The sequence below is a fragment of the Micromys minutus genome, assembly GCF_963924665.1.
Source record: "Micromys minutus genome assembly, chromosome: 25".
NCBI classification, from domain to species: domain Eukaryota; kingdom Metazoa; phylum Chordata; class Mammalia; order Rodentia; family Muridae; genus Micromys; species Micromys minutus.
Window position 1 is genome coordinate 18,264,322 of NC_137960.1, and position 72,089 is coordinate 18,336,410.

Below are 72,089 nucleotides of genomic sequence, written 5' to 3' on the forward strand. Positions count from 1 at the left end.
TATTACTGTCTTAACTGCTGGTTCTCCTCCATGAGAGTCTGGCTAGCAGAGGCTGGGGACATGTTCTGTTTTTAATCTGCCACTCTGGAAACAACTTGGGTCCTGGGTGTGGCTAATGATTTCCTACTGTTTTGGTCTAGTGATCGGGTTCCTTGGTTTCTAAAAACTGTTCTCCTATCTACAAGTCCTTTGTTAAATCTTCCTTCTTTTCTTGAAGTGACTCAAGTAAATGTCTGTGGTGGCTTGAATAGGTTTGTCCTCCACAGACTCACTCGTTTGAAGGCTTGGCCCACAGGGAATGGCACTATTAGGAGGCGTGGCTTTGAGTAGGTGTGGCCTTGTTGGAGGAGGCTTTTCACTGGGGGTGGGGGCGGGGTGGGCTTTGAGGTCTTCTATGCCTAAACTCTGCTCAGTATGGAATCAGAGCCTTCTCCTGGCTGCCTGCAGAAGACATGTGCCTTTAGCTGTCTGTGGATCAAGACATAAAACTCTCAGCTCCTCTAGCACCATGTTTGCCTGCATGCTGCCATGCTTTCTGCCATGATGATAAAAAATGTTGTCCTTTATAATAGTTGCCATGGTCATGTTGTCTCTTCACAGCAACGAAACCTTAACCAAGACAACGTCCTTGTTGCTAAGAATCTAAGACCAATCCATCTAAAGCAAAACCTAAAGTTTTTAAAGCAGGGGTTTAACAACTGCTCAGAAAGCCTTCCTCGGACATCTACATCCTTAATCCTGCCTTAGGAACCAGGGGCTTGACCACCGAGGAGAAGAAAACCTTCTCTGTCCCTGGAGCTGATCACAGTCAAGTGCTGGGTTTGTTCTTCAGATTCTTCTAGGGGAACTGGCTGTAGAAATATGATAATGCATCTTAATGACAATCTGTAGATTTGGGTCAGGGATTAAGAGCACTGGATTCTTGCTCTTCAAGAGTATCCCGGTAAAATTCCCAGCACCACATGGCAGCTCACAACTGTCTATAACTTCTGTTCTAGAGGGTCTGAAACCCTCACACAGACACCTGTTCGGGCAAAATACCAATATATAGATCATAGACCAATTGTAAGAGGAAGGGGAATTCCCCATCACAGAGGCGTGGGGTGTGGGCGGTTTAGTAGGTCCCTGGTTCTTGCTCAGCACCCTACACTGAAGCCCTGTGCTTCACCATCAGTATCTGCATAAATCCAGACATGGTGGCATTGGCACATTCCCATAATTCCAGAGAGGTAGAAACAAGATAATTGGAAGTTCAAGGTTATCCAGTTTGATGTTAGCCTAGGCTATGTGAGATCTGGTCTCTAAAACCAAGATCCAACCAAGAAAGGAAGGAAGAGGCAGAGAGGTTGGGCAGGAACGGCATCGAAGTCTCAGAAAGGGACAACTTTTTTTTTTTTTTTTTTTTTTTTTTTTTTTTTTTTTTTTTTTTTTCCCACCTGAGGGATTACTTTTCTTCTCAGCTCACATTGGGGGTCCCAAAACAGCAAGATCTGCTTGTGTCCCTAGGCATGGGTTTCCTCTGGCTTCCCTCATTGCCCTGACTTTCAGAAGTCATGAGTCAAAGAGTCAAAAATACATAGTGAAGGGCAGAACCGTGGCTCAGTGGTTAAGAGCACTTGCCGCTCTTGCAGAGGTTCTGAGTTCTGTGCTTAGCATCACGTCACATGGCTCGCAGCCCTCGGTACCTCCAGCTCCAGGACCCTCTTCTGGACTTTAGACGCACCTGCATTCCCATCTACACACCCCGTGAGCCCGTGCTTGCGCTCGTGTGTGCGTGCTCACACACAAGTAAAACTAAGCATTTAAAAATGGATGTGTACAGTTAGTCCGAGGTAACCGAGAGACTGGAAGGTGAACATTTGCTAAGAGAATTCCATAGAAGGTGTTTTCATGTTGACATGTGGGATTGGTGTGACATGAGACACGGTTAGTGTCTCCAGTGATGCTCTCCTTCTATCCAGCTCTGAGTGTGAAACATGAAGGTCAGAGTTGAAGTGATGGAGGATGAGGTGAACTTCACCCACATTTCCATCACTGGACATGCTGTCAAGGGTGTCGCTAGGGAAACATGACCCATCACCCTCACTACATAGTACAACGTCGTGTTGTTTAATTCAGGTACGGGTACTCTATGTTTTTAGATTTACCACTTTTGTTTTAGTGATGTGTGTGTGTATGTGTGTGTGTAGCAGCGGGGGGTTGTGCACATAAGTCAGGTGCCTATGGAACCCTGAAGAGGACATTGGATCCTCCAGACTAGAGTTACAGGGATTTGTGAGCTGCCTCATGTTGGTGCTGGGAAGCGGACTCATCTTCTGCAAGAACAGTGCATGCTTTTAACCACTGAGCCATCCGTCTTCCTGTCTTCACAGTACGTTTCTTAGAGGCGATTAATGGGAAGGGGATATGAGCAGGACTGTGCTCCTCCTCAAGTATACTCGTGTGAAAATTGTCCTTATATAACGCAGTGTAATGTGTTTTGGACGTGTCTAATCAAAGTGGAAAACAAACAAACAAGCCAACAAAAGCCCCCCAAAATGAAATAAAATAGGCTTCTAACGGACAAAGGATTTTGTAATAGCACAATCAATGAAATCCGGCATGCCTTATATTTTTGATTGACATATTTTTGGTACAATTTTTTTCCTCTTTTTCTGTATGATCTATGTGTAGTTCAATAAAGTTCTACATTTTTTTTTTTTGCACTGTGAGAAATGCTTTTTAGTGACCTGGATAAATGACTTGAGGGATGTGTGGGGACCACATGGGAAGCAGAGGAGGGCAGAACGAATCCCTGTGGCTGCTGAGGAGTTACTTGGGAACACACACTCTGGCTTTTATTCACAGACTGGGCACAGTGATGAGGTAGAAAATCCAGGACCCAGTCCCTTGGAAGTAGGACTTCCTCCTTGTAACATGAAGAAGGGGAGTGCTGCGTTAGCCTTTTCTTTTCTTTTTTTTTTCAGGGGACCATCTCTATACTCACCAAATTATAGGGGGTGGGGCCAAGAGCACTGACACCAGCCCTGTGGGTTGTGATGAGATGGGCATCCTTTCTACCTGTGCACATGGAGACATGATTTTCCCGAGCGTCTGAACACACCGAACTCAGCCTGGCATTTCAGCAATGCTAAAACAGAAGAAGTGAGACGCATCTATGTAGGGCCGGGCCTCCTAGTTCCGTAGGCGTCCTTAAATCACGGTCCCTCTTTGTGGTAGCTCTGCGGCAGTAATATAGTCTGACTTAGGAAGGGCAGCCCATTGCTGGCCAAAGTAATGGGGGAAAATAAGAATTTATAAACTATCTGTTTCCATGGTTTCAGCCTCCTAAACTCTGTTGTCCTTCAAAACGATCCAGGCTGAGGTCACGAATCCAGAGTGGATTTGTGTCAAAACAGTCTACACCCCCCCCCCAGCCCCATTCCAGGCCAGTTATTCCTCCCCACCAACCAAAACAAACAAAAACATACAAAACCACAGACAGGGAGTAGTGTGATAAAAAACCTTTACTGAAGCAAGAAGGCTGTGGCCATCTGTGGAAGCAGCCACCTCCTGAACAGACAGAGCTATGACCCGTTCCTTGGGAGAGGGGGTGCAGCCTGGGCTTGATGGGAGCAATGAGTGGGGCCGGAAGTGGCTGAGGAACAAGGCTTTCTTTCTTCTTTGTTGAGAAGGCAAACATGTAAATAAACTGGGAGAAACCGTCTCGGATCTTTCGAAGGCGCTCAGGAAGGGAAGTTAGAGTTGCACCCACCCTGTAGAAAAATTGTAGTTGCAATCTGGTGCCTTTTCCCTTTATGGTGGTGCTACATCGTGGTGTGATGGTTAATGATGGTTGATGGGATCTAGAACCACGTAGTTAAGACACTTTTCTGGCTTTTATGCGACAGAATTCCCAGATCAGACTAATTGAGGTTGCAGCGCCACGCAAACTGTAGGTGGCGCCATTCCCTGGGCTGGGGCCCTAGATTGACTCAAAAAAGTCCGCTCGAGACCAGAGTTCATCCGTCTGTTCTTCCTAAGCGTGTATACAATGTAACCAGCCGCCTCAAGCTCCTGCCAGCATGCCTTGCCTGCTATGATGAGTTGTACCCTAGAACGCTACGCCAAATAAGCCCCGCCTCTGTTGAGATGTTTCAAGTATTTGACAAGTAATGAAAAGCAAAATTGATACAGTTGGAAACGAACCCTAGGCTTTCTTCCTCTGTCCCATGGTGGGTGGTGAGTGACCTTAGGTATGTGATTAAAAGACTGAGCTGGAGCCTTCATCTGTCAAACTGGGGTAGCAAGGATTTTAAATCGGGGGCTTTTGAGAGAGGTAATAGGACAAAAGGTGATATGCTGTTACAAAGTAAGGAGGCAGAATAATTATATTTTAAGTATTTCACGCATAGAGAAGGCCCAGAGAGAATAATCCAGTATATTCAGACTCCAGGTTAGTTAGAAACATGACTTTCTCTCCACTTTTTTCCTTCTCATAGGTAAACACAATCCAATATCGACACATGGATTCCCATGGATAGCTGCCCGATTTACATGAAAAGCAATATTTAGCATATTGTTTGGATGTTTTCAAACATGACAATACACTCTCTATATTATTATATAACTGCATTTTGTGACTCGATATTCTGTTTGTATTGGGCAAGATGGTACACGTCTGTGATCCAGGACTTGGGAAATAGAGGCAGGAGGATCATGAGTTCAAGGTTAGGCATGGGGACTGGTGGAACAAGGCAAGCCAAATCAAACCAAACCAAAACTCTCTGTTTGAGGATTATTTTTACTGATCTCTGATGCTCTGATTCATTTGACCATATTTTATTTTAAAAGTTTATTTATTTTTCATATATAGTATATTATGTGTTTGTCTACACACTACATGCATGCAATGCCTATGGAGGCCAGAAGAGGGAGACAGATTCTCGGGAACTAGAGTTACAGATGGCTATGGGACATTTATGTGGGTACTGGCAATTTAACCTGAGCCCCCTGCAAGGGCGCCACTGAGCCGTCTCTTCAGCCCTCACTTGAATTTCATAGCATATTTGATTGTGAATATACAGGTTGTTTCAATTTTTTTCCCCAAGAGAGGTGACCAAGTCACGGAAGATTTTTGTACCTTGGTTCCCCCAACTTGTAAAACAAGATAAAAATGCCTAACCCTAACCCTAACCCTGCGACACACCAGCATCCTTTATCACTCCATTTTAAGAACATGTTCAAGTTTATAAAATGCTTTTAAGTTTATTAATGCTACCTCCACAGAGGGTTCCCTACCCTCAGCCCCCCATTCATTACCATTTGTTATGCTGTGAAACCTCAAAGACTTTCTCACCAACAGAACTGGTATTCTCACCGCTGAAGAACCTTTTGCAGGAGCTCAAAGCCACTTACTCTGTATCCTTATCTTTCAAATAGGGCTTCAGATTCCACGGTTGAAGTTTCTTGAGCCAAAGCCTTGCAGAAAATGAATTCAGTTTCCAATTTTCCACCCAGAGGCAAAGAATAGTTCTTGGTGATGACTGTGGCTTTCTCTGTCCGGTCAGCGTGGCTTTTTAGTTATTTTCCCGGTAATCAAGATTTCCATGGCTGGAGGAAAACTTCTTCAGAAGCAAGTGTTCTCACACCTTGGTGCATTGTCTTGCAGTTCTTTACATGGACTGTTGACACTGCAAGGGCCTCGCTCTCAGTCCAGCTTCAACAACCCCTTTTATCCCTAGGTTGTGGGGAGAACACCTCTTCAGTGTATTTAGTCTGTTCCAATAACTCTTTGTTAATTGCACCAGTGGACTTATTTGTTTAGTCATAAAGGTGATGACTGAAGTTTTTAAAAACGTACAGAATAGATCTGAAGGGATGGCTCAGTAGTTAAGAGGTCCCCTCCCAGGGGGTCTGAGCTCAGTTCCCAACATCCGGCTCTAGGGACTCACAGCTGCCTGTTCCAGTGGACCTTCTGGTTCCCAAGGGAACTTGTGCACTGGTGGAGCTACATATATGGTGAGTGCTTGAGCACACACACACACATACACATACTCGAACATAGACACTCAAGCATAAGTAAAATATAACAGTTAAAAATGTAGAAAATGTGTGCTTACAATACACACGCATGAGAAACTATAAATGGGTTCATGTGGCTGTGTTCTTACATCCATGTGAGTGTGTGTGCGTACACACACACACACACACATACATACGTGAACACACACATACCATCTACACATTTACACACAGAGACATGTCTCTTCAGAAAAGGCATCAAAAAGACAAAAACCACCCTGTTACTATTGTTGCACTATTCAGAAGAAGCAACTTGACTTTACTCTGACCCTATGTTGTGCTCTCAGACTCTGGCTTCTCTCAGAGAGGGGGGTGAGGTGGTTACTCACAGCAGCTTGTAGCCCAAGTTCATTTGTTGTTGGAGATAATTATCCATTCCAGATGTTTCCCATCAGTGTAACAAGACAACCTGTAACAATCTCCCATTCTGTTTATGATGAGGCTAATTAGGATGAATTAAACAGATATGAGCTTACAATACAGCTAATTGCAAGTAATTAAGGTACATGAGCTTTGTAGGACGCACAGAATAAACTCCCCAGAAACCAGAATCTAGTTGCCTCAGACTCAGTTAATGTGTTCATAAAATAAGCCAGGCTAGAGCCAAGAAATCTGCCGTGAAAATTCTTTGTAATGATCCATCGCCGGCTTTCAAGATACATCATGGAAAGTTGCTTAGTATTTTAATTCATAAAGTATGCAAGGGGATGAATTTCCCCAGGCGAGGTAGAACCGATCACTGAATCAATTAACTTTGAAGGTACGGAGCAGATTATATTTTGGAAATGTTAAGATGCTTTTGAAGTCATATGAAGAATGAAGCAATTCTCCACTTGACCCAAATTCATCAAAGTCTCCTTTTCCACCTCCAGAGGTATAAAAATTTCATCCCATAGCCACAGAAGGGAATGACAGTCAGTCAGTCAGTTAGTCAGTCAGTCACACAGACAGACAGGCAGGCAGACAGAAATTAATCTCTTGACTCCTACCCTTTGACAGGCTGGTCTGGGAAAGAGAATCATTTTTCTTGCACTCAAAGAAGTCCATCTCTAGGCTGTATCATGTCAATTAAGAGGTGGAAACACAGCCATTGTTTCTTTTTTTTAAATAAAATTTTATGTTGTTATTATTATTAATATTTTGTTTTCTAAGACAAAGTCTCTCTTTGTTGCCCTGGCTGTCATGGAGTTTGCTATATAAACCAGGCTGGCCTTGAACTCATAGAACTCTCCTACCTCTGTCCTCAGAGCCCAATGGCCATCCATCTGAGCTGATTGGGCAAGTTCCAGGCTAGTGAGAGATTCTGTCTCAAAACAAAACAAAAAAAAAATGTGCATGGTGCCAGAGGAATATCTGAAGTCCACTTCAAGCCTTCAGAGGCATGCATGCAGCCAAGTGTATATGTGCACACACACACACACACACACACACACACACAAATGCAGTAAATAATAAAAAATAAAACATGCTTAGCTCTTTATCGGCCCTGCGCCTCACTCTGCAGGCCTGATTTTAGTTCAGAGCCAAGCTGCCCCCACGGTTTAACTTTGTCCATGCGACTCCCTTCCCTTGGCGGTTTTCCGCCAAAACCCACACAAACACAACTCTACAACCCGATAGCTTTTCATACAGGTTTATATATTCAACTCGCAATCCACGAACCCTCTACACAACAAGATTACATCGAATAGACAAAGATACAAACTGCCCTTCTATATGAGATATTAGACCTATAAAATCCTTAATGCTTATAGCTGTTTAATGACAATTAAGTCCACTCGGATCTAGTTGGTCTTTCTGGAGGTTTATCTTGGACCTCTTCCTGTCCTCCTCCCTGCTCTGACCTCTGACCTCCCCATCCTCTCTCTCCATGTCTGTCCCTCCCTCCCCCCCCAAGTCCCTGGCTTTCCTTTATTTTACTAATTAAAATGGGAAGATTCAGATGAAGTCACCTCTTGAGTACTTCTTGGGGAAGGGGAATTAACATTAAAATACAAATAGCTTTGGTATAATCCACAAAAACACACTCATGTGTGTGAGTGTCAGATGGTTGTTACAAGAAGGCAATGAGATAAATAAATGTCTTTGAGAACAGAGAAGTGGAAATGGATTTAGTGGGATTGTAAAATAGGTTTTTGACAACCTGTGGACATGTGTTGAATAAGTTTGTGGTGGTTTGAATGTGCTTGGCCCAGAGAGTGACACTCTTAGGAGGTGTGGCCTTGTTGGAGTGGGCATGGCTTTGTTAGAGGATGTGTATCACTGTGGGTGTGAGCTTTAAGATCCTTGTCCTAGCTGCCTGGAAGTCAGTCTTCTGTTTGCCGTTGGAACCAGATGTAAAATTCTCAGCTCTTCCCACATCATGTCTGTCCACATCCTGGCACTCTGACATGCTCCTGCCTTGATGATAGTGGACTGAACCTCTGAACCTGTAAGCCAGCTCCAATTAAATGTTGTTCTTTATGAGAGTTGCCTTGGTCACGGTATCTGCTCACAGCACCTAAAACCCTAACTAAGACAGCACCTTGCACAGTGCTTCAAAGCTCACTGACATCATCAAGCATCCAAACCAGGGCCCCAGCTGCTGGTCCAGCTTGGGCTGCCCATAGCTATTTGCAGTATTCACCTGACAAGGCTTTTAGGCTAGAACTGTGGACTTCACAACTCCTGCCTTGAACTTCTATGCCTAGGAGGTTGTGTTGGGCACTGGGGAGTTAACAACCCATGGGGCAATTCTTGGCGCATTGTGCAAGAAGCCAATAGACTGTTATGTCTTTCTCCCAGGGGAGTCCTGAAGCCCAGGTGAGGAGGTGGCTGATAGAGCTCTTGATCCTGGGATTCCATTACCAATCCTGCTGCTTCGCAGTGTTGCTCTGGTTGTACTGTTGGGGAAAACCAGGTGAAGGCCCATTTTGATGTGCTTATAATGGAGTATTTGAAACTGGGCCTAGCTGTCTTTCAGTACCCCTTGGAGAATGCTGGCAGGACCTCCCTTGGGCTTTATGGATTGACTGTAAAATCCTCCTCATAGGATCTTGTATTTGAATACTTGGTTCCCAGAGAGTGGCACTGTTTAGGGAGGTGGTGGAAAATTTAGGGGGTGGGGCTTCGCTGGTGGAAGTAGGTTTCTAGAGGCTGGCCTTACTGGCTATGTGGGTGGGCAGTGGTTTTGTGCTCCCACTGCAGTGGAACAAGTCTCTCTTGCTGCCGTTCCTTCCCTGCCAAGATGAAGGGCTCCCTCTGAAACCATGAGCCAAGACAAATCCTCCTTCCTTAAATTGCTTCTTTAAAGACTTATTTATATACTTACATATGTGAGTACTCTATCTGTATTATGTAGACCTGAACACCAGAAGAAGGCATCAGATCCTATTACAGATGGTTGTGAGCCACCATATTGTTGATGGGAATTGAACTCAGGATAGCTGGAGCAGCGTCCAGTACTCTTAATGGCTGAGTTCCTCCCCTTTTGTTGCTGAGGTGGGGGAGGGTGGTTGGGAGAGGGAGCATCTTCATGGAGGTAATGGGAAGGGAGGAAGGATGGGACTGGGGGAAGGGGATAACATCTGAAATGTAAATGCAGAGAATATTCAATAAAATAAAACAAGGTCACGAATCTCTTTTAAGGCCCCTCATTGGGGAATTAAACAGCTTTCAGCTTTGGTGGGACCAGGTATATCTAAACCGCAGGAGACATTTGAGACCTGGTACATTGGGGGCCGCAGGGCTCATAAAGAGGAATAGAAAATATTGGGTCAGAGGCCATCCGATTTATTCAGGTTGAACACAAGTAACTGATCAGAGGGACTGGTCGCCAGAGCTTTCCTGAGATTGGAACCTGGGATTTTCAGTTCCTGCTTTCAGTTTCTGAGCGGTGCAAAGATGGTTTTGCGATTGCTCTTGTTTCTCATGGGACACCAGACTGAAATCATGGCTTATCGCTGCATGACTAATTAGTCCCCAACTTAAAAATGAAATAACAAGCATCTATGGCGTGAGTTTCTGAGGACTGGGGGCTCAGCAGAGGTTTAGGAGGGTGGACCAAACAGGTGCCGTCTCTGGGCAAGGTGGCTTTCTATATAAGAGGAGCCCAGCAACATTTCCTGAACTTCTACGACTTACTGCTTCTTTTTTCTTACAAAGAAATGGATATTTATTTATCGTGTATACGTGTGTGTGTGGGGGGTGGTGAATGCATATGTATCCCTGTGTGTTCCTGCGGAGATCAGGGGACAGCCTGTGGGAATCAGTTCTCTACCCACCACATGGGTCCTACGGGTTGAACTTGGCAGCCTGCAAGGACCTTTACCCCACAGAGCCAGCTTGCTGGTCCTAGTTTCTTACTTTTCATTTCTACCAGCATCATCCCTTTAATCACGCAAAGTTGATCATTACATTTTGTTCCACACATTATACTTAATATTCATTTAAGTATATTAAATGTTAGCTTATATTTAATATTAAATATATTAAATAGTTTAAATTATATATTAGCTCTATGATCTCGAAGCTGTAAAACATATATGTAGTAATTTACAGTAAATGGTCTAGTTTAAAGCCGAGGTGTTGGCTCAATAATAAAAACAGTCAAAAAGAAAACGCTGACTTGGCAGGATGGCTCAGTGGTCGCTCACCACCGTGCCCCGGGGGAACCTGAGATTTCTGAGCCCCATACGGTGGAAGGAGAGAGATCATTCACACGCTGCACTGTGCACCCAGGTACAAAAAGGTAGTGAAGCAAGTACATGTGAAAATAAAAAAAAGCCCCAAGTACAAAAGGCAGTCAGAATGTTTCTCCTCTGAAGAACGGAGTGCTGAAAGCACATCATGTTTGAGTTGGTGGGTGTTTGTGCAATGTTCGTATAATAGCTCATTTTTACCCTGGTGTTGTGAACTGACTTTTTCTGTGTTATGTATAAGAAAGATCTCTCCTCATCCCCCCTTCTCCTCTGTACTGGCTGGTTTTGTGTCAACTTGACACAAGCTGGAGTTATCACAGAGGAAGGAGCCTCAGTTGAGGAAATGCCTTCATGAGATCCAGCTGTAAGGCGTTTTCTCAACTAGTGATCAAGGGGAGAGGGCATACGTGAAGGCAAAATACCCATACACACCAAGTAGAAATAGATAAACATTTTTGAAATATTATTTTGCTTGTCTCATAACATCTAATAATGCTATAGGGTATCTGATACTGGTGAGATTTTTTTTCATAGAAGCCTGCATAATTACTTAGAATTAAAAAAAAAAATCTGGAGTGTTTGAGTGGTATGTGTGTGTATGTATGTGTGTACATATGTATGTATAGGACCTTACTATGTAACCCCAGGATATCCTTGAATGTAGCATGTAGCCCAGGCTGGTATCCAGTTCGCTATCTTCCTGCCTCAGCCTCCCCAGTGCTGGGCATACAGATGTGTGTCCCTATGCCTGGCCCTTGCTTTGCAGGTCTTGTCGTGCGGGTGTGGTCTTAGTGGTGCATGCATGGAGCCTCCAAATCTCCTCTTTGCTCTCAGGGCTATTGTTTATGAATTTTTACTCTCTATCTGGGGAAACAGTCTTGGCTAAGTCTTTTAGATCACGTGTGTTGTTTTTTATTAAATTTTAAATTATATTTTTATTGTGTGAGTGTGTGACATACGTGCCTTGGCAGGTCAGAATCCAACTTTTGGGAGTCAGTTCTCGTTCCATCAGGTGGGTCTAGGGAATCAAATTCACGTTGTCAGGTTTGGCTGCAAGCACCTGTACCCGTGAGCCAACTTGATGGTCTCTCAAATACATAATTAAAAAAAAAAGACTTATTTATTTATTATATATGAGTACACTGTAGCTGTCATCAGACACACCAGAAGAGGGCATCAGATCTTATTACAGATAGTTAAGAGCCACAATGTGATTGCTGGGATTTGAACTCATGACCTCTGGAAGAGCAGTCAGTACTCTTAACCACTGAGCCATCTCTCCAGATGTTTAAGTATATTTGTTTGTTTGCTTTTGTTTTTAGAGACAGGGTTTCTCTGTGTACCCTTGGCTGTCCTGGAACTCACTCTGTAGACCAGGCTGACCTTGAACTCAGAGATCTGCCTGAGTCTGCCTCCTGAGTGCTGGGATTAAAGGCGTCCACCACTAGCCACTACATCCAGTTTCAAGCATATTCTCAAAAGAACACACTGACTTTAATTCCTTTGCTGGAGTTTTGTTCTCTGATTATTGCCTTTTCAGGGAAGGCCCTGGGTGTGTGCACATGCATCGGACTGTATGATCACTTTAATCTGTTTCCTCCGCCCTCTCCGGATACCCGTAGGCGTTAAAACAGAACCTTCCATTCCTCACTACTGCTGTGCCTCTGGGTTTCTCCTTGGCTCATTCTGATCTTTCATTTTCATCTTTTCAGTCCTTGTCTGTTTCCAGCTCCAGCATGCTCTCCCTGGCCTAATCTCTTGCACCTAGACAGCAGCTTTCCAGCTCTCTGGCAGGGTGGTGCTGCAGACGGCTCTCAGCATCCTCCAGGGAGGGGATAGCCTCGCCCTGAACTCCGAAGGTCACAGAGAGGACCCATGACCATCTGTACAACCGGTTATGTTAATAGAGGTTTATCTTATTTTTTTTAGGAGTTGGCGTGGGGGGTGGGGGGGAGTCTGCGCCCATGATAAGCTTGAACATTAGCTTCCATTTCATGATGAATAACAACTTACCAGGCACGTGTCTATGGGATGTAGACATGACATGTTTCTTCCTCCCCACCCCAAGCAACTCAGAAAGGTGGTTACTGCTATTCCACTGTATAAAGGAAGATCCTCATCAAGTTAGGAGGCTTCTTGTAAAGTTACCCAGTCAGGATTTTCCAACATACTGTCTGAACCTACCACTTTGCTCAGCTATGCAAAAAGTGTTTGCAAAAGTGGCTTCAGCCCTCATGCCTGATACTATTTTAAGAGACGAGGACCTGTTGTTTATTGGGAGAAAAGCTGGTGCAGAATTTTGAAGGACGCTGTCGAAAATAGATGGCAGAGGAAGGAGTCTTGTCTTTTTTTTTTTTTTTTTTTAAAGATTGAATTTTGCCTATCTCGAGGGAAAACAGTGTATACTTGATTAATAGAGTGCAGCATCACGCTTCACTTACAGTAAAACTTAAGTGATTTGGGTAGCAAAGGATGTCTTTTAAGTTCTGCAAGAGCGGGAGTGGTGGTTGTGGCTCAGTTGGTAAAGTGCTGAGCATGCGCAAAGCCCTGGGTACCATCCTCCACACCAGTAATCCAAACACTTGAACACTTTGGAGGTGAAGGGCAGGAGGACTAGAAATCTAGGGTCACTCTTACAAGCCATCTCACAATACACGAGACCTTGTCTCAAAAAGAAAAGAGTGAAGTCGCGTAACGAGTTAATTATTTATGACAACGTGGGGGTTAGGGGACAGAGGCTAAAGAGTTGTAGGAATCACGGAATTCACATTGGGCGCAGGGGGAAATGAAGCACGTGCTTATTAGCTGGCATTTGAGATAGGACCCAGCATGTGTTTAAAGCAAAACCAACCAAAGGACAAAAGCAAAAACAGGGTGTAGAGATAAGAGGATAACTAATCTGATGACAGTTATGATAACTAAAAATGACAGGCGTTAGAAGGATTGTCTTGCTTTCTGCACACAGCTGCCCTGCCACAGGCGGTGGAAGTTTCCTTTTGAGCATCTGAGATCCGTGCTCTTGCACCGGTTGAAGCTTCACCCTGAAGATTTGACTTTGCTCTTTTTCTGGGTTCCCTAATCCATCCCTTCCGTAAACGCCCATTTCTGAAGCGCTTGCTGAATTTGGTTTGCGCGCCCCCTACTGGCAGATCTGATTATTATTCTTAACTCCACTGGGTGAAATTCAGCGTTGCCCAAACATTTGCTAAGAAACAAAAAAACAAAACAAAACAAACAAACAAACAAACAAACCCCCCCCAAAACTTTGTCTTTCATTTGATACACTGTTCAGACAGCCAGTGGCTGAAAAAAAAGATTTTTTTCTTCTTTAAGACGATGACTTCCTGTATAATTGTTCATGATAACAACTCAGTGAAGGGCAAATTAAAATGCACGCCCGGCAAAGATTGTTTTGTTTTTGTTTTTATTGTTTTTTGTTTTTGGGGGGATTAACTGTTCTGTCTCCTTGAATAAAAAATGACCTCCTTAATTTTGAGATTTTTGTTTGTTTGTTTGTTTAAGGTGCTTGGTGCAAATTTTAAAATAGATTAAGAAAATAACCAAATTCATTAAAATTTATTTCACAGCCTCCTCCGTGTTTGTCTTCAGATGTTAGTCTGAAGACTCACATGACAATGACAATCATCAGCCGTGCTGGAGAGCCGGGAGGAAGCGGTTTCTATTTCTGACTCCATTTTTCTCCTCCATTTCAGAAGGTCACTGGTTGGTGTGTAGACAGTCATTGTCCTTTTGTGCCTGTCCTGGCAGAAATGAAGGTGATCTAAAGAAACGTGGGGTCCCCACTTTGGCTATCAGACTGTTGAGTCAACGCTCTTCAAGAAACCGGAATTTCCCCAGAAGTCTCATGCTGGTAAGAGGGAAGAGCTGGGAGCCCCCTCAGAGGAGGGGTTTGTCTTCCCAAAAGACACTTAACAGTCTTACATTTTTTTTTTTGATTATTTAAATTTTTTTTCATGCGCATTGATGTTCTGCTTGCATGTCTGTTTGGTTGTATGAAGTCCCCTGGAACTGGAGTAACAAAGGTGAGCTGCCATGTGGGTGCTAGGAATCGAACCAGGATCCTCTGGAAGAGCAGGTGATACTAATAACCCCTGAGCTGTCTCTCCAGCCCCAAGACTGGGCACAGTTGGAGAGCTTGTCAGACCGCCTCCCAGGTGACAGTGCCTGGACCGTGATAATCAGTGTCGCTGACCTCCAGCCCCGAATTTCAACACACCCGTCTCCAACCTCTTCATCACTGTCCCCATTCACAGTCGGAAGTGGCTTAGAACGACCCGACTTTGACCTCTAGAAGCAATGCACCACCGTAAGTTGGTATTTCTTAGGAATCGCACGATAGACGTTTGTGATCTCAGTGCTAGGGAGGTGGAGATAGCAAGACCACAGCTGAGCTTTAGGTCAGTGAGACACCCTGTGTAACAATCAAGTGTGGCTCCTGATTCGTGACACCAGAGGTTGTCCTCTGGACTCTGTGTGAACATCTATACACCCAGACACAAGCACACACATGTACACACACGCTGGAACATACATGCACACACATGCACACACTCACACACACATACACACATGCACAAACACACAGGCACTTGAACAGACATACGGGCACACACATTCACACACAGAAGGAATATCAGATACCAGAGTCTCCATTTTTCCCGTTCCCAAGGAAGGTGGCTTCTTATTTAAATTTCATTTTTCTGCATAATACAGTATGTTAAGTAAAGAAAGATCACATACCACATGCTTTCACCGCAGAATGCAAATGACCATAAGGGGTATTTCATAAAAATGAACACAGTAGCAGATCCTGCTTCAGAATTACATTTTTCTGCTTCTTTCATAAGCAAATAATTAAACCCAAACTAGGGCTGGGGAGATGCCTTAGCAGTTAGAAATGCTTGCCAGCTATTAAAGACTTTCTCTTGGCTTAAACCCCCATCCCAATGGTCTTCTCTTAGACCGCTTAGTTGGGCCACTGATGTGAACGGTTATAAAATGGACTTATGATTTCATGTTCCTAGTTGCCAACTCTACGTCCAATAGAAAGACAGATAAAATGTATTACATAATCATTAGCCAAATGAAAAATTTCCAATTCTAGTCAGTTCACATTTTTAAAAAGATATATTTATTTCTATGTTGTGGAGGTTTAAATAAGTGTGCTCCCCCAACCCCCAGATTCATGTATTTGAATGCTTGGCCCATGGGGAGTGGCACTACTAGGAAGTGTGTCCTTGTTGGAGTAGGTGTGGTCTTGGTGCAGGAAGTGTGTCACTATGGGGGCGGGCTTTGAAGATTCTTGTGCCCAAGCTCTGCCCAGTGTGGAATCCAGTCTGAGGACTAAGATGTGGAACTCTCCACTCCTCCAGCACCCTGTCAGCCTGTACCCTGCTATGCTTGCTGCTGATTGTGGACTAAACTTCTGAACCTGTAAGGCACCCCCGATTAAATGTTTTCTTGAGTTGCCGTGTCCTCCACTGCTGGTGGGGTTGTAAGCTGGTACAACCACTCTGGAAATCAGTCTGGCGGTTCCTCAGGAAATTGGACATAGTACTACCTGAAGACCCAGTTATTCCACTTCTGGGCATATACCCCAAAGATGCTCTAACATACAATAAGGACACATGCTCCACCATGTTCATAGCAGCCTTAGTTATAATAGCCAGAAGCTGGAGAGAACCCAGATGTCCTTCAGTAGATGAATGGATACAGAAATTGTGGTACATTTACACAATGGAGTACTACTCAGCTTTTAGAAACAATGACTTTATTAAATTTTTAGGAAAATGGATGTATCTAGAGAATATCATCCTGAGTGAGGTAATCCAGTCACAAGAGAACAGACACAATATGTAGTCACTGATCATTGGATACTAGCCTCAGAAAGCTAAGAAAACAACGCAGACTATATGAAGCTCAAAAAAAAAAAAAAAAAAAAAAAAAAAAAAAAAAAAAGTCAAAAAGTGAAAGTCTCAGTCCTTCTTAGAAAAAAACAAGTGTATAGCACCCTCTCAGAGTGGGGTACACCTAGACCATAAACCATTAATAACTCAAGAGCTAAGAAGATAGCCTTGTGGCAATTTTTGGTAGTTAAAAATCATTATGTTTAATCTTTACATACCAAAAACTTTGACTATTTCCATGTTACATTTTGTTTTACGTATACCTTATGATCTTTGTAAATAGTTAAGATTTCAATGCATATTATCAAACCTTTAAAAAAATCAAGTACTGTGAAAAATATATTCATATATATTTATGCTAAAATGCTTTTAATAATCTGTATATGTATCTCTGTTTTTATTTTTAAATAAAGTTGTAAAAAAAAAAAAAAAAAAGAGTTGCCGTGGTCATGGCGCCTGTTCACAGCAGTGGAAACCCTAACCAAGACAGAAGAGTATTAGTGTTTGTCTACATGTATGCCTACACACCATACACATGCTTAGTGCCTGTGGAGAACCGAAATGGGTAATGGATTCCCTGGAACTGGAGCTGCAGATGGTTGTACATCTGTATGGGAACTGAACTGTGGGTCCTTTGTAAAAGCTACTAGTGATTTTAACTCCTGAGCCCTCTTTCCTACCCCCAACCTGTGTTCTAAAATCTGAGACTTTGAGTAAGTTTATTGCTGAATGAAAAAAAAAAAGTTGTAATCCGTTGTCATAATAGTTCTGATCCCAGGGGAATTTGGCCCCACAGAAGACACGAGGCAGTGTCTGTTGGTTTTGGGTCGTCACAGTTGGGTTGGGAATCGTCTTGTTTGCGATTAGGGAGCGGAACAGCTATTCTAAATAAATGTTCAAAGGTGTAACTGTCTCCCACAGCAAAGAATTGTTCAGTCCAAATGTCAGAAACGCTACCGAGACTGAGGGACTGATCAGGACAAGAGGAGATTGTGTGTGTGTGTGTGTGTGTGTGTGTGTGTGTGTGTGTATTGACACAACCCTAAACTGTGTGATTTGTTCCCCAGCTAAAAATCTGACCCTCGAAGGTCACTTCGGATCCCAGGACACTCGCCTGAAGAAATCAGAAGACTGACTTCCTGTGGTACCGTGACTGGTGGATAACCATCCTGCATCGTGAACATTTTAAACACAGAACTATCGTAGAGCTCAAGTTCTGGGAACATAGAGCTTACATGCAGACAAGATCTCGGTCCAGAGGTGGTGCCTCCCCGTGCGGGGACAGATGTGTACACAGCCTGTGAGTCACGAAGCCACGGGCCTGGGATGAATGAATGGCTCATTGTGTCTCTGCAGTCTTCCCTCAGGACTATTTGTTCTTCCTACTCATGCGTTAGCCAAGAGCTCTGATCTCAGATTTTCCCCTCAAATGATATCCGACCTTCAGCTTTCTTCCTCTCTCTTGTGACACTCAGCCAGCCGTGTATCTCACTGAAGATCTGCCTCAGTCTTCTCTGCGCACAGAGAGCCTGTGATCTCACGTGCCTCCAAGTGGTTCCATTATAGTGACCCCCCCCTACAATTACGCTAATAACATTGATCCGGTTCTCTCTCTCTCTTGATTTTTACCAGCTTATTTAACCCCACGAGGCACGCAGGTGTTTAAGGAACTGAAGTTTAAACTACCAGGATGTGGCAGATCTGGGATGGAACTTGAAATGCTTCAGATCCCGCAGGTGGATCGGTCTGGATGGTGCTGGTCTGCCTTACTTACACAGTCTCCCTGTACTGATAGGTAGTAGTACATCCTGGACTAAATGCTGTTTGTTTACAGATGGGGGTCGCAGGTAGCCCAGGCTGCTTTTACACTCTGTAGCTAGAGTTGACCTTGAACTTCTGATCCTCCTGCCTCTGCTACATATGTTCGGACTACAGGCTCGTATACCATCACACCCCACCTGACCTTATGCAGTTCTGAGGATCAAACCCAGGGCTTGTGCATGCTAGGAAAGCACCCGACGAGCTGAGCTACCTCCCCAGCCCAGGACCAGATTCCCCAAACCACCCTTATATTTATAACGTTTTCTAGACCTTTATCATTAAATTAATCTACTCTTTCTGAATCATCTCTCCTATCCTTGACTCTACGGTGGACTTTTCTCCCCCCAACCCCCATTTGACGTTTGCAATAACCTTGTAACAAAGGAGTCTGTTTCTAAATGTTTCCTCTCACCAGTTTCTCCAGACACTTCCTTTCTTCCAAGCGCCTTGTATTCTTGTGGAGTGAAGCCTAATGTGTTCTCTACTCTCTGCGGCCCAGGATGAATGTGGGCCCGGAGACAGCGTTCACCACACACATCTTCATCATTTCCCCTTCTATCATGTGCCTTTAGAACTTGGATTCTTGAGAATTTTATTAGTCGGGGTTCTTCCATTAATGGATGTGTATTTTGGTAAGACAGGATCAAAAGCTGAACCGTGTCCCAGCAGTCACCTGAAGGCTGGAGAGTCAGGAAGTCCTTTAGCTGCTCATTCCAAGAATCTGGAAGCTTCTGAACCAAGAGGGAGCGGTGTACAGTGAGCACGCTGCCTCCGACTTGCTGTTTTGTTTTTTGAAGCTGGGACTCTATGTAGCCCTGGCTGTCCTGGAGCTCACTATATATACCAAGCTGGCCTTGAACTTGCAAAGATCCTCTTGTCTCCGTCTTGGGTGTCCTGGGATTGCAAGCATGCACCATCACGCCCAGCCTTGCTTCTGACTTGTTAGGTGGGTTCTGGGAACCAAACTGAGGTCATCACCAGGTTTGAGAAAAAAGTGCTTTTCCTCTGACCTTAACAACCCAAGTGTACAGGATTTTGATGGCTTACCCTAGGGCTCAGTCTGTAAGTTTTGGATTCAGACCTTCAGATGAGCTGTTGTCAAAGTTCAGTTACTTCCTGACCACCTCCAGGATTGTAACTTCTTTCCTAATTGTAACTCCCTCCCTCCTTCCCTTCTTTCCTCCGTCCTTCCCTCCTTCCTTTCCTTTTTCCTCTTTCTTCCTTTTCTTTTCTTTCTTTCTGTTTTGAGACAGGATTTCTCTGTGTAGCCCTAGCTGTACTGGAACTCACTCTGTAGACCAGGCTGACTTTGAACTCACAGAGACCCACTTGCCTCTGCCTCCTGGATGCTGTAGGTGAAGGTGGGCGCCATCACACTAGGCAACAGTAGCTTTCTTTTCTTTTTTTTTTTTTTGTTGACTAAAAAGGTCTATAATTCAATTATTTAGTTATTTTTTCTAATTTCACCAATTACAATAAGCCATTAATGAGAATGTGTTTATTTTAGGGGGTCAGGGACAGGGTCCCACTGTAGCCTCAGCTAGCCTGGAAATCATGATGTAATCCAGGCCGTCCCAGCATTTGTGGTGATTCTCCTGCTTCAACTTCTTAAACATACTGAGATTACAGGCATGTTTAGGAGACCTTCAATAAAGAGTATTTGATTACGCTGTGTTAATGAATGATGGTGGCAGGAGAAAGTTACTTCTGTATCCTTTCACCTGTAGTATCAACATAGTCCCAAACTGATCAATGCTTCTTAAAAAAACCTATAAGTGTCCTTCCATCTCGAAGTAGGACCAAGTGCTTTTTGTCGATGTCCTCGATGAGGCTGGTGGTGCCGGGCATATAGTTCATTTTGAGCTCTCTCGCAAGGCTGCACTGGACGGCCGCGAGGGCGGGACGCAGACCGAAACAGTAGCTTTCTAAATGCCAAAGTGGACTCACTCTGAGATACTGTGTATTATTATTATTACATTTAATGTGCTGACCACAGGTTCCCCTCCCTTCTCTCCTCCCAGCTACCCTGCCCCACCCAAAGTGGATATTTTAGAGAAACATGGAAGACAGTCTTCTAGAAAATTTCTTGGGATTTATAAAAACCTTGTTTTGAAGCAGAGTGGAAATTTCTGGTCCATGTGACTTGCTTTCTTTTAAGTTTTTTTTTTTAAATTTATTTTTGACATTTACTATTTACTTATTTATTTACAGCACATGTGCACACACTTATTCGCATACCTGCCTGTGCCAAGGGAGTGTGTGGAGATCAGAGGACAACTGTGGGAGCTGGTTTTTTCCTTCCACCAGGAGTGCTGGGGATGGAACTCAACTTGTCAGTCTTGGCTGTAATAACCTTTATCTACTGAGCCCTTACTTTCTTTTTACAGTAGCCATATGTTGTGAATAAAAGAGGCTTAGCACAAACTCCTGTTAGGATTTAGAAATGCTGATGAAGCCCATATGTATTGACTTGATAGCAGCAAGGGCAAAGAGAAATTAGTAAGTTAATGAATTAAAATCCATTTATGTGTCCTCTGGGAAAGACTGTTAGGTAAGCAAAGACTCTCCTCATTGCCCATGAAGTTCTAAACCAAGCCTGGCTCTCTTCCGTGAGCAGCAAGTTTTGGCGCCCTGGGTTTACTCGCCCATCCTTTCTTGATTCCTTTGGGAGTCACGATTTTAATGAAGATAAACCAGACTAGCTCAAACATTTATTCTTGATAATAGAGAAATCCAAGCAAGACTTTGATTAACGAACTAGAAAATTGTTTTTGCTATACTCTGTTAAAGGCGTTAGCTGCTACTGATTGCTTTGGGGGCCACTTAGTTATATTTCTTATTAGAGAAATAGAAGAAATGCAGATTCTGCAGGTCTCCCTAGAGAAATGGCCGACTCTAGCTGGGGGCAGGAGGAAGGCTAAGTGAACCGTTGGGCTGTTGAGCAAGAGAGTCAGGGTAATGCTCAGATCCATTGGAGGGTGCTTACTGGTCATCAAGGGAACTATCTGAATTCAAAAGAGCAACGGCTGTGTCTGACTGGAAAAGTTACTCTAAAGTTGGGCATCAGAAGGGAGGTATTGGGCACTTGCCCTGCACTTTGAGGAGGACCAATGTTTTCCTGCTGCAGAAGAAAACCCTTCTTTAAAGAAGAGTGTGATTGATCATGATGTGATAATAGTACAGAGAGAACAGTCTTCTGTGACCTTTGAATAAATCCCCCATCAAAGCAAAGGCCACCAATGTCTAGTTCAAATGTTTAAATCAGATATTCTGAAAGGTAGGATACTGGTGTGCTTTGAACTGTCAACTTCTATTCTTGCTAATTGTAAAAGGGAAATGGGCTCACATTTTTTTGGTAGATTTATTAATTTTATGTGTTAAGGCTTTGCTTGTTTGTATGCATGTGCATACGTATGTGTGTGTGTGCGCGCATGTGCATGTGTGTGCGTGTGTGTGCATGTGCGTTATAGCCCCTCCTGGAAATGTCTGTCACACAGTAAAGTTTTGCAGCTTTAGGAAGACTTCATGAAAATACATCTACAAAATCAAACACTTCATAAAGCAAGCAGTAAAGTAGATGTAAGTGCGCGGAGGAGATGACTCTGGTGGGGAGTACTGGTTGCTTTTGCAGAGGACCAGGGTTCGATTCCCAGCATCCACATGGAGGCTCACAATCATTTGTAACTCCTACTTCAGACAGGATGGTCAGAGAATGAGATGAAGAAACTAGTTTCTGAAAGATGCATGTCTTCCAAACTGCAGACAGATTGGAGGGCTATTTGTTCTCAGAGATTTCTTTTCCTGTTAGAATTTTAGGTCTTTTTCTTTTCTTTTCTTTTCTTTTTTTGAGAAAAAGCAGCATGCTGCCAGCAAGAACCTAAACTGTGGTGCTAATCTGTTGAGTCCTCGCTGGCGCTCCTTCCTGACATAAATGATATTGTGGAAATGCTGACCCGGAAGCTGACCGTGCACCCGGAAGCTGATAGAATTCCCTGCAGCGTAAATGAAGGCAGCCCTGTCCCACAGGGTGAGCAGCATTCTTGTTCAGGCATTTGTAGGAGGGCAAAAGACACAAATCAGCCTCTGAAGCAGCTCTCCAAAAGTTCCCAGGACCCAAAGAACTCTGATTCATGAAGAAACTGAAGCGTGTAACCAAGGTGACCATCAATTTGACCTTCAGCACCTCCCATATCACCAGCTACCCTGGTAGCAAGTTTGAAATAAGGATCTGCATGACTCCTTTATCGTCAGAAGGGCAGATGGCCCCGTTCTTAGCAAGGAGCCTACTGTGATCATCCCAGGAAAGGTAGTAACCACAAGAGAGTTTCTATTCTGAAAGTCTGTATCCTGGAGGCTGAGGTGGTTAAGAGCACTTGTTGCTTTTGCTGAAGATGTGGCATCTACAAGGACACTCAAAATCACCTGAAACTCCAGGTCTAGAGGATCTAACACCCTCCTCTGGCCTCCATGGGTAACACATATGCAGACACACACACACACACACACACACACACACACACACTACTCACCCCAGAAAAAAAAAAAAAAAAACACAAACCTATGACAGACCAAAGTAGTGACTGCGCTAAAGTTCAACCCAGTGACCTGAAGAGTGCTTATTGAGGCTACTTACAAGAACATGGGGGAGGGCTTCCTAGCAGGAGCAGAGATGACTCAAAAGAGGCTGCATTATTGAAACACCCCCCATGGGTACATGAAACCTGCAGTCCTGGAGCTCTCTGTACTGCTTGTGTGCAGCTCAACAGTCCTAGGAGATCTCACTACAATGGAACTGGTAAGAGGCCTCTCCTTCACCGGGTCTGTACTCTTGTAAAACTTGGGTGGAGCCTTCTAGAACCTTCCAACTTTCCGCTTTGCCACATAGAGTGTTCTGTTTACCCCTGGAATCTTAGGAACCTCCCGCTCCCTGCTGGAGGAAGTTGCTGTTCACAGTCTTAGCGGTGATAATTTAAAAAAGATGTGGCCGTAAACTGAGGTGGGAAGGCTGGTTGCCAAGAGGAGCCGGGGATGTTTCTTTGTAGCCTTGGATAAAAAGTCAAGACGCTGAGCCAAGGGACATCTCACCCAGAATTGGGCTCCCACAGGGAGAGGGCAGAGGGGACGGGCCAGGAGGCAGAAGCTGCTAGAGCCAGGGTTGGGTGTGGTGCTCTGGTGTGTTTCCAGCCTGAAATTATCCCCGAGGCACTGAGGATCTACAGCTCAGGATGTGTGTGGGAAAGTGGAGAGCTATTAACTCAGTTACAGGGAATGCATCACAATTTATAAAGTTTACTCCATGTTTCTTCCAGTTTAGGTTTGAACGATGGTATAGATTGCTGACGCCTTGCTCAGTGCTGCTCCGTGGCTAATAATACTGTTGACTCATAGGAAGTAGCATTATCGGAGGTGTGACCTTGTTAGAGGAAGTGTGTCACTGAGGGTGGGCTTTGGGGTTTCAAGAACTCAAGCCAATCTGGATGTAGAACTCTCAGCTCCTCCTGCACCTTGTCTGCACGGATTATGCCACGCTTCTAACCATGATGATAGTGGACTGAACCTTTGAACTGTAAGGCAGCCACAATTAAATGTCCTTATAAGAATTGCTTTGGTCATGGTGTCTGTTCTCAGCAGTAAAACCCTAACCTAACTATGACAGCTTCCATACCAGTTAAGACAAGGCAAGTCCTAGCTTAGACATAAGGACTTCCCTGCTTGATCCCCAGCCACTGCCTTACAACACACATGCTCTAGAGTTAAAAGCCTTAGAACAGACACACACCAAGGTTTCATAAGAACTCACTTCTCCAGCCAAAGTTTCCTTACCTCTGTGACTTCATTGTTTTCCTCACCATTCCTGACTGCATTGGGGGAACATGGCTGGTTATCAAGAGCTCAAGAAGTATTTGGCAAGTTTTAATTCTCAAGAAGGGCTGGAGGTTTTCACTGCCAGCAAGAAAGACCACACAGATGCTATGCTGCTTGGTTTGGGTTGAGTCAAATGTCCAGCACTCCTGGATCATTTGACTACCAGAGGTATAAGATTCAGAAGGACGCGGAGGAGCTTACTTGGACTATGTTGTAGAGAGAGGAGGAAGAGTTTTGGGTCACCCCCCTCTTACCGCTGAGTGTTGAAATTATAGGAGTGTCCTGCTATGTCTGGGTTAAGCTTTCCTATGCATTGAACCCAGGGCTTGGGTGTATTCTAATCAGGCGCTCTAGTAACAGAACTGCATTCTCTGCCCCCTGCATTATCTGGATGTAGAAGCAGAGTTTCTGATCCCAGAAGAGCAAGACCCTAGGTGGATAGTAATTCAGGTTTCCTCTTCTGCTCTCTGAAACAAGAACGAGTTTGATTTGACTTGTGGCCCCAAAGTCCAATGCAGTGACCAGCAACAGAAAAGCAGTTGGCATATACTCTTTGAACAGAACAATGCAGCTATAAGCGGTCAGTTGGCTGCTGCTTGCAGTGAGCGTTCTCATTCAGAAAAATAGGGGTGGGATCATAAAGCACCATAGGCAGGCAACAGACTGCACGCGGTCCATCCAGTTCCAGTTACTCACCTGTTTGTGGGGAAATAAGAGGATAGAGTTCATATAAGGGTGATTTGCCCCCCCCTGGGACCATGTGAGTGCCTGCGTGCTAGCGTGTGTGTGCACGCAAAGGAGTTTGGGGGTTCATTTCAGATTAAGTGATGTATGTACCTTCAGTGTACCACGTTTATCAGCTCATCTGATAGTTGGTGCTGATCTAACCTAGTGTCCCACAGATCATCTGTATGCCTGCTATCCACCTACCACCTTCCAGGGATGTGCTTAATGACTCCGCCCCCTTTTCCAAGCTATATTCAGTAAGAGCCACGCCGCAGCAAGAGGCCCGCATTCCTACCGCATTGCATTGCATGCTTTGATTTAAAAAAAAAAAAAAATCCCAGGTTGGAAACACTCTGTTTTAAAAGCTGAACCAGTAGGTGTGCTTCTATTTTGCAAGGTCCAAGAGGTTGATTTCAAGTTAGCCAGTATCTCTGGTATTTCATTATTGCGTTCAGTCCCTTCTTAAACTTAACGAGTTTCTGAGTGTCCGTGGGTGTGTGCTGAGTTAAAAAGACATTTCACGCCGCCATTCATCCAAACACTTTACTCTCCACTTTTAAAGATGTAGCAGAAAAGGCACAGAATTTTTCAATCACGAGAACCGAAGACATCAAAGGATATGTGATACTCATGGTTGGAATTTTGTGATTTCAGAGGGGGACCTCTTCCTCCTGAAAATGATGCAAAATGGAACCGGTTTCCGCAAACACTCCATTGCAGCCTTGAATTTACAGACAACATTTTATTTAAACAGTGGTTTGGGGCGTGCTATCATCTGTGAAGAATGTTTGTCTTGACTGCAAAGAAAGCTGAGGACTTTCTCCTCAGAATTGCCAAATGTACGGTGACGTCAGCTCCCCCAGGGAGGTGGCTGTCAAAGGGTGTCGTTGGAGATGAGAAAAAAACAACCAGGGGAGGGTATTTTCCGTTACACATGCTTTTTAAACAGGGGTCTAAATAGAGAGGGACCGGGATCCAGACCTTCGTGCTTGGTGGGGCTGTTGTCAAGTTGGAACTTGCTCGATCCCTGGGTGGTCTCTTTGGCAGGGGCCAGAAGACAGGTTTCCCAGAATCGTTTTTTCTCTCCTGTTGGAAGCTCTTGGAAGTCTCCTCTTCACTCTGCTAGGGAAAAGACTGGAAGGTAGACATAGGAGGAACTGTTTTTCTCAGGAGACTTGAGGGCAGATGCAGATGGGGAGCCCAGAGCAACTTTCAGGAAGCGTCTTGTAAGGTACACAAGTCTGTGCTGTAGGCTGAGGTTTTTCAAAAAAAAAAAAAAAAAAAAAAAAAAAAAACCAATAGTCCGACTTTTATTCCCACAGATCTTGCGCTTACCATGGTTCCTTGTGTGAAACTCTCTGTGCTTTAGAACTTTAAAACATGGAATGGCTTTTGTTTGATATTTGACCCAGGCTGACCTACCCTTTATCCAGTGATGCTCTGGCTCCCACACAGGCTGTCACAGGTTGTTAGGATGCTCAAGGCAGACTTGGCAGCTGGATGTGGTATAGAGAGGTGCTGAGAGTTGGGAGTTAATCAAGGTTGGTATGAGTTGGACAGAAAATACTTTATGTTTCGATGCCACCCCATACTGTGACTTCCGAAACATCCGCTCCCTTTGGATGGAGCCAGGGCACAGGGCCACTGGGAGAGATGCTGGAATCCAGGGGCTCCCCCCACCCTTAGGTCCTGCACTATGAAATGTGATGGATTGTATATGTGTGATCCAGGGAGTGGCACCATCAGAAGGTGTGGCCTGTTGGAGTAAGTGTGTCACTGTGGGTGTAGGCTATAAGACCTTCACCCTAGCTGCCTAGAAGTCAGTCTTCCACTAGTAGCCTTCAGATGAAGATGTAGGACTCTCAGCTCCTCCTGCACCATGCCTGCCTGGATGCAGCTATTCTTCCTGCCTTGATGATAATGGACTGAACTTCTGAACCTGTAAGCCAGCCCCAATTAAATGTTGTCCTTTATAAGACTTGCCTTGGTCATGGTGTCTCTTCACAACAGTCAAACCCTAACTAAGACAAGAAGATTTACATATTTAGGGTTTTATAATCCAACAGTAGCTGCAGAGGCTAGGAACTTGGTTGCTGCTTAGCCCACAAATATACTCAGTCGTCCCAATTGAAAGGCTAAAGAAGCTGAACTCTGATACTGGTGAAAGACGGAGCAGCAGCAGCAGCAGCAGCAGCACAGATGCACTCAACAGCAAGAATTGAAGGCAGACAAACAGCATTAATTTCCTGTCAGACCTCTTTCCATCTGGACTACCTGTTCAGAGGTCACCCTTTTGGGTTAGGGTCTTATCTCCTTTAATCCTTCTTAAAGGTGCCCTTGTAGCCCCAGCAAGTCTCATAATTGATTGTAGTTCAGTGTGACAATGACAAGATGAGCCATCACACACCATGTAGATGACCATCAATCTCACATATACCTGAAGCTTCTTTGGTTCTAGCTTGAGGGCTACTTCTTGGATGTGTTCGGCAAGCATAGTTTTGAAGGTTTTGTATGGGGGCATGGAAGCTGGGAATAATAATGGAGTCTTCTTGTCTTTTTTCCCTAGAGTTTGTTCTTTTAAGAAATTTTATCCATTTTATGTATATGAGTTACACAGTCGCTGTCTTCAGACACACCAGAACAGGGCGTCAGGTCCCATTACAGATGGTTAAGAGCCACCATGTCATTGCTGGGAATTGAATTTAGGACCTCTGAAAGAGCAGCCAGTGCTCTTAACTGCTGAGCCACCTCTCCAGCCTGCTTCTGGAGTTCTAACATCAAAGACAGCACGTGCTCGTATCGGTTTACATCATCGGTTCTCTACCTGTGGGTCCTGACCCCGCTTGTGGTCGAATATCAGATATCTTGCGTATCAAATACTCACAATTGATAACCATTGCAAAAATATAGTTATAAAGTAGCAACGAAATAATTTTGTGGTTGGGGGTTACCACACCATGAGGAACTAACTGTATTAAAGGGCCGCAGCATTGGGAAGGTCGAGAACCACTGCTTTAGATGTTCCTGAAGAAATGAAAAGAAAGCGTGGGATATGAGAGACCCTGTTTCAAAGGAAGACCACAGAAAAGTGGCTGAGGAGGGCGCCCAGTGTCCTCCTCCGGCATCCGCACTGGCAGGGATGTTCTGACAGAGGGACAGGAAGCAGCAGTGAACGGGGGTGGGGGGTTGGGGTGGGGGCGGGGCAAGGAAGGACGATGTCACGTGCACGTATGAAAACGTCATAATGAAACCCACTATTTTGTAAGCTAAAAAATAAATCATAAGAACACGGTTGATGAGTTTCTCTTTCTTACTGTGAAAGAGTGGGGCTGGAGACCCGAGGCAGCGCGGACTCCCGCTAGGATGTGTGTGGCGGCAGTGACTTCTCTCCTGTTACCATAGGCTGTACCTTTGCAGAGATGCGGGTCCCTCAGTGGCCCGTTCGTTTCCTGTTTCGCTTTGATAAGTGATGACGAGAGCACGCATAAATCTAGCTTTAAAAAGATTAGATTCTGCCTATTATGATTTTTCTCGCTGCTGGTATTTTGAGGAAGAGGAAGACAGTGATGCTTCCCCGGCTGAAATCGTTCCTGCTAAACGCTTATGTGAGGCAGAACCAGGGAGCTCTCTAAGATAAGAGTCATCTCCTTAGTTTTCTCTTTTGCCTCCGGTCTTATCTCGAACTGAAATCTTTCGAAATAAATATCCGAAATGATAATCCATTCCCCAGACTCAAAGCTTTAAAACTCCCTCCTTTTAGATAAACGGATCCCCTCTTGTCTCCCGTGGGTCGTTCTGTGTCGGTGTTCGCCGCTGTCGGCAAAAACCAGAGAAGACTAGATCTGAGGCAGAGCCTGGCACACAGTTCATTCTCAATCTTATCACGGGCAGGGACTCACGCCTTCCTCTGGGACTCCATCAAAATTTTGTCTCTAAGTGTGCATTTACTACGGCCCGACTGTGTACCAGTGTGTGCAATGATCATTACACTCAACCTTGTGAGCAAGACACTCGGATAAACTTTCTTCTCTCGGCTCTTAATTTAGTGGAGGAGATAAACAAAGTTGATGTGTTCCGTGGTTGAGGGAACACGGTGGGTCTGTTGTGGTTCAGAGACAGTCTGGGTTTGGGGCGTTGTAGAAGGAAGTAATGCTAACCTTGCAACTGTGTAGTAAGAGAGTTAAGACTGGAGGAGGAGGGTGTGAATGGCAAGTGCATCCTGTAGGTGACGCTGCACACGCCACTCGCTGTTGATGGCTTGTTTGCTTCAATCTAGATGTCCTCCAAATGGTCAAGTGCCTTTGGGGTTTTTAATCCTCCCCTAGCTGTGCGCGCGCACGTGTGTGTGTGTGTGTGTGTGTGTGTGTGTGTGTGTGTGCGCTCACCCACCCGCACAAACACACATATGCACACACACACGGGGGGGGGAGGAGGTATTGGGAGAGAGAGGAGAGAGACAGAGAGACACACGCAGAGAGAGACAGACAGAGAGACAGAGACACACACACAGACAGAGACACACAGAGAGAGACAGAGAGATAGAGAGAGAGACAGAGACAGAGACAGAGAGACAGAGACACACAGAGAGAGAGAGAGAGGGGAGAGAGAGAGAGAGAGAGAGAGAGAGAGAGAGAGAGAGAGAGACCCAGGTCTCTCTCAGGAACAGTGCACACCAGAGTGAGACCAGAGGGAAAGGCAAGAGGGGAAGATGGCGGCCTTAGCTCTGCAAACCTTTTGCGTATTGTTTTCGGTCAGTGGGAAGCTGAAGAACGAATCTTTCAGAAAAATCATGCTGGGTGAGGAATGGAGAACGAACCGGAAAGGAACAGAGGCTTGTGTGCAGGGCTGCAGGGGCTAAAGCTGGGATGGTGGCCTGCATGGTTCAATACTTGTCTGTCTTTGGAAATGCTTTTACTCCCCTAGCGCAGTGGGAGGGGCTCAAGGAAAGAGTGCTTAATTCTTGCTTTCTCTTTAACACTTTGTGTATGGATGTTCTGCCCAAGGAGGCCAGTAGAGGGCATCAAATCTCCTGGAACTGGAGTTAAAGATGGTTGTGAGCCACGACAAGGGTGCTGAGAATCAAACAGGGATCTCTTATCTGCTGAGCCATCACCTGAGCCCTATTCTTCCTTTTGCTGTGAAGCAAAAGCACATTTTAATGTTCAGTATCTTTTCCTGGACCTGTGTCACGGCAGGGAAGTCACAGTCAAGCTTGCCGGAGCTGATCTTGTCGCAGCCACAAATGGAGAGGAAGTCAGGTCCCCTCGAAGAAGGATCCAGCTACAATACCAAGAGATTTTAATATTAATCTCTCTCCTAGCTTGCAGGTGATTAGGTGATACCAAGAGGTTTTAATATTAATCTTTCTATATATACAGTCCTAGGTTGTAGGTGATTACATGACCCCACCTACAATTAAGATGTGTCTTTCTGCATCAGCGAACATACTCAAGGTAATTTCTTATAGACATCTCCAGAAACTCCTCTCCAAGGTGGTTCTAGATTTTTGTGGATTAGTGCCCTTAACTTCAGATGAACCTGGAATCACCAGGAAGACACAGCTGCCTTGTCTGGTATATTTACCCTCTCCTGTAGTCGACTGACAGCTACAGAGTCCCACCCTGCCCAGGGTGAGGAGTTAAGTCTGTACTGTGTGGCCTTTCTTTCTGGAGGTCAAGGCTTTGTAGAGAAGTGTCTCATCTTTCTTTTTCCCATGGCTTCTCACAGTTGTCTGCTCTGACCTCCCGACTGTGGACCATGGCCAAAGATCAAAGCCCTCTCCAGTAGTGTCTGTGAGTAGCTAGCTGCCCACGTGCTCACTTCAAATTCGTATAACGAAACTGGGACTTTTGCCATTCCCTCTGATCTTTTCGGTTCAGAGTGGCCTTGTTAACGGTTCCTACCCTAGTTTCTTGCCTCAGTAATCTCTCCATCCCTGCATCCTTGTGAAGCCAGACATAGACTTTAATTTTACACATACCTCTTTTATGTATGGTGAACTCCCAAGTTTCAAAAAAAAAAAAAAAGGAAAAAATTATTTTTCTCTTTGAAGGCAAGTAAGTAGCATTAGACTGGAGTGGGGCTTTGGAGTGACGTTATCTTGACAGTTCACTCTCCCTGGTGGTCTCCTCTAGCTAATTCTTCTTTTCAGGGTCCAAGCTTGATCAACATAGGGTTCAGATTTCCTGTTGTTAGGGCCGTTATCCCATCTCCCAGGTCTCTAGTGGTAGACTGAATTAGTATCCTCACTAACTCCTTTCCTCTTCTGGGGAAGGAGGATCACACACTCTTCCTTGTGCCCTGTGACTTGAGCAGCCTTCTCCATCCCGGGGATGTCGGATGAAACCATGGTCTTAGTTTTGATGGATAAAATATGAGTGGACGCGTCAGGGTAGAGTTATGAGCAGGGAATTAGGAGCTGTTATGTGTTCGATCCTTGCTCTTGAGGCTGCCCTCTGTCACAAACAGCACAAACTCAATCACAGCCACCCGAGTTCCAGGGGGAAAAGAGAAGAGAAGGAGAGGACCAGCAGCACCACAGCCAGGTGATAGGCAGCAGCTGGAGAAGCACCACAGCCAGGTGATAGGCAGCAGCTGGAGAAGCACCACAGCCAGGTGATAGGCAGCAGCTGGAGAAGCACCACAGCCAGGTGATAGGCAGCAGCTGGAGAAGCACCACAGCCAGGTGATAGGCAGCAGCTGGAGAACCGGAGTGAGATGGATGCTGATTTCCTTTTACTCAGAGAACAGTTCCTGCTGAAGGACCCCTCATTCTCTCCCAAACTAGCTCATGCTAGCCAGGGAATACTAACATAGCCATCTCTAGTAAAGCTTCCTGGCACACCTCTTTGCCCAGGACTACTTGCTGTGTTTGTCATGGGAGTGCATTTCTAGAGGAGCATTTTTAGGTTATTGAATTTGCAACCTCAGTATTCAAACTGATGAAATTATGTCCGGGTCTTCTGGCCTGGCCAATGGATGTAAGGGCTAGCCTCTACCACCCACTTTATCTTGATGCCCCCTGCCTTTGAATGCCAGTCCTATTCGTTACATGACTCTTTGGGATGCCTCACCCAGTCTCTGCGATGGAGTCTCCTTACCCCGCAGCACTAACAGCTTCCCAGAAGACCCCTACCCTGTTCCACGTGAGCTGGGGCAGTTTTCAGCAGCCATTTTGCTTAAGCATGGTGCATTCTTACCTCGCCTCATTTGCTCCTGGCAGCTTTTGGCACTGGGTCACTGAAACCACACGGTCTCCTGCCTAAGTCTTGCTCTGTTGTTTTGAGGAGATGCTGTGACCAAGGCATCTTATAAAAGAAAGCATTTAATTTGAACTTGTTCACCATTGCAGAGGGTGAGTCCATGATCTTCATGGTGGGAATCATGGACACAGGCAGGTGTGGTGCTGGAGTAGATTCATCTGATCTGAAAGTTGGAGGCAGAGAGAGAGGAGGAGGAGACTGAGTCTCATGTGTTTTGAAACCTCAAAGCCCACCCCTAGTGTCATACCTCCTCTAACCAGGACACACCTCCTAATCCTTCCTAAACAGTTCTGTCAGCTAGGAACCAAACATTCAAATATGGGAGCCCATGGGAGCCACTCACATTCAGGCTACCACATCTATCTGTGATTTTGATGTAACTAGGTGTGATGAAGAAACCTTTACTGTGACCAGCATTCTATCCATGTCTTTATTTTTAATCTGATCATTTCCAAATGGACTCACTGTGAACATGATCTTCTCATTTGGAGGTAACCATAAGGTAGCTCTTATTATCTATCTATCTGTCTGTCTGTCTGCCTGCCTGCCTGCCTGCCTGTCTGTCTGTCTATCTATCTATCTACTTACCTATCTGTACTGACACAAGCTGGAGTTATCACAGAGAAAGGAGTCTCAGTTGAGAAAATGCCTCCATGAGATCCAGTTGTAAGGCATTTTCTCCACTAGTGAACAAGCGGGGAGGGCCCAGCCCACTGTGGGTGGTACCATCCCTGGGCTGGTAGACCTGGGTTCTATAAGAAAGCAGGCTGAACAAGCCAGGGGGAGCAAGCCAGTAAGTGACATCCCTCCATGGCCTCTGCATCAGCTCCTGCTTCCTGACCTGCTTGAGTTCCAGTCCTGACTTCCTTTGGTGATGAACAGCAATGTGGAAGTGTAAGCTGAATAAACCCTTTCCTCCCCAACTTGCTTCTTGGTCATGATGCTTCTGCAGGAACAGATACCATGACTAAGACTCTATCTATCTATCTATCTATCTATCTATCTATCTATCTATCTATCTATCTATCTATCATTCCATGATTGTCAGATTCAAGCCTTCCAGTATGTTTTTTCAAAGCCGTATTTCCTAGAGACTGTATCATATAGCATGCCTCAGACTGGAAGGGGCATGTCACATTCACTCATAGACTAGGTGAGAATGTCACATGGTCTCACTGGATACAAGGGAGCTGGGAAGTATGGTCAGCTTGGGGTTCGATAGGAGAGAGCACTTTGCAACGCCTGGTCCCGCTATGACCACGTGTCTACCAGCGAACAGCAACTGTGTCTGAAAACTTGTGAGGCATGGATGTTAGAGACAGTGAGATGGCTCAGTAGGTAAAGGCTCTTAGGGTCAATCCCTGGGTCCCACACGGTAGAGGAAGAGAATCATCTATGAGTTATCCTATGACATCTATACCATACCCTCCAAGTAAGTAAGTAAATAAGTAAAATAAAAAAGAAACACAGATAAGAAACCTCTTATGCAGAAGTTTGAGAGCCAGGGTTGGAAAAATGGTTTAGTGGTTAAGAGCATACTTGTTGTGTGTAGTCACCGAGAAGTCTCATCACACTGCTCCTTTGGAGGGTCCAAGTTCAGTTCCAGCCCCCACGTACTCACTTCAGAGGCTCTGATACCCCGGCTTCTGTGGACACCCCGTGTGCACATCTACACACAGAGACACATAATCAAAGTAAATCTTAGAAAAAGCTTGAGCGCTGAATGTAGCATAGGGCTGCACACACACTAGGATTCCTAGGAAACCCTAAAGCAAAGCTAACCCAGACTCCCTGCACCTTACTCAGGATCAGTCATAGGATCCCATCCTGGGGTTTTCTAACTGTGGCCAGGGTTGGGGATTACTACCCTCAATGAGGAAAAGCACAGTTTCTGTTTCTTTGGTTTTACAGTACAACATTCAGTCATTACCCGATTAACTTTAGTCAGTTACTGCCTTGGAACTTTCGTTTTCTCATTAGTAACTGGGGCATGATTCTGGAATCTGTTGAGTCGTGAGGATTGTAAGATGTTGTGTTTGCTTTACAGAGCAGCTGGTACTGTCTCCATGTGCGCATAGAACTTTAAAAAATTTTAATTTTGGCTGCTCTTTCCAGATAACTATACAGAGAAAATAAGTTTGCTAAATTTAAACCCAGGGAGTGTGTTTGTCATTTATTCCTTACATTAAAATTACCAAAACCCAACCCCTCAAACAAACAGAAAAACCCACATGAGGTGATTTGAATAGGAATGGACTCCAAAAGTTGTACATTTGAACGATTGGTCATCAGGGAGTAACACTATTTGAAAGGATTAGGAGGTGTGGTCTTGTTGGAGTAGGTGTGGCCTTATTGGAGTAGGTGTGGCCTTGTTGGAGGAAGTGTGTCGCTAGGGGCGGGCTTTGAGCTTTTCAAAAGCCCAAGCCAGGCCTAGCGACTCTATTCTTGCTGCCTGAGGATCCAGATGTAGAACTCTCAGCCACTTCTTCAGCACCATGTCTGCTCACAGGCCGCCATGTTTTCTGCCATGAGGATAATGGACTGAATCTCTGAAAATAAATTCCAGCCCCAATTAAGTGCTTTCTTTTATAAGAGTTGCCATGGTCATGTGTCTCTTCATAGCAACAGAACACTGACTAACACACCATATTTATTTGTTTTATTTATTTATTTTTAACTTATGTAGGTATGTATTTATTTGTTATCTGTGTGAATTTGTGTATGGGTATAGATTCAGTGCACTTGTGGAGGTCAGAGGAGAGCTTTCTGTCACTCAGTTCTCAGACCACACGGGGCTCGAACTCAGGTCATGAGGCTTGGTAGAGCCTCCTTACCAGGCCCTTCCTTACATTCTTCGTCCCCATCCCATGTCTCTTCTGAAAATTTGGCATTGGGACCGGGAATTATTTGGCATATGGATGATATTTTATAACTTTTTTTTATCTCAGTGCTTACACCCCTGTCGCTTCCACTCATGTCTGTTTCAAGCTCTGAATCTGGGGAGCGTTTTGCAACCAGTTTGTGAAGTGAAAAGTTATTTTTTTTCCCATCTGCCTGGTGATCTTGTTGTGTGACTGGTACTAGAGAGGCCTGTGTGAGTGACACTGAAAATGAAGGGACACTTGGCTCTCTGCATTTGCTAGGAAAGAAAAGAAACACAGTAGTTGCATAGATTTTTCTTTTACCCGAATCTTTGCTGTGAATGTAAAACTTTCATGGAGTCGGGATTAGCTTAGACGTTTCAAGCAAAGAAGCTCCCAGGCAGAGCTGAATATTTGCCCTTACCTTCCCAGAATTAAATTAGATCCTGTGCCTCCGAAATGAAATGGATTCTGTGGCTGAGAAGGTAAAGGGTCACATAAAAGCTTGTGTTGACCAGTGAAACTCTTTGGTTTTGTGTTGGTGCTTCAACAGCTTTGGATGACAACCGTGGTGATCCACCACACCTGCAACAAGACAGAAATTGGCTCTTCATTTGACGGAGTCCACAAATCACGCCAGGGTTAATGCCTTGACAGCAAAACACCGCATTTAAGGACGGGGATGGATACAGATGGTTCAGTCCATTCAGACCCCCTGGCAGGAGGAAATTTAGAGCCAGGCTAGGATGCTGGCTGACGACAGACATAATTTTCAAGGTAGTAATCACAAAGGCTGGGTGTTGACAGCCTTGAGTTCAAATTTCAGACTCTGCCTGTAATGCGATATAAATCAGTTCTCGCCGGATCTTCTTTACTGCCTGTAAAATATGATTTGCTGTGTTTCCTTCACACATATCTCATTGTGCTTCTCGAATACATATTTCAAGGATTAGGAAGTAATTAAAAATAATTTCATGCTAAATTATAGTCATTTAGAGGGCATACTTTTTTTTTTCCTCCCTCTAGAAAGTTCTTTACTCCCTAGGTCTGTTAGGGAAAAGAAAAAGCCAAAGAGTTTTTTAACTAATTAGCTTCTGGAAGCAGTCTGAAGCATGAGTTCATCGTCAGCTGTGGGCCAAACTCTGCCATCAGAGTGTCAGGCGTGGCGGTGTGGTTTGCCTGGCTCCCATCGTTTCTGAGGAGGAAAATCTGACTTGTGCAGGCTCCTTTCATTATGTGGGTTTGTTGTTTTGGCTGACAAATGGGAGACAGAACCTGACAGTGACTCCCAGCCAAGAATGTGGTGGATGTTTACCACCGCAGGAGGATGGAACTTGTCTTCCAGTAGGACGGTGGTTCTCAACCTTCATAAGGGTGAGACCCTTTAATACAGTTCCTCATGTGGCGGTGACCCCCAGCCATAAAGTTATTTTCGCTGCTACTTCATAACTGTGATTTTGCCACTGTTGTGAATTGGAATATAAATATCTGATATGCAGGGTATCTGATTGTGACCGCTGTGAAGGGGTCATTCAACCTCCTCAAAGGGGTCACGACCCACAGGTTGAGAGCCTCTTTAGTCAATATCTTTTTAGTTCCCACGACCAGCTTTTAAAGCAGATTTCTATTTTTCTCAATGAATAAAGCTAGGGAAGAATCACAGATGGCTCTGGGGGACCTGAGGTGGACCTCAATGAGATCGTATTAAGCCGCCGTTAAAGCTGCCATTGGCTCTCAACTGGCCTTCATCAGGTGTTACTGAGCCTGTGAAGACTGTGGAGAGAGGGTCTGTGAAATGCTCACAGCATACCATGGGGACAGCGCAGGAGTGTGGCTTCAGGGCTCTGCCCCGGTAGTCACATGGGCCTGAGAGAGAATCTGGCTTAGTACCTTGGGTGAGTGACTTAAGCCTGTGAGTCTCAATGAGTTCATCTGTCATTTTACCCACTGTCTAGGCGTGTGAAGATTACCTGAAACAACGCGTGCTGAATGACTGGAAAGCTCCAGGCTCGGCAGTTGGCACATGGCTGTGTTTCTCAGGTAATGGTTCTTTCTCGCTTTCCTGACCGGTCCACACGGAAATGGGAACCAAAGATCTCTGGCGAGCGGCTAAAGGAATGGCTCGGGGGTTGAGAGTGCAAACTCCTCTGGAGGACCCAGGTGTTGTGGTGAATATTAAAAAAAATGCTGCTTCTGGTTCCCACCAGTTCTCACTCCACGCACCCCAGCGTGGCACCTCGCCATGCTGCTCCAGACACTTGTAATTTAACGATGGCTTTATCTCAGATTTTCTCAGTAAACTTTACGCTCCACAAAACATTCACAACTCAGAGCCCTATCCTTTTAAAATGTTCATAATGACCTATATGTATGCAGAGACACACAAAAGTTCATCCTCTCCCTTCATCTTGCCTCCTCTCCTCCGGCTTCTTCCTCCCCTTCTAAAACTTTGTCCCCGCCCATCCTTTCTTCTCGTCCAATGACAGGCCTCGCTTTCCATTAGACCTGCCTTCCTGTATAATGAAACCATCTTCACCCAGGTTCTTTTTCCAGCCTACAAACAACTCCAGGGGATCCGATGCCCTCTTGTGGCCTCTACAGGCATCGGAACCCACCTTCCTATATGAGCAATTTAAAAACAATAACAAAATAGGGCTGGAGAGGTGGCTTAGTGGTCAAGAGCGTTTACTGCACTTGAATAACTGAGTTTAGTTCCTATCACACATATGATAGCTCTCAGTCTTTAGTAAACTACAGCTCCAGAGGATCAGGCTCTCTATGCTGTGCCCCTCGGGCGCTGGGGAAATGTGCTACATGGTTATACACGAAGGCCAGACACTCAGATGCACAAAATGCAAATAAACAAATCTTAAAGATCCAAGTCTCTGGTGACACTGGGACATGGCTCAGCGACTGAAGTACTTGCTGTGTAGGTGTGAGGACTGGCATTCAGGTCCCCAGCACTCACACAAGGAAACTGGGCAGGTATAGGGGCCCACCTGTAATTCCAATACACAGAAAGTGGAGATGCGAACCCAGAAGCAAGCTGGCTAATTCAACAATTCAAACTGGCCAGCTCTGGTTTCAGAGAGAACTCTGCTTCATTAAAAAAAAAAAAAAAGTACACAGAAATTGAGGAAAACACCCAATGGTAACCTTTGGCATACACATGGATATACACATACACACACACATGCACACACATACACAAACATATACATACAACATACACAGGCACACACATATACATATATACACAAATGAACACATATACACATACATATATATACACACAGCACACACATACATAAAATGCATACATACACACAACATACTCCTGCACATGTGCATTCATACACACATGAACATACACACGTGCATGAACACCAGTACACACAAACCCACAATAACATCTTTAGTGCTATTAGAATATAATCATTCTATGAAAGAATCATCACTTTCATGGAACTGGTTCAAGTCCTGGAGCATGCCTGCCTCTGTGTGGAGGAGTGGTCCCAGCACAATCAGATAAGCATGCGCTACAACTCAGTCATTTATAGAGGTTGAACTGGGTGTCTTTTAGAAGTCAGATGCATAAGATTTTAACTCATCTCAAAAGAAGTTAGAAATGAGGTGCTTAGGTTTGGTCCAAAAGGTGGAAGAGGACTGAGTTTGAGGCTAGCATGCTGATAGCCCCTCCAGCCTGATGCTGTGTTACTTAGCAACCCTCTGATTCTGGCCTGCTGCAAACATGACTTATGAGCTATAGATGGCTGCTTCTGCAGTCTGTGAATGAAATCAAAACCTTGTCTTGCTGTCTGCTAAGCTTGAATCTCTCTACCCATACCTTAGTGCAGCTCTCAGACCTAATCAGAGAAATTCCTTTGTGCAGTGGATGGTGGCTAATACAGAAACTCACAACTGGTCAACGGACAGAGAGTCTGTAGAGAGCTCAGTTGCAAAAATCTCTAATATACATTTTCCCCAAGGCTCAGGGGCTATTGTAGATGAGGGGAAGAAGGGCTCCATGGCTTGTGGAGGACTGGATGAAAGTGTCTTCTGGATTGACAGCATCGAAACACTCATGAACTTCTAAAAGCTGTAATTGCCTGCACAAGATCTGCACAAGATCCAGTCAATCAGCACTTCAGCATGGAGTGGGAAGGGCTTCTTGAGCCCCGACTCTTCACTGATGAGCTATGGATAGTGGGTGGCTTCTTGGAAGGTGGGGATGGAGGGAGAGGGAGGGAGGGATGGAGGGAGAGAGAGTTTTATTTAAAGGTGTGGCTCCTGGGAGGTTGACTATTGTGGTGGTTTGAATATGCTTGATCCACTGGAAGTAGCACTATTAGGAGGTATGGCCTAGTTGGAATGGGTGTGGCCTTGTTGGAGGAACATTGAGTAGTTGGGCTTTGAGGTCTTCTAGTGCTCAAGCTCTGCCCAGCGTGGAAGAGTCTACTCCTGGCTCTTGGATCAAGATGTAGAACTCTCAGCTCCTTCTCTAGCATCATGCCGGCCTGCACGATGCCAGGCTTCCTGCCATGATGACAATGGACTGAACCTCTGAAACTGTGAGCCAGTCGCAATTGAATGTTGTCCTTTATAAAATTTGCCTTGGTCATGGTGTCTCTTCACAGCAATGAAACCCAAATTAAGACAACCATGCTACAGTGCACTATCCCACAAACCAGCCAATGATCCAGGAGTATATGAGCAGTATAAATTGGGATCTATGGCTTATTTAAGAACATAAGAAGATATAAAGTCTGGGGATGTATCTGGGAGGAGTTACAGGTGGAGATGTGTTAAATATGGCCAGAATGCATTATGTGAAACTTTTAAAGAATAAGAATATTAAAAAGAAACCTTGTTTGAACAATGAGGTCATAGACATTGGGTTCCACTAATTTGGGTAGCCTTGACAGTGACAGGTAGTGGGAGTGCCATCACTGCTAGTGTTGCAGTAGAGGGGGTAGGGTAACAGTGCTATATTAGCATCATGAGATACTCAGATATTAGCTGCATTTCCCTGAGGTATTCTGTGTCTTTTGTTAAATGACACAGTTGTGGCACCATTTGCAACCCTTGGTTATGGTGACTGTAAGGAAATAATGCTAGATGCAAGAGTCTTTACCATTTCTATCAGTCTTTTGACTTGCTTTGACCCATGGGATGTGACAAAACACCAGTGTGTAACTTGTGAGTCTGGGCTCCAGGACACCTGCAACGTCTAAGTGTGTTGTTCAGAATACTCCTTGTGAAATCCAGCCCTTATGAGTCAGAAGCCATATAGGAAAGGTTTAAAGCATGTAAGTGAGGTTTCTGGAGATAACCCACCATTTTGCAAGGCCTGTGATGGGTGATCTCGAAGAATCCAGGACCTGTAGAGACTTCATCTCAGGATTGCTTCTTGCTACTGATATGCCTTGCCTGCCACTATTATATAACCTAATGATTCCTGGGTATCAACCCACCTTATTGGGCAGATTCTCTATAGATCAACATGAGATAACTTTATAGAATTCTTGACTTGATTAAAACAATTTTAGGAAGAAAGTTTTAGGAGGTGGTTTTAGTTGCTTTTCCAGAGAGATGTAATAAGGTTGGATCAAGAATTGGATGTGCCCACTTCTCATAGAATAGTCAGTAAAGGCTGCATGATAAGGAATAACATGATCTTTCACAATTACACGAAAAAATAGGGTTAGGATAAATTTCTGATCAAGGAAAGATATTTATTCTAGGTCAGGTCCAAGGATGAAGTCACAGGTGTGCACTATGATAAAGCAAGGCCATGAAAAACTGTTGCTTTGAGCTTATAATGAGCTTACAGAATGAAACCCTGCTTTGAACTTACTATCGACATTCTTCTGTAACTTCCCCCTTGTGTAACATTTTATCTATGAGGTCATTTTCTTTTTAAATGGGAAAATACTTATCTATTGTTAGCAATATTGTACATTTTTGATACTTTTTAGTAATTTTTTTGAGCTTCCAAGTACTTTTATTTTTCTCCTTGTATCTTTATGTGTCTTTCCAGTACTTTATAATGGGCATGTATTTTTTTAATTGGATATTTTATTTATTTACATTTCAAATATTATCCCCTTTCCTGGTTTACCCTTTGGAAACCTCCATCCTATCCTCCCTCTCCATGCCTCTATGAGGGTGCTCCCCCAACTACACACCCACTCCCACTTTCCTGCCCTAGCATTTTCCTCTGGGGCATCAAGCCTTCCAAGACCAAGGGCTTCTCCTTCCATTGATATTTGACAATGCCATCCTACATACACAGCTGAAGCCATGGGTCTCTCCATGTGTACTCTTTGGTTGGTGGTTTAGTCCCTGGGAGCTCTGGCAGGTCTGGTTGGTTGATATTGTTGTTCTTCCAATGGGTTGCAAACCCCTTTGGCTTCCTCAGTCCTTTCTCTAACTCCTCTACTGGGGACGCTATGCTCAGTCCAATAGTTGGCTGTGAGCATCCACTTCTGTATTTGTCAGACTCTGGCAGAGCCTCTCAGGAGACAGCTATGTCAGGCTCCTGTCAGCAAGCACTTCTTGGCATTAGCAATAGTGTCTAGGTTTGGTGTCTGTGTATGGGATGGATCCCCAGGTGGGGCAATCTCTGGAAGACCTTTTCTTCAGTCTCTGCTATATACTTTGTCTCTGTATTTCCTCCTTTGAGTAATTTGTTTCCCCCTTTAAAAAGGACTAAAGCATCCACACTTTTGTCTTTTTTCTTCTTGAGCTTCATATGGTCTGTGGATGGTATCTTGGGTAATCCAAGCTTTTGGGCTAATATCTACTAATCAGTGAGGGCAAACCATGTGTGTTCTTTTGTGCTGGGTTACCTCACTCAGGATAATATTTTCTAATTTCACCCATTTGCCTAAGAATTTCATAAAGTCATTGCTTTTAATAGTTGAGTAGTACTCCATTGTGTAAATGTACCACATAGTCTGTATCCATTCCTCTGTTGAAGAACATTTGGCTACTATAAATAAGGCTGCTGTGGACATAGTGAAGCATGTGTCCTTATATGTAGGAGCATGTTTTGGGTATATGCCTAGGAGTGATATAGCTGGATCCTCAGGTAGAAATATGACAAATTTTGTGAGGAACTGTCAGACTGATTTCCGGAGTGGTTGTACCAGCCTCCAATCTCAGCAACAATGGAGGAATGTTCCTCTTTCTCAGCATCCTTGCCAGCATCTGCTGTCACCTGAGTTTTTTGATCTTAGCCATTCTGACTGGTGTGAGATGGCATCTCAGGGTTGTTTTAATTTGCATTTTCCTGATGACTAAGGTTGTTGAACATTTTTTTAGGTGCTTCTCAGCCATTCGATATTCCTCAGTTGAGAATTCTTTGTTTAGCTTTGTACACCATTTTTAAAAGAGTTATTTGATTCTCTGGAGTCTCAATTCTTGAGTTTTTGTATGTAATGTATATTATTCCTCTATTAGATGTAGGATTGGAAAAGATCTTTTCCCAATTTGTTGGCTGCTGTTTAGTCTTATTGACAGTGTCTTTTGCCTTACAAAAGCTTATCAATTTTACGAGGTCCCATGATTGTTGATCTTAGAGCATAAGCTATTGGTGTTCTGTTCAGGAAAATTTCCCCTGCCCATGTATTTGAGGCTCTACCCCACTTTTTCTTCTATTAGACTCAGTGTTTCTGGTTTTATGTGGATGGAGGTCCTTGATCTACTTGGAATTGAGCTTTGTACAAGGAGATAAGAATGAACTACTTTGCTTTCTTCTACATGCCGATCTCTAGTTGAACCAGCACCATTTGTCTTTTTCCCACTGGATGGTTTTATCTCCTTTGTCAAAAATCAAGTGACCATAGGTGTGTGGCTTTATTTCTGGTTCTTCAGTTTTATTCCATTGATCTACCTGCCTGTCTCTGTACCAATACCATGAAGTTTTTGTTTATTTATTTATTTATTTTTATTTTATCACTATTGCTTTGTAATACAGCTTGGGGTCGGCGATGATGGTAATTCCCCCTAGAAGTTCTTTTATTGGGAATAGTTTTCACTATCCTGGGCTTTTTGTTATTCCAAATGAATTTAAAAATTGCTCTTTCTAATTCTATTAAGAATTGAATTGGAATTTTGCTGGGGATTGCTTTGAATCTATAGATTGCTATGGGCAAGATGGCCATCTTTACTATATTAATTCTGCCAATCCATGAGCATAGGAGATCTTTCCATCTTCTGAGCTCTTCTTCTGTTTATTTCTTCAGAGACTTGAAGTTCTTGTCATAGAGATCTTTCACTTGCTTGGTTAGAGTCACACAAGGTATTTCATATTGTTTGTGACTATTGTGAAGGGTGTTGATTCCCTAATTTCTTTATCACCCTGTTTATTCTTTGAGTAGAGGAAGGGTATTAATTTGTTTAAGTTAATTTTATATCCAGCCATTTTGCTGAAGTTGTTTATCAGGGTTAGGAGTTTTCTGGTGGAATTTTTGGGGTCACTTAAGTATACTATCATATCATCTGCAAATAGTGATATTTTGACTTTTTCTTTTTCAATTTGTATCTCTTTGACCTCCTATTGTTATCTAATTGCTCTGGCTAGGACTTCAAGTACTATATTGAATAGGTAGGGAGAGAATGGGCAGCCTTGTCTAGTCCCTGATTTTAGTGGGATTGCTTAAAATTTCTCTCCATTTAGTTTGAGTTCGTCTTGGTAGATTTTTCCTTTGATGAGTATGAAGTGTTCTTCCTTATCTTTTTTGATAACATTTGGTTGAAAGTCAATTTTATTTGATATTAGAATGACTACTCCAGCTTGTTTCTTGGGACCATTTTCTTGGAAAAAAAATTTCCAGCCTTTTACTCTGAGGTAGTGTCTGTCTTTGTCACTGAGGTATTTCCTATATTCAGCAATCCTGCACCCTGTTTACGTATCCAGTCTGTCTGTTTTTGTCTTTTTATTAGGGAATTGAGCCCATTGATGTTGAGATTTACTAAGGACCAGTGATTGTTTGTTCCTGTAATTTTTTTGGGGGTGGGGGTGGGGCTAGAGGTGGAATTATTTGGTGAGAATTTCTTTTCTGGTCCAAGCTACTTGGGGTTCTTAGTCTTCTTGTATGTTTATGGCCATCTCTTTCTTTAGGTTAGGGAAGATTTCTTCTATAATTTTGTTCAAGATATTTACTGGCCCTTTGAGTTGGGAATCTTTGCTCTCTTCTTTTCCTATTATCCTTAAGTTTGTCTAATCATTGTGTCCTGGATTTCCTGGATACTTTTGGTTAGGAGCTTTTTGCATTGTCTTTTACTGTTGTATCAATGTTTTCTATGGTATCTTCTGCACCTGAGATTCTCTCTTTTATTCCTTGTATTTTGTTGGTAATGCTTGCATCTATGACTCCTGATCTCTTTCCTAGGTTTTTTAATCTCCTGGGTTGTCTCCCTTTGTGATTTCTTTATTGTTTTTATTTCTGTTTTTAGATCCTGGATGGTTTTGTTCAATTCCTTCACCTGTTTGGTTGTGTTTTTCTGTATTTCTTTAAGGGATTTTTTTTTTCTTTTTCTTTTTTTCTTTTTCTTTTTCTTTTTCTTTCTTTCTTTCTTTTTTTTTTTTTTTTTTTGCTGTTTCAAAAAGCTTTATTATTTTTCTTTTTCGGATGGAGGTCCTGAGGCGGCTGGTGCAGCAGAGGAGGGAGCCCCTTGGAAGGCACAGAGGCGTCCTAGTCGTGCTTGAGAGTGAGGCGCTCAAAGAGATACTCGCCCAGAGATCCCTGGGGCAGACTGTGACCCTTCCAGCTGACGGAGGTTGGTCAGGTGGTTGCCCATCTTCTTGATGAGCTTCACCTCTGTATCTAGGAAGTGGCTTTCCAGGAAGTCACAGAGATGCGGATCTGCGTGGGCAGAACCCAGGGCACGCAGATCCAAGAAGCCCTGGTTCAGGTTCTTCTGCAGGGCCAAGGCAGTTTCCATGGCCTCCAGAGTTTTACCCCACTCATCTTGAGATGGCTTCTTCCCATCCCGGAAGAGTGCACAGCCCCCACGTTCGTTCTGCAACTTGAAGAGACGCTCGGCGCCCTCGAGATTCTCCTCGGTCAATTCTCGAAGAAGTGGTCTACGCCCTCCAACACCACATCATCCCGATCGAAAAAGAAGCCCAGAGAGGTAGGTGTAGGAGGCCCGCAGGTGCAAGTTGACCAGGCGGTTCACGGCAGCTTCCACTTCGGTGGAGTAATTCTGACGGATCTGAGGAGTCATGGCTGGTCCGGAGTACCGGGCAGACTGCAAAGACGGTGTTGGCTGGTCCTAGGAGCCGGAGACAGTAAGGAGATGGTCCTGGAGGCTGCGACTAGAGAGACTTGTAAGGCAGCTGGAAGCTAAGATGGGAGCTCCCGGGACTATTCCGTTCAAACACTGTTGAAGCAAGACATAGACCCACGGGACCTCAAAGGCGCTGGGATTTATCTTTCCTCTTGAAGGGCTTCTCTTTGTTTACCTGTATTCTCCTGTATTTCTCTAAGGGAGTAATTTATGTCCTTCTTAAAGTCCTCTATCATCATTATGAGATGTGATTTTAAATTTGAGTCTTGCTTTTCTGTTGTGTTTGCATATCCAGGGCTTGTTGTGGTGGGAGAACAGGGTTCTGATGATACCAAGTAGCCTTGGTTTCTGTTCCTTAGGTTCTTGTGCTTGCCTCTTGCTATCTGGTTATCTCTGGTGGTAGCTGGTCTTTCTATCTCTGACTGGAGCTTTTCCCTCCTGTGGGCCTGTGAGCCTGTGATCTTAGGTGTGTCAGCAGCCCTGGGAACAGCTCTCTCTGGGTGGGATTTGGGTAGGAAGAGCTATGGCACAGGGTTTTCTCTGGGGTACAGATGAAAATTGGAAGGATCCTGTCCCCAGCTGCTCTGCAGTTCCTCTACCTTGTGGGCTCCTGGATGGTCCCACTTGGACCAGCTATTGGAGCAATAGTGGTGGTTTGACCTGTGATCTTGGGTGTGACAGCCCTCCTGGGAGACCAGCTCTCTCCAGACAGGATTTAGGAATGGAAACCTTTGGCATAGTGTTATTTCCAGGGCACAGATGGAAACCAGAAGGCCTGAATAGGTCTTAATTGTCTAGAGATGGTACCGAGTCTGTCACACGTCTTTAAGAACTCTAGCCTTCCGTATCAGTTTGTAACCTTGGCTAAATTTCTAAAGCTGAAGGGCAAACGTTCCAACATTACTTCAACGAACGTTAGGATACTGGAGGGTGTGGTTTTGTGTGTGTGTTTCAGGTGATATTGTGAGCTGGAACTCTTTTATGAAGAAATTCAGTCTACTTGTTTGCTCTTAGCTGTTAGGATCAGTATCTGAGGCTTTAGCAATCTTTTTTTGGTTGTTGTTTTAAATTGGCTATTCTCTGTATTTACATTTCAAATGTTATTCCCTTTCTCCCCCTCTCATCCCCCTCCCCTTGTTTCCATGAAGGTGCTCCCTCTCTCAATCACCCTCTCCCACCTCAGTACCTTGGCATTTCCCTACACTGGGAAAGTGAGCATTCACTGGTCCAAAGGCCTCTTCTCCTATTGATGCCAAAAAATGCTATTCTCTGTGACATATGCAACTGGAGCCATGGGCCTCTCCATGTGTGCTCAATGGTTGGTGTTTTAGTCTCTGGGAGCTCTGGAAGGTTTGTTTGGTTGATAATGTTTTCTTCCCATGGGGTTGCAAACCCTTTCAGCTCCTTCAGTCCTTTTTCTAGCTCCTTCTTTGGGGTCCCCATGTTCAAGTCCAATGGTGAGTGGCAAGCATCCTCAACTGTATCAGTATGATTCTGGCAGAGCCTCTGAGGAGGCATCTATATCAGGCTTCTGCCAGTAGGCACTACTTGGCATCAGCAATAGTTTGTGTGTTTTGGTGGCTGCATATGGGATGAATCCCCAGGTGAGGCAGTCTCTGGATCCCTGATCCTCTATTTGCCCCTGTATTTCCTCCTGAGAGTGTTTTGTTCTCCCTTCTAAGAAGGACTGAAGTATCCACATTCCGGCCTTCCTTCTCTTTGAGCTTCATAATTTCTGTGAATTGTTTCTTGGGTATCCCAAGCTTTTTGAGCTAGTATCTGCTTATCAGTGAATGTATACCATGTGTGTTCTTTTGTCACTGGGTTACATCACTCAAGATGATAGCTTTAAGTTCTGTCCATTTGCCTAAGAATTTCATGAACTCATTGTTTTTAATAGATGAGTAGTACTCCACTGTGTAAAATGTATCACAATTTCTGTATCCATTCCTCTGTTGAAGAAATCTGGGTTCTTTCCAGCTTCTGGCTATTATAAATAAGGCTGCTATAAACATGGTGGAACATGTGTCCTTGTTATATGTTGGAGCATCTTTTGGGTATATGCCCAGGAGTAGTATAGCTGGGTCCTCAGGTAGTACTATGTCCAATTTTCTGAGGCATTGCCAGGCTGATTTCCACAGTGGTTGTACCAGCTTGAATACCCACCAACAGTGGGGGAGTGTTCCTATTTCTCCACATCCTTGCCAGCATCTCCTGGCTTTGGCAATCTTAATTACCTTGGGCTCACTATCTGTCTTCAAGAAGATAGTTACAGAAGTGAGTACCAGTGAGAACAAGCTCTTCCAGTGGTTGGCACCAGCCTTTACTTACTCTACCAAGAGGTTCTGAGAGAAATTCTGATTTGGTGGTTGGAAGTGGGGGTGGGGAATCATTTCAATAACCCGATGGCTAAAGTATGTCCAAGGCTGTCTCCCCAGATGACCCTCCTTCTAGAAAGGTGACATTAGCTGCACACCTGCTGTGAGCTCCAGCTTGTTATCTCTGGCCATGTGAATAGTGTTGCTCAATCGAGGGCAGGCATCTGAACAGACCCATGAGCAACTAGCAGCTTCTATAAACGCTATACTGAGGAATCCCTGCCGTAGCTCTGACTGCTTTTTAAAGCACCATTGTTACCACTGGTGATGTATAAGAAGCTACTAGAACCTCTTCAGTCAGTAATGCGTGTTGTCAGTCAGCTGGGAGTGTATATAGCTTTGGTCCATACTGGCAACAGCAGGTGTGTGGACATGTGTGGACAGCAGGTGCTAAGCATAACAGGGTTCTCTGACGGATATAGCACAGTCTAATTTCTTCTTAGAGTGTGGCCAGATCTATCTGTTCACAAGACATTAAATTCCGTGTGTGTGAGGCAACTGAGATTTTTTAAAAATCATTTTCCAGAGGAATGAATGGTTAAAATATCAGTTTACACAAAGCATCTAGCTTTTCCTGAAGCATTTTCCCGTATTGTGACAAGGGCTCCTGATCTATGAAGAATGAGAAGACAAGAAACTGGTGAACAATTTCTATAAATAGAACCGGAAGCGATTAGCTGCGGTTCTCAGCATGCGATAGAGAGGGGTAAATTACTTAACGCCTTCTGATGAAATTCAGGTGAATGGATTGCTTTTATTTAGACACTGTCCCTCTTCCAGGAGCTCAAAGAGGTGGGACTGTAAATTTAATATGAAACTATTTATGTGTTATGATGTGTGAGGAAGGGAGCAGAATTCTCTGCTTCCATATCGTTTTCTTTTTTCCCATCCTGAATGATCCGGGCTGTGAAATGCTACCATTAGAAAGATTCATTCTCTCACATTGTTACCTCATAAACAGGCTCACCACTGTCTCTTGTGTTTCAACATTTGGTCCCTCTCTGGTGATGTTCTTTGGAACGGATATGGACCACTTAGGAGGTAGAGCTTGCTGGAGGAAATGGTCCACAGGGGTGGGCCTTGAGACTCTGTAGCTTGGCCCACTTCCTGTTTTGGTCAGTTCCCAAGGATCTGTGTTTCCTCAAGAACTGTGAACCTAATAAATCCTTGGTTCCTTAAGTTGCTTCTCAGGGTATTTTTATCACAGCAATGAGAGTCCCTAAGACACTCCCTTTGTTGGAAGTGGACAACTCACTGCACCATTTATATTTCTATATTTTAGTGTAAATTTTTTTCAGTATTTTTCTCCCTTGTAAAATTGTGTGTGTGTGTGTGTGTGTGTGTGTGTGTGTGTGTGTGAGGTAGTCATAGAATGTATACTATATACATACAGAAGGGGAAGGATATGCTGGATAGGAAGCATTTGTAAGACATACTGTAAACTATCTCACACAGGTCCCCTATCTTAAGCCTTTGACGACTGCAGTCTTTACTAATATGAAGTAGAGAATTTCTTTCAGTGATCATAACATATTTAAAAACCTGATAGTGAATTCTGATTCTCCAAGCTATTACCATATGCCCAGGTGTGGGGCCAATCACTATGGCTGTAGGTTTAAAGACATGTGATTGGTCAACTTAGGTCATATGACTCAGTTACTCTGGAAACCAGGGGCTGGAGAGACTCTGTGAAAGGCAGCCTCATCAGCACCGCGTGGAGTTCAGAAAGACAGTTGCCCGAAGGCCGTTGAGATTACATTCTGGTAGAAAAGATAGGCTGGAAAATAATCCGAGAAGATGGAGATGACTTTAAACCCCTGGATTTTCATAATCATTTGCGTTTGAGCTTCTGTGCTGTAAAACAATTCATTCTTTCCCGAGGGGTGTGTAAGTAGGCAGCGCATGAAGGCTAAGTATTTGAGTTTCTGAAAACATAAGCTAGACTCGGAGCCACGACAGATTGTCTCTTTGTGGAAATGGACCCACATTTTGTTCTTTCTACAGCTCAGTCTTTCAACAGCAACTTCTTTGGCAGTCAGTTTCCCTCCCAAGCATCTCTCTCAAAATCTCTGTGAATTCAAGGCCAGCCTGGTCTACATATCGAGTCCCAAGCCAGCCAGGGCTGAGACATGGGACTCTGTCTCATTAGAAAATGTCAGATATACAAACGGCTTTGTACTGCATGATTCTACTCATGAGAAAGTCTAGGAAAGAGTGATAACAGAAAGCAAATCAGTGCTGCCGGCTATGAGGTAAGCAGAACTCAGAGACCTGCTTACCTTATTCTCCTGTGTGCTGGGATTAAAAACATGCTATGCTGGCTTCCCTCTGGTTCTTGTTTGTTTGTGTGTTTTCTTATAAACATTTGAGATCTGTTTTTATTGTAACAGAATTTGTCTCATTTTTAGTGCTCAGAGGTTGTCCATAGATCTGTCACTTGGTGGTCCAGGTGTTTCTAGCTGTGGCTGTCCCAGCTGCTATTTGCTGTGGACATTTGTGTGTGAATGCACGGGCATAACCTTCTGGGGAGTTTTCCACCTTCCTTGTTACCAAACGCTTTTGGATACTAGATATACTGAGTGGTTAGTGTACACAGACTGTCAGTCACACAGAGCTAATGCGTCAGGGTGCTTAGAGAACACAGCAACGCTCAGCCAAACAGTGACAAAGGGTGAACATGAAGTGGGGGGGACTGAGGCTCTGACATGGCATTTGAAGGTCTGTGGAATGATTGGATCCATGAACACATGTTGGAAGCTTCTGGAAGACTCTTGAAAGAACTTGGAGGTAGCTTTGCTAGGCATGATGGGTAATGTTGACTGCCAACTCGACAGTCCTCTGAGGAACCCTGTGAGGTATTTTCCAGACAGGTTTAACTGAGGAAGGAATACACACCCTGAATGTGGCTGGCACCATCCACAGACTGGGGTCCAGGACTGAATAGAAAGGAACAATTGCACCGAGCACCCACATACCTCTCGCTCTGCTTCCTCGCTGCAGAGGCAATGTGACCTGTTCTTGTCATAGTGGCAAGAGGCGCTCTCACCCGCAAGCCTTCTCCCATGACAGAATGTACTCCTAAACTGGGAGCCAACATAAACCTTTGCTTTCTTCAGTTCTTTTGGCCAGGGATTCTATTACAGCTTTCATATCAGTGTGAAGTCGGACATTACTGGAAAGCTCTGAGCTTTACCAGCAGGGCTTCTTCTCTGACCCTGTCTGGAGAGCTTGCAAGCCCTATACCCTTCTACCTTCAGAATGTCACATAGCATTGGTTAGATTACAGGTTCAACTTTCTTTCTCCCAGTAAGATCCTGTTCAGCAATTACCTGAGATTTCTGGAATGCCTCCCCGTGCTAAGGAAGCATGTCAGTACCTTAGCCTTCAGCCAATGACGTTTGCCAACCCCGGATATTCCTAGTCCCCATTCCCCAAAACTGTATAAGCCTTGATTCACCTCAAGTAAAGTTCATCTGTCTCCTTTGGGATTCAGAATGACATCATTCCCTTTCGTACTCCACGGGCAGTCCGGAAACCCTGTTCAGCGACTCTGCTCCCTTCATCCAGCGAGGAGACCCACAGTATCGGTAATGGGGGTGGTGGAGGGGCAAGCAAAAGCCTTGTGGAGAAGGAGAGGGGGAAACTGTCAGAATGGGTAGCTGTGGAGCCAGTGACCAAGGAGAGCAAGCAAAGTTTCTGAGGGCCTGCTCAGTGGTTCTCATCTTTTGGTACATATCAGAATCTCCGAGGGACTTTTCCACACTACAGATGCCCCAGATGGTACTGATGTATACCGACATTTGAGGGCTTGTGTGTAAGATCTAAGTGTGAGGATGCTTTAGCATTGAAGACATGGCAGGGAAAGCAAGGAGGAAGAGTCAGCGAAGATCTCGGAAGTTAGGTGAAGGCAGGCTTTGGGTAAACCGAAGTGACAACTGAATGACAAGGATGAGGGGTGTGGGTTTCCGGAAACAGAGACTAAGGATTCAGGAGTGAGCGGAAGAAGTCTTGTGTGCTGCATGCATCACGTTGTGGTGGCTCACAAGTCCCACGAGGGCTCCCACTTATAGCCACCGTGTGAGTGTGTGTGTGTGTGTGTGTGTGTGTGTGTGTGTGTGTGTGTGTGTGAATCTGTTAACAGCCTCCAAGAAGCTAACAAGGTCAAAAGCCTCAAAAAGAGAACCATACATTCAGAAAGAGGAGACACAAAGCGTGGGTTTCTATCTCGAGGTTTTAAAACGGGAGTTGTGTAATAGCGTGGTCGCCTGGATGGTCCGCAGATTCTTGGCTAGACGCCCGGCAAGAGACTCCAAGCACCCTGGGGGAAGCAGAAACCCTTTGCAGAGCTTGTTCTTCGTCACCTTTGTCTTGCGATGCTACTCAGTAGCCTCTAGATGGCAGCAAATCTCCAAATACCGCTAAGCCTCTTTCCTCTATGCATTAAGTTTTTCAGAAAACGGTTTTTTTTTTGGGGGGGGGGGGAGGGGAGGAGAAAGAAAAATGGAGGTATTTCCTCATAGCTGACCGGAGGCTGCTGAGAAACTTCCCCTTTGCCTCTTAGTTGTTGCAGTGGTTTGAAGTCCGGTCCATGTCGGGTGTTTGCAGTGCTGTGATATATCTGGGGAATGAGCTATTGTATCTCCAGAGTTAAGGTTACCCTGGGGCGAGCATAAAGAACCCCCCGGATTGTGCTTCCTGGGAGCCACCACTGTTCCCTGTCTTTGAATCTGTTAGTTTTTGATCATTTCCCACAGGAGAGCTGGTTGCAACATGTGTGACACTCATTCACCCCCCCCCCCCCCCGCACCCCCATTTATCTTCCATATGTATTATTTGGCCAAGTGCTTTAGAAAGATCCAGCCCTCTCAAGTGTATTCTCTTATGGACTGATTGTGTGTTTGTGTGTGAGGCTGTGCATTTGTATTAGAGTGGCCTGGTTAGCATTAACTGTGAACTTTAGCCAGCCTAGAATCACCTGAAATAGGAGTATCAGGACTGGATCCCAGCATCCACATGGAGGGTTACAAAGATCTTTGACTCCAGTTTCAAGGTATATGGAGCCCTCTCCTGGCCACAGAGAGCACTGCATGCACACAATGCTTAGACATCTGTAGGTAAAATACCCCTCATATAAAATAAAAATAAATAGTTATTAAATAAAATCTTTCCCCAAAAGAGAAGCCTGGATTGAGTAACTGTCTTTATCAGGTTGGACATGTCTATAAGGAATTGTCTTTATTGATAATTGATATAGGCGTTCCCAGCCCACTGTAGGCCATACCACTCCCTGTTCAGGTAGTCCTGGGTTGTATTAGAAAGCTAGTTGAGCATAAGCCTGTGAGAGAGGGAGATAGAGGGAGGAGGGAGGGAAAAGGGAGAGTGTTTTAGGGTTTCACTGCTGTGAACAGACACCATGACCAAAGCAACTCTTATAAGGACAGCATTTAATTGGGGCTGGCTTACAACTTCAGAGGTTCAGTCTATTATCATCAAGGGGGGGAACATGGCAACATCTAGGCAGGCATGGTGCAGGAGGAGCTGAGAGTTCTACATCTTCATTTGAAGGCTGCTAGCAGAATACTCACTCTTAGGCGGCTAGGACAAGGGTATTAAAGCCCACACCCACAAGGCCACACCTACTCCAACAGTGCTACTCTCTGGGCTAAGTTTAATCAAACCATCAGAGAGAGAGAGAGAGAGAGAGAGAGAGAGAGAGACAGAGAGAAACTGGGAGAGACGAGAGATGGGGAGAGAGGGAGGGAGAGAGGGCGCTAGCGAGCTAGTGAGCAATCCCGCAGGCAGAGTTCTTCCATGGTTTCTGCTTCAGGTTCCTTGGGGATGAACTCTGACCTGAAAGAGTAACACAAATTAACCCTTTCCTCTCCTAGGCTGCTTTCGGTTCAAGTGTCTTATCTCACTATCAGAAAAGATACAAGAACAGAGGATGTATGTGCACACTTGTGTAGGGGCAGGTGGAACCAGAGGAGAAAACTCCCTCAGATGCTGTCTCTTGGTGGTTCTTCCTCCCTCCCTTTCTTCCTTCCTTCCTCTTTGAGACAGGGTCTCTCACTGGGACCTGGAGTCCACCTGTCTCTGACTTTCCACAGTTGAGATGAAAAGTGTGAGCCAACACTCCCACGTCTAAAATGTTGGTTCTGGGTATCAAAATCAGGTCTTCTTCCTCAAAGGGTAGGTACAACCGAGTCATCTCTGGGGCCCGTGCTTTCCCCCCCTCTTATTTAAATAAAGTCACTGCATCTGGGACTTAATTCAACAGCTTGGGTTCTGAGTCATCACGTTAATGACAAGGTCAGTGTCTCAGCATTTTCTACAGCCTCGAGCAAGGATCTCTGTGATGAGCTGGGACTTAGTTAAATGTCTCTCATGCCAATGCTCAGGACACAGGAGGATGAGGTATCTGGGGGGACAGGCTGTCCGAGGTACACTGCAGAGAGGTGTGTGGGGGAGCTTGAACAGAATGATCTCCCCTTACCTCTATCTGTATTTGCAATTGGACTGCTAAGCATCAGAGGGATTCTGACTTTTTAATGGAGGGCAGTCAGTCAAATGACCTATTTAGAACTGGACGTTAAGGCAGATCTGGTCTGGAAACAGTTGCCAGCTTGCTGGGTCTCTAGGTGACACCTTGGCATCTGTCAGACATAGGTCTCATCTGTTATACATTTTCCTTAAGGTCAGGCATGGGGTCTCTGTCCCCACCGAGAACTTCCAACAAGGAGTCACCAGGATGAATGAGCAGGGACTGCTCTGGAGAAGGAAGGCAGCAGATCAAAGTCATGTTCCTTCCTTTTCTCTTTGTCTTTGCAATGTTCACAAGGTTTGAGGCTTGTCTTAGGGTTATGATTGCTGTGATGAAACACCATGACCAAAGCAACTTGGGAAGGGGAGGGTTTATTCGGCTTACACTTCCAGATCACAGCTCACTACTGAAGGAAGTCAGGACAGGAACTCACACAGGACAGGAACCTAGAGGCAGGAGCTGATGCAGAGGCCATGGAGGGTGCTGCTTACTGGCTTGCTCTCGACGGCTTGCTACTCAGCCTCTTTCTTCCTTTCCTTTTTCCTCCCTCCCTTCCTTCCTCCTTTCTTCTTTCCTTCCTTTCTTTCATTCTCTCTTCCTTGCTTTCTTTTAACCAATTCTTTGTGAATAATTTCTCATCCATGCACTCCAACTCCTCTCTTTTCTCAGCCCCTTCACCTCTGCCCTCTGCCCTTGCAACCCTCCTCTCCCAAAGAAAATTAAAAAAACCAAACCAAACCAAACCACACCCTAGAAGCTGTGTGTCCCATTGTATATCCTTTTGTGCAAACATCTTTATTTGCATATGTTCATGGTAATGAGTCATTAGGCTGGTTCTGGGCCTCTGGCTTCTGCTGCTACACTATCAGTCCTGGATACCCTTCATGACTCCTCCGATATCCTGCTGTTTGTAGCCCTGTGTCATGGAGATCCTGTAGCTTAGGATCTTCAGGACTGACCCCCCTCATGAGCTCCTGTGCTGTGGTCAGTGAGGGGCGGGGTCAGCTCTCCAATCTTCATGTTTTCTTATTGAACCCAGGACCACCAGCCCAGGGATGGCACCACCACCCCCTGGCCCTCCTCCATCAATTGCTAATTAAGAAAATGCCCGACAGCTGGATCTTAGGGAGGCATTTTCTCAAATGAGGTTCTCTCCTTTCAGGTGACTCTAATGTGTGTCAGGCTGACATAGAATAGCCAGGGTATGGCCTAAGGAGAGCCAGCTCAAGAGGTTCCAGAGGGGAACGATATTAGCCACATTTGTTGTGTCAAGCAATGAGCTGCTTGCTGGGGCTGTAGGGATTTAAAACAGCTCTGAGGAGCTGCAGTGGCGGTGTTGAGCGAGTGACCGATTACTGCATAGGCTAGGAGGTTTGGAAAGCTCAGCCCCCCTTCTAGAGGGACGGACAGCATCCTATCATGTAATGAATCCAGGCTTGCTCCTCAGATGAAGAGGTCTGGGTGTGGTGTAGAGCATTTCCCACAGCGACCAGCAGATGGCAGCAAAGGCAAGGCTCATGGGCCGCAGGAGCCCACCCTCGCCTCTCAGTTCAAAGCAGCATTAACATTGTCTTCATTTTGGTGTCTGCATAACAGCGTGGCCTCCTCTTTCCCCGGAAATAATAGTTTCTAAATCTTCGGGACCAAGATCCTCCAAATAGAATCCAACACGTGTCCTAAGCATTTGGGCCAATCCTCTCTGGATGGTGTTGCTTTAGGTGGGACTGTTTCCCCGTGGCTGCGGTGCCGCGGTGCCAGGGTAAGCTGAACATATATAGCCAGGCACGGGGCATGAGGGACAACGGAGGAGACACCTTCAAGGCGCCAATTAAGGGAAAAGAGAAAGGCCAGTAATGCATAGTGGTGGGCTAGAAGTCTACCTGCCCATCGCCGTTCCGAGACACTGCCAGACAGGCGAGTTTCATCCCAGTGCTCCTGACTGTAGTTCCTGCCCCGGAGACTAAGCCAATCCTGGAATTCACGCTTGGCTCGTGGCAGGAACTAGTTTCCCCCATGGTACCTTGTGCAGTGTAATAGTGGAATGACTATCGGATCTTACTTTTAATGAATGTATCTGTCGTTTGTCTGACAGTCAACCTCAGGAAGACAGGGAAGATTCTGTTCCAGCTAATTTTCTGTATGTCATAGGCTTGGCCTAGAGCCTGACACAGTTATGGTCCAGTGTATTGTACCATAATCATCTCACGATTATCTAGTAAGTAGATACGTGTTCCAAGATGGTGTCATCATGGACCCATTCCTTTCTCATTTAGGGAGAAAAGTCGAGTGTGGAAGCAGAGATCCAGGTAGACCCGGGTAGAGACGCTAGTGTGGTTGGTTCTAATGTACACTTCCTCTGAGGAAGAAGCCTCACCTGAAGAACTGTCCTTATTGTGGTAAATTAATGCAGGAAGACTCACCCTGACTGTGGGCGGCATCTTCTCCAGATGCAAAGCGCTTGGTGGGGGCAAGATCTCTCCCCCTCCACTTGTTTGGCCTCCCTCTTGCCTCCGAGCTAGAGATTGCTGTGCTGATAGCAGAAGCAGCGTTTCCAAGTTCCTATCATGGTTCTCCAGGAAGCTCTGTCTACCGGGGCCAGATTGGGACTGCTGGGGTACCCAGCCTCGTGGACTGGGCAACTACCCCAGTGCTAGTTAGCCATTGTGAGACTACCAGGACTCTGAGGCATCATCCTCAAGGCCGGAGTGACTGGCAGGTAACTGCTGGATTCTTAGCTCTCAGGTGTGATTCTTTTGTTGTTACTATTTCGCAGCTGACTCAAGTCTGTCTGTCTGTCTGTCTTTCTTCTATCAATTTATCATTTATCTATCATATCTATCATCTATCAATTTATAATTTATCTATCTATCTATCTATCTATCATCTATCAAATTCTAATCTATTTATCTATCCATCCCCTTCTCATCTGTCTTTAACCCACACAGTGACTTTCACGACACGTGTACTTGGCTATGTTGTGTATGTGATCCAAACGTCAATTTGTTGAGTCTGTGAAATGGGAACCAGACTATGTCTCCTGCAGGGGAACCACACGCATGCAACGCGATCCTCTATGTGAAGTTCAAATATGACTAAGTCAAGAAGCGTGGTTGGCATGTGTGTAGGAAGCTCTGTTTGTCATGTCTGGGAGGCTCAGTCTCCAGACATGATTTTGTAGGGATGATGTAATGAGCTTACGGGCTCCGTGGACTAGTGAGGAGAGGAAGGGAAGGCTGGTGGAGGGGGTACCATTACAGCAAGCTCTTCAGAACTCTTGATGTTGACGAGTTGCTCTGTGCTGGAGCGTTGTGTGAAAGGCACTGCTCCGAGTCACAATAAATAGTAAGCTGGGCTGTCAGGGTGGCTCAGTGGCTAAATATACTTGCTGCTAGGCCCGAGGGCCCACATGTAGAGGAAGGGAATGGACTTCCAAAAGTGGTCCTCTGACCTCCACACATATGTTGTGGCATGTGGATACCTCCCACTTCCCAAATAAGCAAAACAAAAATACAATTAAAATTAAAACATGAATAATAAGGCAACAAGTTGAAGCTGTGCACCACACTTCATACATGTGTGTGTGTGTGTGTGTGTGTGTGTGTGTGTGTGTATGTGTGGATCCATGCGCTGCATATCACATGTATATGTATCTGTATATGCATGAGCATGGATGTATATGCATGAGCATGGATCCATGTACAGACTGACTCCATGACTCCATGACAGGCTGCAGACTAGCAGTTTAGGAGACTGGACTTGAGTTTCTACTTCAAAGAACTGGGGAAATCAGTTACTGAAACAACCACAGGCTTACGTCAAGAGCTACTGCTGCCCAGCTTGTGAAAGGACAGTTAGACAAGCTTGCAGCCAAGAGATCCAGAGCTACCCCTTCTCGGAACGAAGCAAGCATAGTTAGACGGAATCATAGCACCACCCAGACCCCCTAATGTTTCTGTTTTTTTTAAACCTTAAACCTGAATCTTTGAATTCAGTTGGGGTCCTTCTATTCCCATGGAATTGGGCCCTTGCATGCAGGAATAACTTCTCTTTGCTTTTGCATAGTACTTGAGTCTGGGGTATCATTCTTCAGTGACTCACAGACCCTGTCTTTCTGTCTGCACTCACTGCATGTGACATATATGTATAGATATATTTTGTGTGTATGAAACATTTAAGGTCTAATCTTTTGGCAAATTCCAAATGTATCACAGAGCATTATTAGTTGTAACTGTGGCTGTGGGGGTGTATAGGCTTCCAGAACTTATTTTTGACGTGCGCCGTGAGGGACTGAACCCAGGGCCTTGTGAACATCATGCGAGGACTCTTCCCATGAGCTACATCTTCCTTCAGTCAACGAGTGTTCGTTTCATGACTGAATGTTTGCCCACACTCACAAACATCTCCCCACTCTCCCTTGTGTACTTTGTCCCTTTCTCCAGGTCCCGGGACTTCCGTTTTCCTATGGGTTCCTATGTTATATTTAGATCTCACACGTGAGGTCATGTGGTATTGTGTGTCTCTGACAGCCTGGCGTGTGTCACTGAGCACAATGTCCCCCAGGCTAATCTTTGTCATTGAAAGTGTCAGGACTTCCTTCCTTTTCCTATCTGAATGCCATTTCATTGAGTGCCTGATTTCATATGCCGAGTTCTCAATTTGTTCGTTCGCCAGCAGATGTTTAGATTGTTTCCTTCTCCCGGCTCTTTTCAACTGTGCTGCAAAGAGCACGGGGATGTGAACATCTCATTCCCTTTGATGACTTCATTTTCTTTAGGCGTATAAAACTTAGTGGTATAATTGCTGGATTATGCCAGTGGTTCCAATATTTAAATTTTTAGCTACATTTTTATTTTTTAATTGTTTGTGTGTTTGAGTGTGTGTGTGTAGTTTGTGTGTGTTTGAGTGTAGTGTAGTATGTGCATGTTTGTGTATGTTTGAGTATATGTGTAGTATGTGTGCATGTTTGGATGTGTGTACATGTGTGTGCTTGTGTATACTGTGTATGTGTTTGTGTATGCATGTTTATGTAGTATGTGTGTGCTTTTGTGTGTTTGAGTGTGTGTGTGTGTGTGTGTAGTATGCATGTGTGTGTTTGTGTGTCTGCCTTGTGTGAGTTTACATGTACATGCATGCATGTGTGTACATGTGTGTGTAGTATATTGTGCATGTGTTTGAGTATGTGTGTAGGTTGTATGTATGCTTGAGTGTGTGTGTTCCTGTGTGTGAATTTGCATGTGCATGAGAAAGTGTATGTGTGTATGTGTGCATGTGCCTGTGTGTGAAGTATGTTCCTGCATATGTCTGTTCTACTTTTGGTCATAGCTATTCCACTGGTTATGATGTGATATTTCACAGGACTTTTGATTTGCATTTCCTTGAAAAATGGTGATTTTTACCACTGTTCCCATATACTTATTGGCCATCTTCTTGTGAGATAATTTTTTTCTAAATAAAAGGTCTTCAGTCTACTTGGGCTTTGTTGTGGTTTAAATATGCTTGGTCCAGTGAGTGGTACTGCTAGGAGGTGTGACCTTATTGGAGGAAGTGTGTCACTGTGGAGGGTGGGCTTTAAACCTCAGCCCAGAGAGGAAGAGTCAGTCTTCTCTTGTTTGCCTTCAGAACAAGATGAAGAACTCTTAGTTCCTTCTCCAGCACCATGCCTGCCTGGATGCTGCCATGCTTCCCACCATGATGATAATGGACTGGTAAGCCAGCCCCAAGTATTCTGTCCTTTATAAGACTTGCCTTGGTCATGGTATCTCTTCATAGCAAGACAGGCCTCAAGTATTCTATGTAGCCAACAATAACCTTGAACTTCTAGTCCTCCTGCCTCTGTCTCTGGAGTGCTAGGGATTACACTTACGTGTTTCTGCACTAGGTTTATGCACTGGGGATTGAACATAGGGATTTGTGCAATCTGCCACCTGAGCTACATCTCTTCTCCTCTTCAGGACTTTGGATATATCATCCCATTTCTTTTAGGCTCTTCTCAGGTTGCTTGGTGCATAATAGCAGGGGCAGAGCAAACCTCAAAGTTAGCTAGGTCCACAGTGTGATGGAGAAATAGTCATGTCTCAAATAGGGTCAGTGAAGGTCTCTCTAACAGGCCCAAGCATTGTAAATACAGTGCTGGCAGGTTCTGCCTACCTGGTTCCCTTCTCCTTACTAAGCCCTAAGATTACAGTCCTAAAGCTAGTCACCAAGGTCTGTTCCCTTATTTGGCCACTCCTTATGCCTGACTAAAACTCCAAGGTTCAGCTGTAGGTTGATGTCAAGGCGATACATGATTGGACAGTAGAGAGTGGGGTGGGGACAAAGTTTTGGTAAGGCAGAAGAGAAGGAAAAAGGGGAGATTCAAGAGGAGGCAACATGGAAGCATACGTAGATGTTTCTCTCTGTGCATTTCTATATGAATTAGGTTGTTATGAATATTTTATAAGGGATAGAGTTGAACAGGATCACTTGACTTGTCTAGGCGGGCAAATTATATCATACCAAGTGGATCAGAGTATTTTGGTGTGTTCTTTGTTGTGGCGACTTAATCGAGTTCAAAGAGGGTGTAGTAGTGGGAAGAACAAAGCCTGCCATGGAGTTGGGATGTGTGTGTGTGTGTGTGTGTGTGTGTGTGTGTGTGTGTGTGTGTGTGTGTGCAAGAACCCACCAAGGGAAAGTGAGTGAAAACAACATGCTGGGGCAGTCATGGACCACCCGGAACAGAAGCAGCTAGGGTGGGCAGAGTAAACTGCAGGGGAAGGGAACCTCGTGGAGAGGGGGTCTTGCGGATCCAGCACTCACCTCCACACCGGAGTGGCTCCCTGGAGTGAAAACTCCCACGGAGTGAGACCCCACGGGACCAGCCGTCATAATTCACGATTTACCTATACTGGCTAGCCTGTCCAATCAGGACTTACCAATTACACCTAGCATAGACTTCCCCTTTTTCTCCTTAAAAAGATTCCTGCAGAGTCACCTGCTGCTGCCTATGTACCATCCAGAGGCAGTTCTGACTCTTGTCCCTCCAGGGTAATAAATCTCCTTAATGTGGAGAACTTGGTGTCTGGGTGTGTTCTGTCCGGGCTCTGAGGTCTCCCTTCTGGTCAGCAAGCTGGCTTCCTAGCACAAAGTTAAGTCTGTGGTTAAGCCTGACCCTTACATCGGTGTCTTTGTTCAAGGACAGCTGCCAAATTATCGTTGCTACAAGATCTATGCGTACGTGCGAGTGCATGAGTGTGTGCCCGAGTTCATGTGCCTACTCTGCCGTCTTGTTTCCATTTCCTTTAACAGAGTTAGCGGCACCGGCAATAATACGAATGTTTGCATGCCAAAGCTGCACTCCCCAAGTTGAGGTGATTTTTTAGAAAGATGTGTTTACCTCATTACGGTTATCATCACTACCAATAGGGTGACCAGGAGCAATTAATTGCTTTATTATAGTTTCCTGCACCCGCCTTGCTAGACCAACCACAGTGCAGCAGCAGTCAGACAGTTTGCTGTCCATGTGCCCTGGAGAGGTGGCAGGAATCTGTTCACACCGCAGTAACTTTATAAGGAATGGAGTGGGTCACAGTAGTTTGCACCAGGACGGATCCTGGAAGCCTTTGAAACAGCTGTGTCAGAATGGAGAGCCCCCATCCTTTGAATTGAATCCTGCCAATGAGCTGTCTCTTCAGCCCTCGGTCAGCTTTCTTACACAAGCCAAGATAATCTACCAGAGAGGTGGCGTTTCCCACTGTGAGCTGAACCCTCCTCTAGCCACCATCAATCAGAGAGAGGCAGTTTCTTAGTTGAGGTTCCCCCTTCCCAGATGTGTTGACCTGGTGACCAAGATTAGCCACCACACTCCTGCCTAGGCTTCAGGAGTGCTGGGGTGGCAGGCCCAGGTCCCCACCCCCAGTTTATGTGTGGCTGGGGACAGAAGTGTAGGGCTTGTGAGGCGAGCTCTCCAGCAGCCCAGCATTGCCTGTCAACATTCTTTATACCGCTTGATGAGCTAAGGCCAAGGAGGTCACTCAGTTTGCTGTTGGTTCCACACTTATAGATGGAGGCGTCCACCCAGCAGTCCCTCTGCTATCCCATTGTGTAACAGAAGGCTAGATACTTTGTGTTTTAGAGTTTTGTGAGGGAAACAAACAAAAAGAGCAACAAACAAACCCCAAACCACTGATGTCTCTAAGTTTCTAGTTTCAAGGTTGGTGTATTCTTGGGCGAGTCATGGTCCCTGCCACCTGTCTTCCTGATTCCTGGTGAAATATTTGCCTCATGTTAAGAGATGACAGTGCTTAGTGACTTCCCCAGTGTGGCACAGACCAGACAAATGCCTGTCCTGTGTCTTTGGCCTTTGGGTTTCCAAGTCATGGAGTTACTGACACGGAGAGAGAAAACTGCGGTTCCCTAAAACTCCAGCCTCCTTAATCCCCCTCCCTCCCTTTCTCGATTCTTTTCTTCTTTCTTTTTTTCCGTTTGTTTTTCCCCTTCCTCCCCACCCTCTCGTTCTTTCTTTCTTTCTGAGACAGGGTCTCTCACTATGTCACGCCCTGGCCTTGATCTCACTTTACTATTCAGCCTGGCCTTGAACTCAAGATCCTTCAGTTGTGTACCACGGTGGCCGGCTTTCTAATCGCTCTCTTTGTAGTTTCTCTGACTGGGGGGGGGGGCAGACATGAAATATCAGGATGGAAAAACACCCTTTCCCAATGGTTCTGTCTTTCTGGGCAGGTATTTTGGTTTTGGAGAGAATTGTTTGCCCAGTTTGAGTTCTTTTAGTCACTCATTAGTTTATAATAGAAAACATCTGAAGCGCCAGCTCTTTGCTTGGTGCCCTGGGGAAAGAGCTCGGCCCTCGATGTAGATGCAGGTGGTAAAAGCAACAGCACCGAACAAGACAGAATTCATATTTTAAAAAATAACCTCTGCGTAGCATGGAGCTCAGAGATCTAGAGGTGGAAATAACCCGGCTCCTGCGTCTGCCCCTCTCCGGGTGGTTTCCCCCTCGTAGTCTGTGCCTTAGAGACTTAAGAGAAATTCTATATGCAAACATATAGCTATGTATGGCCTCTTTTTAATCAAAATGCTGAACGAGACGCACAGTAGTTCTCTCCTGCACTTTGCCTTTTAAAATTCACAAACCGTCCGGGACACCATCCTATCTGCACACATTGCTTTCTCCGTCTCTGTAATGGAATTCTCTCATGTGAATGCGCCACACTTTCTTTAATGGCCCCTTATCAAGGGCCTTTTAGGTTGTTGCGAGGCTCTCGCTACCCGAACAATACTGCAATAAGTTCTCCCGACAAAGCCGTAATTAAGGACTGGATTGTGTGCCTCAGACTGTGAGTGATTCCAATTTTGTAGTGTGTGTTCTAATAGAGGGTTTTTTTTTGGTGGGGGGGGGAAGGTTGGGTAGGTGGGACAGGTTTTTATGGTGTAAGGTGATCTTACTCACTGCATAAAATCATGCTTCTAAGATTGAGGACATTCTCCTGTGAGCACCAACCCCACCCCCTCCTCCCATACCTGTGAATACCATTTAGGGGAATAAATGAAATGGGTGGGACTGGAAACCCTGCAAGTGTCGGCAGGTAGAATCAGATACTGGAAGAAGCAGATACTGTATATGGGTTGGTATGAATGTCTACTGTACTGGCTGCTTTTGTGTCAACTTGACACATGCTGAAGTTATCACAGAGAAAGGAGCCTCAGCTGAGGAAATGCCTCCATGAGATCCAGCTGTAAGGCATTTTCTCAATTAGTGATCAATGCTGGAGGGACCAGCCCATTGATGTGGTGTTATCCGTGGGATGGTGGTCCTTGGATTTATAAGAAAGCAGGCTGAACAAGGCAGAAGAAGCAAGCCAGCAAGTGACATCCCTCCATGGCCACTGCATCAGCTCCTGCTTCCTGACCTGCTTGAGTTCCAGTCCTGACTTGCTTTGGTGATGATCAGCAATGCAGAAGTGTAAGTTGCATAAACCCTTCCTCCCCATTTTGCTTCTTGGTTATGATGTTTTATGCAGGAATACAAACTCTGACTTCTTAATCATCTACCAACTATTCAGATTCACATGGAGTCTTTTCAAAAGCATGTCCATGCCTGTGTGTGCTCCTCTGTTGGCAGGTGCGTGTGCATACACATACACTGGGAGGTTAAAGGACACCCTCAGATTTCATGCCCAGACACATCCACCTCCTTCGAGATGGGGCTTCTTTTTGGCTGGGAGCTCACCAGGTCTCCTAGTCTGATTGGCCGGTGAGTCCCGGGATCCTCCTGACTCTTGTAGGTCTGTGTTGGAATTACAAGTGCATGTTACCACACCAGGCACTTTCATATGATGTTAAGGGATTAAATACAAGATCCTCTTATATGTTGCTGAGTCATGATATTAGCTGTCGGGTAGAACCTTAATCCCCAGTGTAGCGTCTTAAAGAGCCGGTGCCTTAGGAAGCAGCTTGGTCACATGCGTCCCACCCTTATGGATATAGTAGCATCCTTGCATCTTTACAGGCTTGTGGGATTATTGGTATTCCCTCATGGTCCACTGTATTTGTCCACATAGGAAGAATGAACATCTGGGTACTTTATGGAAGCAGAGTGGAGCCCTTTCTCACCAGATGCCCAATCAGTTCACAGTTTGATCTTGGACTTCTCGGTAACCAGAACCATGAATGAGCACCTTGTCTAGCTCACCCATGTCTCAGTCTCCTGTGTGTTACTGCAGCTGCACACAGAACAGGACTTTGCTATCCAGACTGAGAAGTGACCATAGGCGGTTACCTTGTCAAGTGTTCCAGAATTCACTTGCCTGCAGAAGTGGTTCAGCGAGCGGTTAAGAGCACTTACTGATCTTCCAGAGGTCCTGAGTTCAATTCCCAGCAACCACATGGTGGCTCACAACCATCTGTAATGGGATCCGATGCCTATTCTGGTGTGTGTGAGGACAGTGACAGTGTATCCACATACATGAAATAAAAATAAATAAATCTTCAAAAAAGAAAAATAGCCCTTCCCCTTTAATGCAGCTCCTTTCCTGAATCATGCCTGTCTTTACTTCAGTTTCCTTCTCCTGGCTCTCGTGCTTGCCCTGACTCCATAAAGGTCGGGTTGGAGATGTGGAAGCACTGGCCTGGTGACCATGTTTTCCTGAAAGAATAAGGGCTCCTAACACAGCCGGATGGGGGTCAGTTCCATGGTTCTTAAATTTCCACTTGATAGATCTATGCCAGTAAAACATCAAGTTCTAGAAATGGGAGATAGAAGTAAAAACAATGTTTTTAGATTTACTTTATTTCATGTGAGTGCACTGTAGCTGTTCTCAGACACACCAGAAGAGGCATTAGATCTCATTACAGATGGTTGTGAGCCACCATGTGGTTGCTGGGAATTGAACTCAGGACCTCTGGAAGAGCAGTCAGTGCTCTTAACCGCTGAGCACTAGCCTCCAGAAGGATGTTTGCATATCATTTGACTACACACATATACACACAAACACACCCACACAGACAGACACACACATTTATAGTGAGAGAGCCAAAGAAGAGAGAGGAGAACGTGCATGCACACTCAAGCACACACACATACACACACACCCCATATTGCTCATGTGGAAATTGATGGTCAGTTGTTTTTCTCTTTCTATCATATGGGGTTTGAGGATGAAACTCAGATTTTCAGCCCTGGCAGGAATCATTCCTACCCTCTTAACCATCCCACTAGCCCAACTACTGGTTTTAAACTGGAGAGTTATATCAGAGTTACTTGGAAGAGTAACAAAATATTGATTCCTATACTTCAACTCAAAAGGAAGAAGTTGGAAACCCTGACAGGGCTTGAGAATGCATACTTGCAAGTTTTCAGATTCTTAGCTTGCTGCAGCTGTCAATCAAGCTTGGGAAACTGATTTAAATAGATCATGAATGAAGAGTTACCAGTAAGGGTAGGGAACCCGGAGTGCCAATTGTGCAGGCTCTCTGCCCTGCTGGCAAAGGATTGAACAGATAATAGGGAATGTACTTAATTACATTGGCTTTTATTCCTTCTGAAATGTTTACAGAGGTAATTAGAAGTCAGATTAGGTGTGAGGCACAGTGACCTTTAAGGAAAGCATCCCCTCAAACAATCAGGAAGAGGGAAACAAAACAAAGCAACAAGGGCAAATGCCTACTGCAAAGGTTAATCAGAGCGACACTGTGGTTAGCAGGGGATCTCGAGCTTGCCAAGAGAAACCACTTATCGGGTATTAAGGATGAGAATTAGGCAAGGGCAGAACACTTCTGTGGGTCCTTGTCTTCCCAACCTGCAATGTCAGTGGAAGAAAAGACTGTCTTTCTAGACCTGCATCTCCCGGCTCACTGAATAGTTTCAGGTTTCTACCGACATCCTTGGAATGATACAGTACTGCAAATTTAGAGTGGATCATCTGTGTAGGCCAAAAATCAAAGACAACCAGGGGCCATTCTTACCTTTGAGTCTAGGTTAGGGATTCTTAGATACTTTCCGCCCGTGACTCCTTTTCATCTTCGAAATATTTATGTGACCTTGGATATAGGTATACAGATAGTTCTGCTAATCAAACATTTACTAATAATGAATTAGAAGGAAATGTATTTTTAAACTATTCTTTGGTGTACAAGTATTTTTACCGTCAATTAAAGTCAAGAGCAAATTTTCACTTTAATGAGATAGATATATGCTGTTGTTGTTTTGCACACACACACACACACACACACACACACACACACACACAGTGTTCATAGACTGTGGAGAAATCAGATACTAAGCAGGAAGCTTCTTTTCTGCCAGGTAGAGGACAGAGGATGGGGGAGGGGTGCAGTACGAGAAGCATGAAGTAGAGAATTCTACTGTTTCTTGGATGAATGGAGTATTTTTATTTCGCTCCTGACACCGGTACAGTATTGGTGACCCAGCATTAGTCACTAATGTGTTTAATCCACACACATAGTTCAAAAGGACAGAAGCATGTTGTGGTGGTTTGAATGTGCTTGGCCCATGGGAAGCAGCATTATTAGGGTGTGTGGCTTTGTTGGAATGGGTGTGGCCTTGTTGGAGGAAGTATGTCATGGTGTAGGCGGGCTTTGAGGTTTCCTAGTGCTCAAGCTCCACCCAGTGCAGAAGAGACCCTCCTCCTGGCTATAAGAGTTGCTTCGGTCATGGTGTCTCTTTACAGCAATGAAACCCCATTTTCATTGCTAAGACACATGTTTAAGGCTATTTTGTAAATTCTGCCCTAGTCCTAAGCCAAAATTAATTTAATAATTAAAAAAAAACCTGATAGTTGTCAGTAGCTCTAATAGCAATTTTTGAATCCAAATATCTCAACACAGTGTGAATCCAAGGAGGTACACATGAAGGAATGATACTAGGAAAATGTAAAAAGTCTTTGTTTTCTGTAAACTATTGTAATTGTTATTTGATTGATTATTTTTAAAGAAAGGGTTTCTCCGTGTAGCCCTGGCTGACCTGGAACTCACTCTGCAGACCAGGCTACCCTTGAACTCAGAGATCTTCTTGCCTCTGTCTTCCCAGTTCTGGGATTCAAGGTGTGCACCACCACTGCCTGACATTAGTTTTTTGACACTTTATTTTTATTTTTAAAATAGGTTCACAGGGCAGTAGGCGTCCACGTGAAGTTTTCAATAATTTTGATCAGTTCTCTCCTCATGACACTCCTTCGCTTCTCTGGTCCCTCCTTCCCACTGTACACATTGGCCTGGGATATTTCCCTTCTACTTCTCTCCTCTCTTTCCCCATCCTATCTCATGGGCTCCTTTTGAGTTTCCTGGTCTTTACCTGTATTTACTTCCACTAACACCCCCCTGCCCCCAGTGGACATCATTACTGTTTAATAAATCATCAACTTCTCCAAACTGCAGCTGCAACTTCATCGTATTCCCATGCTGAGTCATGAACGGTGACAAAGCTAACCAGAGGCTGCACACGGAGAGCTGAGCTTTTCCAGCTCGCTTCCTTTCGCAGGCAGGATACAAACGGATGCCCTCTACAGTGCGCAATGGTTTTAGTCACTAAGGAATTTAAAGGGCATCTAAGGAATTTAAAGTCCCGATGTAGAAAACACGAGCTGAGATGCTGTGCAGCTGTTTAAGGGTTCCTGGTGCTGCGTCTTGCACCAACACCAACCGGAGATGCGGAGAACACTAGGTTGGCTTAGGGGCTGTGTGCAGGAACCAAAGCAGAAAAATACTAAACATTGCTGAGAGCATCCGCCCCCAGGAAGGACTTCACCTTCCAGGAGCGCTAGCCTGGCACCGCCCCCAGCGCCAGCCTGGCACCGCCCCCAGCGCCAGCCTGGCACCGCCCCCAGCGCCAGCCTGGCACCGCCCCCATCCTCTCCACCACCTGTGATAGCGATGCAACCCCCCACTAACACATTTTTAAGAGTTAGGGGCTAGACTGCACGTAGACATGTAGCCTTTGTCTTTCTTAACCCAGCTTGCTTTGCTTAATATAATGTATTCTAATTCCATCCATTTTTTTCCTGAAAATTTTATAATTCCATTTTTCTTTATGGCTAGATAAAAAAACGTCCATCACATATATGTGTGCCATGACTTTATTATCTACCTAACTATTGATGGACACCTAGCAGCCTACTAGATTTCCGTGCTATATGATCAGCATCAGGCATGGATGTACAATCCTCTCTGTGATGGGACATAGACAGATTCCTTGGTGCATATGTCCAGGAGCAGAACGGCCATGGTATTAGTTTGTAGTGAAGCCTCTACATTGACCTCCATAGTGGCTGACTTGACGCATACTCCCACCCACAGGGAGAAGAGTCTCCCTTTCCCCACATCCTTACCAGTGGTTGTCACTTAGTGTGATTCGTGGCCCTCTGCCTGGCAGGTCACTGACTGTGTTATCCAGGCAGGAACTTGTCTGCAGAGGGAAAGGGGTACCCTGCAGATGGCAGCCATGTCGGAGTCCTTGTCGGAAAGAGAGAAGTCAGAATCAGACTCACATCAGATCAAACGTTCAGTTAAGCCTTAGTCTGAGAGCATTTTCCCACGCAGTAATGGGAACGTTAATTCCTCCAGCCTATTGTTACATGTGACTAGTGGACCTCTATCAAAGGGAGGTCCCTGAGGGTCCCCGAGATAGAACTAATAAAAACTGGCCTTAGGGCGGACCAGTGGTGGTGAGGGGAGAGGCAGTTTGCTCAGGAACAATAAAGTGCTGGTGGGCTTCTGGCATGGGCTGAAAACGAGGCACAAGGGACTAATGTACCTCTTCTGCCTTGCCTCCTGCCCGTGCTTCCCAGATATCCAAGGGAAGCTTTATGAGTCCCCATACAAGGGTGGTTGCCACAGAGGCTGTTATCTTAAAAACAATAGTTTTACTGAGGCGTAATTCACACATACCACAACAGGCTCATTGAAAGGGTACAGTTTGGGGCTGGAGGGATGGCTCAGCTGTTCAGAGCATTTGTTGTTCATGCAGAGGACCCAGGTTCAGTTCCCAGGACACACACAGGTGGTTCACAATCATCTGTGACTTCAGTTTCAGGGCATCGGCCTTCTTCAGACATCTGAGAGCACACACACACACACACACACACACACGCACGCACACACGCACGCACGCACGCATGCACGCACACACGCACGCACGCACGCATGCGCACACTATACAACATACAGCCAGGGCTGGGACTCACTTGCCTGAGATGCACAAGGCTTGGAACTCTATCCCCAGCGCTGCTAAAATAACAACAAAAGTAAATTAACATTCTAGCATTCTTTAGCTTTTCTACAAAGGTGTATATCCGTCAGCACAGTCAGTTTTAGGATATTTTCATTTATCGATTAGACACCCACACCCACCTTCACCCAGACGTGAGCCTCGGAAACTACTTTACTTCCTGTCTCTAATAAACCTACCTATTCTAGATTTCATATAAAAATGACGTGCATAATCTGGTGGTCTTCGTTTCTCAGTGTGTGCTTGTGTATATTGTACGGGATGTTGTGAATGTTTGTGTTTGTGTGTGTGTCCATGAAGACGAAAGCCACAAGTTGCTGTCAGGTGTCTGTTTCTCTCTGCCTGAAAGATCCCTGCTTAGCAACAATAAATGCCATTTCTGTTAGGCTGTGTACACACGGGGCAGGCTAGGTCAGGGTCCCAGCGGCCAGCTTACAATAGACAAAGAAAGAAAGACACTCAGATAAGCCCAAAGCAACTATCCTCGAAAGCTGCAGCCCCGGCTGGTACCAGGAGTTGTGTCCTTGGAACCATATTTCTGCCACAGTTCCCACACTTCGATAAGCCCAAGGCAACTATTCTCCGGAGCAGCAGCCCCCGCTGGTACCAGGAGCCGTGTCCTTAGAGCCATATCTTTGGGCTCACTCCCTGGCCACATTTAAACTAGCCAATTAAAACCCTGTTACTATGCTTCTGCTTCTGTACCTCGCTTCTGCCCCCCAAACCCTATAAAAAAGAAACCGTCCCTTGGTTCGGGGTGCCAGTCTTCTGAATAGGCTGTCGCCCACGGACGTCTGTGACCAATAAAACCCTCTTGCGACTTTCATCCAGTGGTCTCGGCTGATTCTTGGGTCCTGGGGTCTCCTCAGATAAAGGAAGGTCCTCTCAACGAGGGTCTTTCATGCCCAATTGTTGTTTTAATATTTAATTTATTAACTTGTATTTGTGTGCATATATTAGTTTTGCATTTGTCTGGTGTGTGTGTGTCTTGTGTATACACATGTACACACCATGTGTGACATGTGATCAGAGGATTGCTTTAAATTTTTTTTAGAATCATCTCCCTCCTCCGATGAGGCAGGCTCTCCCTTGTTTCTGCCGCTCCGCATACACTAACAGAGCAGCCCCCCCCCCCCCACGCAAGCTTTTGGGTGAGTTTCCCATTTCTATCTCGTTTCTTCATAGGGGTGTTGGAAATTACAGCTGCCAGTCACTGCATTCAACGTCCTTTATAAAATTCTTTATTCATTTCACAACCCCATATCAGCTCTTCCTCCTCTCCTCCTGAACCCTCCCTCACACAAGTCCTTCCCCCATCCCACCTTTTTTGAGATGGGGAAGCCGCCCCTGGGTATCACCCTCCCCTCCAGCATCCCCCTACCCCCACGCTCACACACAAATATCAAGTCACTGCGGACAGGGGCATCCTCTCCCACGAAGACCAGACAAGGCTGTCCATTTAGGGGCTCGGGATCCACAGGCAGGCAGGCAACAGGCCCAGGGACAGCACTGCTCTAGTTGCTGGCGGACTCGCATGAACACCAAGTTGCTCATCTGCTACATATGTTCAGGGGGCCCAGGTCCAGCCCATGTTCGCTCTTTAGTTGGTGAGTCAGTCTCTGGGAGACCCCACGGGTTCAGGTTAGCTGTGGAGTCCCTATCCTCTTCAGGTTCCTCAATCCTACGTCTTCCGTAAGGTTTCCCGAGCGCCATCTACTGTTTGGGTGGGAATCTGGGCCTTTCTTTCCATCGGTGCGTTCAAGTGAATTCTGGGAATTGAACTTGGGTCAGGATCGTGCTGTGAATGCTCGCTGGCATGTTTTCCCCCCTTTAAAAGACAGTCTATCATTGAAATTGGGGCTCACTGATTTGGCTGGACTGGGTGGCCAGCAAGGCCCTGGGGGTCCTTCTGTCTCTGCCATCCCAGGGCC

At 45.0% G+C, this 72,089-nt stretch overlaps 1 pseudogene across 1 annotated transcript; it reads right to left on the minus strand.

Moving 5' to 3' along the window:
- Positions 1-44,905: 44,905 nt before the first annotated feature.
- LOC308437251 (ferritin light chain-like) lies at positions 44,906-45,440 on the minus strand (annotated as a pseudogene). Its single transcript has one exon. The product of its transcript is annotated as a ferritin light chain-like (transcript).
- Between the last annotated feature and the right edge of the window lie 26,649 nt (positions 45,441-72,089).